At 40.5% G+C, this 70940-nt stretch overlaps 7 protein-coding genes across 11 annotated transcripts; 3 read left to right on the top strand and 4 right to left on the bottom strand.

The window, feature by feature from the left end:
- Positions 1–15816: 15816 nt before the first annotated feature.
- On the top strand, positions 15817–20944 carry RB195_016367 (uncharacterized protein; the record flags this gene model as incomplete). The annotated part of the gene is made up of 12 exons (XM_064207494.1): positions 15817–15888; positions 18154–18232; positions 18294–18355; positions 18519–18666; positions 18872–19059; positions 19352–19444; positions 19673–19793; positions 19974–20086; positions 20207–20289; positions 20343–20413; positions 20532–20619; positions 20869–20944. The coding sequence occupies 12 exons, from the start codon at positions 15817–15819 to the stop codon at positions 20942–20944; spliced, it is 1194 nt and encodes a 397-aa protein (XP_064063375.1).
- Positions 20945–29031: 8087 nt separating this feature from the next.
- Positions 29032–32750, top strand: RB195_016366 (uncharacterized protein; the record flags this gene model as incomplete). Of its 2 annotated transcripts, XM_064207493.1 has the most annotated exons (8): positions 29032–29154; positions 29853–30038; positions 30830–30977; positions 31294–31352; positions 31515–31692; positions 31744–31878; positions 32307–32421; positions 32663–32750. In XM_064207493.1, the coding sequence occupies 8 exons, from the start codon at positions 29032–29034 to the stop codon at positions 32748–32750; spliced, it is 1032 nt and encodes a 343-aa protein (XP_064063373.1). The 2 variants fall into 2 exon arrangements, with proteins under 2 accessions (XP_064063373.1, XP_064063374.1); XM_064207492.1 differs by lacking the exon at positions 32663–32750 and having other exon boundaries at positions 32307–32425.
- A 2359-nt stretch (positions 32751–35109) lies between these two features.
- RB195_016365 (uncharacterized protein) lies at positions 35110–39854 on the top strand (the record flags this gene model as incomplete). Its single annotated transcript, XM_064207491.1, has 7 exons — positions 35110–35198; positions 35260–35363; positions 36479–36588; positions 37705–37770; positions 37827–37943; positions 38876–39001; positions 39786–39854. The coding sequence occupies 7 exons, from the start codon at positions 35110–35112 to the stop codon at positions 39852–39854; spliced, it is 681 nt and encodes a 226-aa protein (XP_064063372.1).
- A 2380-nt stretch (positions 39855–42234) lies between these two features.
- Positions 42235–48460, bottom strand: RB195_016364 (uncharacterized protein; the record flags this gene model as incomplete). Of its 2 annotated transcripts, XM_064207489.1 has the most annotated exons (8): positions 42235–42300; positions 43601–43723; positions 45340–45456; positions 45967–46032; positions 46348–46457; positions 46538–46641; positions 46905–46996; positions 48401–48460. In XM_064207489.1, 8 exons carry the CDS (start codon positions 48458–48460, stop codon positions 42235–42237), a joined length of 738 nt encoding a protein of 245 aa, XP_064063370.1. The 2 variants fall into 2 exon arrangements, with proteins under 2 accessions (XP_064063370.1, XP_064063371.1); XM_064207490.1 differs by lacking the exons at positions 45967–46032; positions 46348–46457; positions 46538–46641; positions 46905–46996; positions 48401–48460 and adding an exon at positions 45537–45548.
- Positions 48461–49283: 823 nt separating this feature from the next.
- On the bottom strand, positions 49284–53723 carry RB195_016363 (uncharacterized protein; the record flags this gene model as incomplete). Of its 2 annotated transcripts, XM_064207488.1 has the most annotated exons (14): positions 49284–49335; positions 49427–49500; positions 49891–49968; positions 50035–50144; positions 50362–50486; positions 50546–50619; positions 50970–51083; positions 51190–51328; positions 51386–51464; positions 51529–51622; positions 51682–51808; positions 53011–53203; positions 53493–53637; positions 53697–53723. In XM_064207488.1, the coding sequence occupies 14 exons, from the start codon at positions 53721–53723 to the stop codon at positions 49284–49286; spliced, it is 1431 nt and encodes a 476-aa protein (XP_064063368.1). The 2 variants fall into 2 exon arrangements, with proteins under 2 accessions (XP_064063368.1, XP_064063369.1); XM_064207487.1 differs by lacking the exon at positions 53697–53723 and having other exon boundaries at positions 49297–49500; positions 53493–53634.
- Positions 53724–54216: 493 nt separating this feature from the next.
- On the bottom strand, positions 54217–61040 carry RB195_016362 (uncharacterized protein; the record flags this gene model as incomplete). 2 transcript variants are annotated; one of them, XM_064207486.1, is made up of 13 exons in its annotated part: positions 55239–55247; positions 55307–55370; positions 56659–56715; positions 56796–56833; positions 57363–57393; positions 58561–58608; positions 58684–58775; positions 59494–59558; positions 59707–59797; positions 60496–60616; positions 60688–60760; positions 60869–60936; positions 61021–61040. In XM_064207486.1, 13 exons carry the CDS (start codon positions 61038–61040, stop codon positions 55239–55241), a joined length of 777 nt encoding a protein of 258 aa, XP_064063366.1. The 2 variants fall into 2 exon arrangements, with proteins under 2 accessions (XP_064063367.1, XP_064063366.1); XM_064207485.1 differs by lacking the exons at positions 55239–55247; positions 55307–55370; positions 56796–56833; ... (1 more) ...; positions 60869–60936; positions 61021–61040 and adding an exon at positions 54217–54331 and having other exon boundaries at positions 60688–60824.
- A 31-nt stretch (positions 61041–61071) lies between these two features.
- RB195_016361 (uncharacterized protein) lies at positions 61072–63191 on the bottom strand (the record flags this gene model as incomplete). Its single annotated transcript, XM_064207484.1, has 3 exons — positions 61072–61096; positions 61894–61957; positions 63059–63191. 3 exons carry the CDS (start codon positions 63189–63191, stop codon positions 61072–61074), a joined length of 222 nt encoding a protein of 73 aa, XP_064063365.1.
- Positions 63192–70940: the final 7749 nt, after the last annotated feature.

Below are 70940 nucleotides of genomic sequence, written 5' to 3'. Positions count from 1 at the left end.
CTTCTCGTTTAAGGAAAACCGTCCTTTGCGATTCATCGTATAACCGGACGCATTCCTTTTCTATGTAGGAAGATCGTATGTATACATAACAGCGCATCTCTAACGTATATTTGGGAAATTTCCAGTCTCAATCTCTTTCTTTTCCCAGTGGCCATTTCATTACCCTCCTCTTCTAAGCTTTATGGTTAACACTTCTCACTTCTCATTTCATATTAGCTCGTTTCAGCGTTTCATTCTGACGAATTGTAGTATCATTTAAAAAAAAGCTTTCTCGAAACAGCTCACACAGCTCTATTTGAACCCCACACAGCTCTATTTGAACGTGGTGCGAAGCACGAAACCTGCCTCTAAGGTGAGCGCAAAGAAAATCATACATGCAGTGTTTTTCGTCCCGGAATGTTTCCTAAACTATGTCGCGCAGTCACGGCCGACCAAATAGAAAGTGCAGCCAATTTGATGTATTTAGTGGACATTGTTCCCATTACAGCTGCAGTCTCTCTACCGATAGTTGCTTCAATCTATGGTTACAGTGGTTATAGGATAAAACAATTTCTAGTCATCAGACTATTTCTGAGACAGATTCTGCGCCCACATCATTTATCACCGACACACAGTCCCTCGAAGTTGTTTGTTCGTGCGATCGTTACAAGTTCGCAGCAACGCACTCCTTTCTTTGCCACTTATGTATTTTCCTTTCCTTTTCGTTCCACAGTGTTGCTGATCCGTGGTTTCACCGTACGAGTCCCGTTTTCCTCTCACAATGTATCAGCTGGGGGTTCTGGGTTTGTGGCACGTAGGTCTCCCTCTGCGAGTGCCTCATTATTAAACTACACTGCAGCGCACAATCCTGACAAACTCCGTTACATGTGCCATCAAACTAGACCAGTATTGTCCATGTGTCTTTTTTCTTTAACCGAACTCTCTTTGAGGGTGACACACAAGCAACGCGTGCTCCTTTCGCTTATTTAAAAACTGCGGGGTTACGAAAACCCCGAGAAACCATATTCCATTAAACCCGAAATTTTCACCATCATAGGACATTTCTCACGAGGACAAATCGACACCCCACGCAGCGGTCATATCAAGTGCATTGCAAACGAAAACATATAACACTGCTAAAGGGCTCTGTCTCATTTTGCATCACCTTGTGTTAGAGAACAAGGGGCTCTTGTACTGTTTTTGAAGGAACTTACAGTGGTGGTTCAGCGGTTCATTTATTGCTGATGTAAAACAAGAATGTCTACAGTCTCTTGGGCAAATATGAACATAATGGTTACGGTAACAACAAAGTCGACGTCTACTAGACCTCTTCCTTTTACGATCATCTGGGTAGATGACACTTTTGATTGATGGAAGGACTACAGCGAATACATGTACATATTGTCACGAAAGGAATCGCTCAACGACGTCAAAGACTCAAATTCGAGTAACAGAGTCAAATTCTCATTATTCGCTGGGTCGAATTGTTAAAGCTATACAATTCCAAGTCTACTTCTGCGTCCAATCCGTTGAAAAGTCATATCAGAAGCAATCAAATGTGACGCATTTTGAAACGAGTTTTCTCCCCTCTTCAAGACAGATCGGAGTGGAGGATGGAGAACAGAGAAGATCGTGCCCGCCTTGAGACACATGCCATGTATCCATTCAAGAAGCTCTAACGGCTTTGCGTGCCCAGAGTGCTAGCAGGATGCCGGCTGCAGCCACTGGTGATTATCGACAACCATTTTCAGTTTACGGATCTAGTAGTCGATAGTCACCAAAATCGCAGACGCGGAATTTCGGCGGCCTTATGTGCGTCCGTGACTGTGGGACTGCATAGTTTCGTCAACAACGGCTTTTCGCGCAAGGATAGTTCTTCCGGCGTGCGCGCTGGAGAACCATCTTCGACGCGAAAAGTGCGAGAAATGCCTCCAGTGTACTTAAAGGCATCACTCCACGAATCTGGAGTGGTACGGATTTCTGGTGGAATATTCGTATACGGGATCGTAGATTATGGAGAGGGGGGGAGTGATTCCCTCCATTTCTTCCTAATTGCTGTAGAGAACGGCCGGGAAGATACGGCTTGGAGTTTTCCGGCGTACTATTTTCCACAAGAAGTTCGATTGGAGCGCGCCAGCCTTGTGCACGCGCGCATTTTCCGGGCCGTTTTTTACGGCAATTAGGAAAAAATGGACGGAATCACACCCCTCTCCAAAATCTACTATCCCGTGTATAAATAGTCCACCTGAAATCCGCATCACCTCAGTCTCGTGGTATGCTGTCTTTAACAGACAGGGATGCTGGAGCTTAAAGGCGGCATACCACGAGTGTGACATGGTGAGGGAATTCGAGCGAAGTAGAGACTGAGGATATGATTGTAGATTGCGGAATCCAGTGTGGTCCCGCCCATCTCCTAATCTTCGTAAGAAAAAACGGCGTAGGAACAGCTTTAGTTAATACAAAGTACGTTAGAACGCGCACTCTTCCATACTTTTCGGTCCCCAGCGCGGTGGAGATAGCGGTTGGAATCAAGATGGGACCATCGCGAACTGTAGAGTTGAACGGTAGCAGCACGACTCTTTACTCGATCCTAACCGCTACGCCCCACCACACTGCTTCGAGCACAACCGCTTGCGCAACTGCAGGGTGCTTCATGTCGTTTTGATTCCACTATAGTTTTACCTGAATAGGCCAGCGAGCAGACCTAAGCAATCTTCGACCACTTGCTCATGGAAGCAGCGCATGCGTGCGCTGCAGCTGAAATCATCGTAAAAAAAACGGAATAGATTTTTATGACAACTAGGGAGAGATGAACGGAACCACCTCTGATCCTGCAACTTAAAACCCCATCTCTAAGGGTACTCTCATATACTCATACATCTCTTTTCCCACGGATTCCCTCACCACGTCAGATTTCCGGAATAGTGCCTCTAAGCGCGGCACCGCGTAATTGATGAATATCGACCGCGGGTCTTTTCCTCCGACCATTTGGCCGAGTTCGCGCCGTTGGTGTGACTACGGCAACTGCCACATGTTCATAACGGTGTTATCTCTTGAACACCAGTATCACATTTTAACATTTATTCTTCACCATTCCGGAATTCACTGCCTTTAGAAGATCCTATTGTTTCATCCATTCATACCAAGTACAGAAGAGTTGATGTGTAGATCAATTTTGAATTGCGATGTCATCGCTGGTTGGTGTTCAAGGCGTTCCTGTCTCTGTATCGTTCTGCATGACCTGCGCATGTTATTCAGATGTGCTGATAATATGTATGCGTTTTGTTGTTCCTCGAGATGAACGCAAATTTACAAATTGCCCTTATGCAGACACTTAACAGTGGCAGTGATTGTCTTCACCTTTTTATGTCTTCCCCAGTTAAACAAACAGTGCAGTTCTGAGATCATTACTCATACATGTTCTTTTCAAATGCTTGCTCTAATGTTCAACTAAACGTCCGTATTCCCTCGGAGTTTCTCATTTTCATTATAGGATCGTAGGAGCGTGGAGACGACCTTTATTTCTTGCAGGGATTCATCAAAATGTGAAGTTACTAGAAGTCACAGCGGCAATGGAAGTGTTTCTATGTTTTCCTTAGCGAGAATTGGGATTGATTCTTTCGGATTTAAACTAGAATATGGAAACTGTTGCTTTTATTATAGAGATACGGACAAGGTAAGATGTATGGGGGGACACTCAGTGGCGCCCTTATTCCTGGAAGTAAATAACTAAATCAGTCGGATCCTAAGAGCTAAGCTTTACTTTTAGGGGATCTATGACATGTAAGCCAGAATTACTAAGAGAAAAAGTACGATAGAGCGTCCAGAAATAAGGGATCCGTGATTGCCCCTGCCCCCATCATTTTTGCAAAGTCATCATTTTTGTGCTTACAAAGTATTTCATTTATGTATAAGCACTGACCCCTGTATTCAATGTGCCTTTTTTTCAACGTATTGTGGTGGAAGGCAGCATATCATGAAATTGACGGGGTTTCTGTGGGACAAAATCGAATTCTTGTTGTAGATTACGAGTATGAGCGTGGCTAGCGTCAATTGCAAAGAATCGTCCTGAAAAACGGTGTGGGAGACGGCTCGCCGACGCTAAGCGTTTGCGATAGTAGTGCCGTCGTAGAAGTTCCCTATGCTGTTTACTGCTGTTTATCATTACAATTAGGGGGAATTGAGCGTAGCCACTCATACTCGCAATCCACACCCGGAACTCTATGCTGTCGCACAGAGATCCTAACATAGTCAATTTCGTGATACGTTGCTTTTGACAAAATAAAGTTGCAGAAAAGTCCTTGACCTTTTCATGCTTGATATTAAAAAAAGTCGGTATTCATTGAAACGGTTTTTTAAATGAACAAGAATTCTTATTAATGGAGACTGAATCTTCTCCGGGGAAGTGAATGCGGACGAGAAAGCTACAAAAACAGAGGAAAGGCTGCGGCAGCCTTTCTCTGCGTCAAGCAGGTGGCGTTCTTATTGTGGTTTGCTCAAAGAAAAAGAAGTGGTTTGCTCCTTCACATTCTTATTACCCGTCACGTGTTTTCATTCTTTATAGACGTGTTAATGCAGTATTTCTTATGAAGTATTGTTAGAATTAGAATTTTAGGGTGCGCATATCCTACAAGGATGCCTTGGTAATCTTCTGATCTTCTGGACTATTTACTTTTGTTAAAAGAAGTGATTCCAAAAATGCCAAAAGTTCAACTGTTATCCCTTTTTCGTCCTCTTTTTTTTGTTTTTTTTTTCTGTTTCTATTTTTATTTCGACAGGATTTCAAGTGAAAACAGTTGACATGCGAACGAGAGCTATTGCTGTTGTGGAAAGGAAATGTGCGATAATTGAGTAAAGGAAAATCAAGAAACTTTCGTTTCCTTCAAGCAAATACGACACCCTCAGCTGTGGGATGCCTCATCGGCAATTTTTCTTTCAGTGAAGGTGAAAATATAAGATAGGGATGCTACGCCTTGTCTTAGGGACGGGGAGGGGGAGTTTACAATGGTGAACGCACTCGCTCTGTTGTGGCCTTGATGTGCCAAGCGCAAGATAATAAACCTGGAATGAGTTATATGTAAATGACATATTACGTTTATCGCTATTTTTTACGGGTTTGCTCCAAACAAATTATGGAGACCTTGCCAGTTTTCAATTCTTTGATAGTTATAGAATTTGTAAATAACTTTCCTGCTTAGGTCGCTCACAAATTGATGTCTGTTCATATTCTTACCGCATACTCCAGTTGGTGGGAAATTCGTGGCTACTACTCAATCACTAACAATATCATCTATTCTTGTGCAGTGTCAAAACGTTGCCTGTCAATGCGATTTGCCTACTATCTTGGATAGCTAAACCCTTGCATGAAAGGATATGTTCTACTTTAGAATGGTGTTGGACATCGCTCGCTCATGTCATGGATTCACTGCTTATCGCCCAATTCATATAAGCAGCAGAGCAGCAGAGTTCCATAGTCAGGAATCATAGTCGCGATTGCTCTCGTTCAACATGTTGCATCGTTGAGGAGTCGGGGCAACACAAATCTGCGTCACTTTTGGAGAAGTCCTAAAATCGTCAGTATCAGGCTGTAAGTACTACGCATGTATATATCCATTTCTAATATGAATATAAAGCTACGATTCTTTTTCCTAGCTAGTTAGTACTCCCTTATCCTACTTGTCGTCTCAGATAGTCCACTGGTCTACCACAAAAATAATCGTCCTAAGCGATAAATAAGCAAGAAGCTATCATTGTTGTCGCTGGTGCCGATCTTTTTCTTTTTCTGCGAAAGTATCAAAGGTAGTTAATGTTGCATTACATCTTTTGAGTGACACAAGGTGGCCTAAGACACACCACGGAACGAGTTCCAGTACGCAAGACTCACTTTTCCCATCTAGCTGGCTGACTTACAACGACATTTGCGGACGCGAGCCGTCTGGTTTTATTAGTAGCCGTCGAATGACTTTAATTGCTCATGTGTTCTCAGGCATAATGCGTGCTTCATTAAATAACGTTTTTTTCTTTCAGTATTCTGATTTTCTTTCTTTTTTCTTCCAAATATAGCTTGGATTGCATGCAGGAAACCTTATCGATTGACGCAGCTTAGCATTAGATATTCACCACCCAAGCCAACTGAACAGCTGTGTACGAAGAGACAGCACCTGCAGGTTTTTATATTGAATGTGAAGATTTCCTGTAGTTGATGTACTCCTTCAGACAACAACTTAATGTGCAAAGCAGTGACTTTAAAGAGGCGACTACTTAATAATACAGATGAACTGAAGTTACGGTGCCCTCCATCTTGTTATAGTAGGGTCAAAATGGTCTGAAGTTCGGTGCAGTTGCGTAAACGGCTGCGCTTGAAGCGGCGCAGTGGAAATAGCTGTTGGAGTCGAGATGGGACCACCGGAACGGCAGCAAGGAGTGGTGCTGAACAGTTGGAAACAGATCTTCATCTTACTTCATTATTTGCTCAAACATTTTAATGGGATGCCGCACATAATTACGTTCTCACGAGGTAAGTCTCCACCTTCAAGAACATTAATTAATCTATTTATTCTATTTTTTTCTCAAATTCAATACAAGCTTTTTTTAACCGCCATTTCCGTCACTTTCATTCAACACTACTTTTTAGACTTTTCACTTTTTTTGTAGATGGAGCGGGCTAATCAGTTCCCATCATTTATCATGAAGGTGAGCTTCACTGTACTTTGTGCCGAGCACCCGTCATTGCTCGGTAAGCTTGGAGAGATTAGTCACCTGACCGCGTTAACAGAATGATTTCACACTCTAGAGTGTTCCATAACGTGTCATATCTCACAAGGGCGTTACATTACGGCTTTGTGAAAACACAAAGACAGTTATATTCGATAATAACACGTGACGGTGACGTGTCCATTATTTAAACGGGACTTGTTGTGATTCCTTCCTTGATTTTCGTTTATTCACATTATGCGAGTAGAAAGAATCGACTGCATCAGTATTGACCACTGAGTACTGACTGCGCTCAAGGATTGAAGACTAACAGTGGCATAATATTGCAGTGATTCCGGAATTCATCCATTCTTTGTAAAATATGTTTAGGTTTGGCAGCAGTTCGCGAGATGCAGCAGGCTAACAGGGTTTGCAAATCTTAACTATTCATTTTGTTTGTTTTTTTGTATCCGTCGTTTTGCAAATGTTTTTTTTTTAGATTGTATTTTCATTAAAGTTCACGAAATTTGTTAACTTTCTTCTCACTAGCATAGTGGTAAGAGGTTCCACAGCGCTTTAAGCCGGCGAGCGTTAACAAGCCTTTCATATCTTCCTGGTCGATAAATTGCTACGGAACTTTTTCGCGAGGATAAATAGACTGAAACAATACATCGGCTGGCCCTTTCAGTTTATAATACACGGCTGCATACGCTGATAAATTTACAGACTTTTCAGTCCTAAGTTGAAATTGGATCCTTCAGCACATCCCAAAGTGATTGTTCAGTGTTCAATATTCCACCGATTTTTATCTACTTTTTATCTACTTACTTTTATTCCATCATAATTGCATGTTTGGATGTGGTATGAAGTATACTATGACTGTCTACTTTTAGCAATTACTTAGATTAGTTCAAACTCTCAGCGCTAACTGATTTTCGATGTATAAATACAATGAATCAATCTCGTGAAATCGATAATCAGAGAAACGTGCTTCGAGAACTTCCTGTAAACAGTGGAGAAGCAAAGCAGCGCCAAACAAACATCAGCTATTGTAGGCCACCATGCGTCCTTCTGATCAGCTCGCATGTGCTAAGTTAAGCAGATTTTGTTATTCAATTTGTATGTATATATATATATATATATATATATATATATATATATATATATATATATATATATATATATATATATAAGAAAATCATTGATCAAGGTACCCAGAACGTTCTTTGTTATCCGAATAACTTATCGATGCTAATATTTGCAGTTGGTCAAAAATGGCTTTTTTGGCTTTCGAAAGATCGAAGCCGGAGCGGGTTGCGCGTTGATCCAGAGTATAGTCGAGTCAAGACGACCAGACTGTAGGGTCTCTATTTATTTTTAAACGGAGTGAAATGTTTGCTGGAATGTTTCTTCGAGTTCTTCCTCGAATTTTCTGTTCCACTGCTTCGTAAGTTCTAGTCGTTTCATTCTTGTTCTTTCGTTACTCAAAGTTATCGTACCCATAGGTTGCTGTTCCTGATAGATAACTCAATGTTGCACTATTCCGTTGTAATTGTTTTTGCACTTTCAAAGGATTTTGGAGCTGAGCGCTTCGAACTTGCCGCTTGCCCTAAACTATTCTAGCCGTAGAATTGTGGGAAAATGCTTACAATCAAGTGGCTGACTCAAAATTGTTCAGTTTCGTAAGAAAACCTTTTGAATTGGTGTCGGTTTATGTTTCACCGTGAAACTTCCTTCATTCAGCTTGGCGAACAGAGAAGCGGCTACGACTCACAGTGAAGCATATAGAAGGCCTGGCCGTTATCTTCGTTAAGATCTGAATAAATACATCCTGTGAATTTAGTTCTTCAGGAATTATGACCCCCTAGTGAGCTCCTTAACAGTCCTAACTGCGATATAGTACTAAAAGGATGGATTCGAGGAAAGGAGGTTTCTGTTTTTTTTAATATTCAAATTTGATTTGCAGCGTTTATTGACTAGTGTATTGTAGCTTACTGTTTTGGCAGCACCTAGACCTCGCGACCATAAGCGCGGATAACTTGTTTAAAAAAAAAACTTATTAAGTACCTGAAATACATAGAAACAACAAAATAAGTGATCGCTTGCCAAGTGTCCCAGTTGTTCCACGAAGAAAGTTCGAACAATGATTTTTTGCATGAAATTTCCCTTCTAGTATCGTTTGGTAGATGTGGTGAAACTAAATGGTAGAGATTCATATTTTTACTGCTGTTTCTTTAGAGATTTACATGGGATGCATATCGGGGTCTAGACAAGAGGTCTAATATTGCGTCAGTTACATTCTTTGACAAGCTAGGCAAGAGAAAGTGTATATCTTGTCTTGAAGAAGGAAAACGAAAAGAGTAGCATGGTGGCGCATCGAGTCGTGGTGACGGTTGACCTTGATCGCTGACATTGCGCTCTCACTTAGCCTAGCTGCGCTCGCTTCATACCGAGATTGCGATCTCGTTTCGCGAGTGGAGTTTTGAGTAAACCCGCCATGCCGTGGCATATGAGCCTACTGTAAACCTGTCCTTTTGCCGGCAACGTACGAGATAGTGTGTATATCATTGCGCCAGTGCTGTGTAAGTATACGAACTCATCGGCAGGTTCTCATTCGATCAGTTCAGCTCAAGTTCACAAGGTGGCATGCACGCATAGTGGACACCACGTTCGCGTCTTTGCTTACCTCGTTTCGGTATTTCTCATCGCAGATCATTATGAGTTATTTCACTCCTTAACACCATCTTTTCCCATCTTAGCACATTTTAGCATGGTTTGTAAATCAGTGACAATTAATTTTCTTGAAATGAGTTATGACCCAACTCTTGTCTAGCATGGCAGAAGAATGATAGTAATGCACGTTAGTATCTTAGTGTATAGTAGAGTCAAAACGACATGAAGCATGGTGCAGTTGCGTAAACGGTTGTGCTCGCAGCGCTGCCGTGGAGAGCAGCGGGTAGGATCAAGTGGTGATTCTTGCTACCACAGTTCATAGCTGCGGTTCGTAATGTTCCCACCTCGATTCCAACCGATATCTCCACCGCGCCGCTTGGAGCGCAACCGCTTACGCAACTGCACCGTTCTTCATGTCGTTTTGACCCGACTACATATGTCTTTCCGCTCCAGTTCTTAATTCCTGCACTTTCAGATTAACGTTACTATTTGCACAAGTTAGACCCTATCTGTCTCTTGAAAAGCCGGCAGTTGTTTCCCTCTGAAGACTAAGAAATGTAATGTTCACATGACTAAGAGTAATGTATCTGGTTCATGGACGTATTTAATCTTATCGATAGTGTTCAAGAAGCTGTAATATGTCCAAATGGCGAACATCAACTGAGAAATACGGACTAGATTTCTCAGGTATTAACTTCCTATTTATCCAGAAAATGTGTTTCTTGGCAGTTTTATTGCTTCTATAACGTAATCAATTTAATTCCTCCCATAATCATGCGACTAGCTGGACATCTTTGTCTTTTTGATTGATTCGGCCTTTATTATTTTGAAAAAAAAAATTCCTCTTCAAATTTAAAAATTAGTAAATTTTAATTTAAAATAAAAAAAATTTCTGAAAAGAACTTTAGAATAATTGATGCATCAGAGTTGTTTGTGTTCGAGACAGGAGTAGTTTAATTACCACAGATCATACTTGAACCTTTGACTGCTTCGAATGAATCGTCCTTTATAGAACCTTGATTGAAGTATGATGGTCTTAAATGAATTATATAATAATACATAAGTTTTAATCTAAAGGAAAAGTATCTACATCAAATCCAATGCATTCAAAGAGGGGTAGGCGGATATTTGATTAGGTCGCATATACACTAACTAAACCCATTCTCCCCATAAGTTCTGTCAGATGTACTGCTCTTTCGTATTTTATTCTTATAAGCTCAAATCTTGACCAGTTGTATGCTGTTTCTTCAACAGCAAAGTATTAAAACTGTACCAGTCTCGCACTACATGTCAACCTTTTCTTCTTCCTTCTCTCGTGCTTTTGCAGTTTCTAAATTGGTTTCGACGGTTTTATTTTACACCTATTCCATTTCGAAGTTCTGGAGGGCGTGACACAAAAGACAAGCGCTTATAGCTCGTTTTCCGAAAAAGAGGCGAACAAAAGTGTGTTCCGCTCGCAGCGTTTGATTTCCCTGCAATTTCATCTTTGTTTTTAAGTTCTCGCCTTGTCGTAGTTGGTACGTGGAGTTCTATTGATAAGTGGTGAACGTATAAGTTATTGGAGCTATTTTGTTTTCTTTTATACATTTCGTAAGCTCAGTTTCAAGTGTGAAACGATAGTGGTTTTTGTGAAGTTTCCAGCTTTGGGAATGATTAAATTCAACGATGCAGTCAACCTGCAAAACATGTGGTTTAGGCAAAATGGAAGCAATACATAAAAGACTGATGACTAATTTATGCTCAGTTTGCTCAGTCATTGTTAAGGTTGACAGTCGAATTTCCAATTGTTCCACTACTTACGGCAGCACTGAACCCACAATGTTCATTTTCCGGGGTGAAAATTTTGATTTGCAGGAGAAACTGTGATATAATTCACTATTGTTCATTTTTTCGTGGATGGTTATTAGTTTTTCAGTGCATTGAGCACGTCATGATGTTATGATGATGATGTTATGATTTTTCCGCTGGACCAACTCCATTCAATGATATAGGAGTCGGTGTCCTGGCAAAACCCATTTGCAAACTAATTTAGTTGGATCGGGTTAACGCTCTCAACGAGTCGTAATTAAATTAACAAATGGCTGCATTACTATTCAAAAGAAACGGATCCGAACGTTCCTGAATGTCTTTTTTTTTTTTCGAAACAGAGTTTGTGTTTGCTTTGTTATCATTTGGAAAGACTAAACTATCATTTTCACATCGTGTTGCTACAGTGCACCTAACCATATCTGACGGTTGTCCTAAATGTTGTTGTGGTGCTGTTGGATAGCTCGCGATTCTGATTAATTGCATTGTTCTGTCCTCGTCGAAATATAAGCTTCGATGTTTTAAAATACCGCACGCCTTCCATCAAATGTTTGTGTGCTTTGGTAAATGTGTTGTGAACCCATGATGCTAACAGCTGGTCGGGAATGGGGGGTTCTGGTGTGTGCTTTGTCATCCAGTAGCCACAAATGTTACTGTTCTAGTGGTTGTAAAGTACTAGCCGTTGAGGGGGGGTGAAGTGCGTGGCAGAGCGGCAGTAGCAAATAGTAAAAGCCTAATCATATTCTATGAGGCGTGCAGAGGTTGTATTAGGCCAGCTGGCCATCTGACGCATGCTTTGGCTATCGTCTAAATGCGAGTGCGACATCCGGCTTGTGTGAGGATAATCACTTTCGATTCGCTCCTCATCTTCGAAGATCCCGACCGATGAAGACGACGCTTCAAGTTTAGCACGTTAGTGTTTAAGCGATATTTCCATATATTAGGTTAGAGCAGGGATGCTTGGCACTCTTGGCGTTTTTTTGTTACCATTTTCATAATAGCAGAAAAGGCATCTCATTTGTGAGGATGAAGCAATTTCATAAATCATCCTGCTGATATGACCTTCTACTGAGTGACGAAGGAAGTCAGGGTGCAACCGTTGAGATAATACGAAACAGCCTGCCTGGATCGATCTAATGATTCTATAAGTGAAGGGGATCCCATCCAGATAAATAATATCGCCAAGGTGTCACATGTGGAGGTGTGGCTTTGGGATAGAACTGCAAGTAAAAATGTTAAAACGGGGATCAATACGCTCATGTGATGCAGTACCATGAAACAAAATAAGATGCTCTACTGGAAAGTGCACCGCCAGTTTTATTTTCTGTTTAGTGTTCTGAAAACTTACCGAATCATATGAACTTGACGGTTTTTTCCAATCTACAGTGACTAGTAATTATGTTGTATTAATGAATTTGTCCTATTTTGCTACCTTTTTATGGAATCAGGTACGTTAGTCGCACGTGACAACTCATCTTTGTGTTACTTCAAACGCTTCTATGTAATGTTGATTGTAGTTGCCACTTTTATGTTAATCGCGATGAAAACCCTATCTAGTAAATTATACTCTTCTTTTTGTTTTCATAGACCACTTGAACATGCGCGTCAAAGACAGCATACCACAAAATTGACAATGTTGGAGTTTCCGAGAAAGTATAGGATTGCGGTTTAGATGACGAGTGTGAGCGCGATCATTCTCAATTCCTCCTTATTTTCCTGAAAGCGACAGTAGGTTGCTTACGTTCTTTCTTTTGTTCGCTACCAGACGTGACGCGTACGCTCACATACGTAGCACGTTGTTAAGTGCCCCGTAGGAGAAATCGGTCAACGAGCCCGCGTATTCGCAGTGCTGCCTTTAAGACTGAGTCCCTAAAGACAAGAAATGAGCTAGCATAGAAGCTGGATAGTTCGTTTAGAAGTGGAAGAAAGATGGCATTGCACTTTCCTCACCTAGAATTTAAACTTGGTGCACGCAAACTCTTCTGTAGTTTGATGCAAAACGACTCTGGTTTGGTCTTAACTGTACTTTTCTGTGCCGTATTTCCTTCAGTTTCTCCTCATAGTTTCCTCTTTTAGGTGTTCTGTTATCATTGATCTTGTTAGCAAATGTTTCTAATTATAAATTCAAAATTTAACCAAATTGTGCATTTGGTTTCTGGAAGCCCACCTTAGCCAATAGTTTCTCCCACTCCTTTCCCTTCTTCTAAATAAATTTTTAGTCGATAAAGTGATTCAGATTATTTGTAACTCAAAAGATAATTAATATTTGTTAGTATCAGTGTATTTATCATTGGGCTTATCCAGTAAACTCAATGATGAAGCTGCTAAAGTTTCAAGAGGTCGTTGCTGACATTATTTTATGAGATTCTGATTAGCTGGGGCGTCTTGACGGAGACAGATCTTCCTATTATACACCTGATTATTTCTTCGCGATACTATTAGTTATTGATGGACCTTTCGCAGTTATCGCTCATTTCGACTTATTAGTTATTATCTTCCAATATAAAGTCGTAGCACCATTCACCTTTTTTCATCAGTCTGTCCAGTTGATGCATTAATGCATGCATGCTAACTTTTTTTGTCCCTTCTCAAGCCTTTTCAGTGTAAATATGTTGCAGGGATTGCGTCTTACCACGGCACTTTGAGGCAAGCGAAGATCATTTCACCTTCGATGGTTGTTTTTTAGGGGCACACATTAAGAAACTGGTCGTTGGAAGATTTCAGACTGTGCTCAGTTTGCTTTCTTTTGGTTTAGATTAGCGTTCTCATACCGTTTGGAAGTGAGTTTGAAGCCTATTCCTCCATACAGCTTAAGCGAGTTGGGATTTAGTGACTGAATAATAGGTGTTTCTCAAAAGAACTTGATGTGAGACCAGCTTATTGATTTCTAAGAAACCGAGACAAATCTATGTTCTTAGAAATTAATTATGTTGGCTGCTTTTTGGATATCCATTAGAAGCCTACTTTTCTTCAGCTGACTACAACCCGAAAGTTGTTGTTACGTGTAGCAATACACACCAATTGCTTTTTTTGTTTAATTTTACACATATTTGACCCAATCTTTTCACCTTCATGAAATTTGTTTCTCATGATAAAATGCTTTTGGATTTTTTCCTGCATTCTGTTTAGAGAACAAAAGAACATGATGAAGAAATGAACTCTATCTTCTGTCTGCTTTATGCATGAAATTTTACTGAGTGGAGGGCACCCGTCCATTGAGGCGGGAGGCTTGTTTTAATGTCCTTCGTGCTGTCTCTGTGTGGTTGGCACAGCTTGAGCATTGTACTTGAACTATGAAGAATGAAAGTTTTTATGCACTTATAGTTCATCTATGAATGTTCCTGCAAAAGCATTCTCTAACACCCGAACAAGAGCATTCGCTGGCTCATTTGTTTTTGAGGCTTTTATCTACACCATCCTTGTAGCAAAAGTTTCTTCTATTTCTTCTAAGAGAGACTCGAAACATTCAAAGTAATCACATAAAGAAACCTTTTTAGCTACTTCTGGCCACTGCGGTACTTCGCTTGTCTTCTTTTCACCAACATTTTCATTTTTATTTGTAAGAGCAACGCTAATAAACCGAGCTAACGATAATAAGTGTTGTTGTCTTTTAAAGTTGATACGTGCGCATTAAAATAAAATGATGTGATAACGCTGCACTGTCGCCACCAGTCATTTTGTTTTTGTTTACGTAGGTATGTGGGACAACGCAGAACGCACGTTAGCGCGGTCGCTGCATCGTAAAGCTGGCTACATATGTACTGCGACAGGTGACGAGTGGGCGTGTTGACGAAGGCATTCAGTTGCGTGGATTTCAAGTAGAAAACCAGAGTCATAGGTTTCAGTTTGCTCTCATTATAACTGCTGTCGGATGTGTTGAAATTCATCCACTTTTTCACCTTTCCATCTTGTGGAAAGATGAAATACGTAGCAACGTATACAGAACAACGGTCTCCTCGTCAGGTAATTGTTATCTTGTTTTGTTTTTGCTGTGCAATACAAATGTGCTGGTGGGCTCAAATTTTCTCATACTCCCACAGGCTTACCCCCATTTCGTTTTTATTTTGCGTTCGTTTCTGTCTCATTTCTTTTCGTGCACTTCCGTTTTTTTGAATTTCCGCTTATAGTAATAAATAATAAAGTATTTATCCGTAACCACATTTCTGGCCCACTTTGTTTCCGTTTGTCTTTACCTGAACATCCCGAATTTTCGCAGTCCCTTGTCAAGGGATCTGTATTTAAAGAAAAATAGCGTAAATGCAGTTGTGTTCTAATGCACTCAACAGTGTTATATGCGCCACAGTAAAATAATCTTACCATTTCTCAAGTCTTGATTTCCTCTTATTTTCTGCCGTCCAGAGGTTTCTGGTCACGTCGTTTTCACTTACTGCTTCCCCTTGAGAGACGAAGCTTCTTCGTGTTCCCATGAGTTTCTTATTGCATTTTGTCCATTTCCATCGAGGGAGATGTACTAATTTCGTCACAGCATTTCGTTTCGTTTCTGCCTAAAAGGGTCTAAGCAAAGTTTAGTTTGTTTGCACACTTCTGTTTTCTGCAGTGAATTAGTTAGCGTTCCTAACATTTTCGTCACTTCGTGTTACCGCAGATCTCACAAACCATACTTTTACATACCATGTTTCAGATTAGTTGTGATCACGCGGAGCAATGCAGTGGACTGTGGCGCTTGAGGGTGGACCTCGCCGCGTCAACCACGCTGCGGTTGCGATCGGAGATAGGGTGAGTTCTGCTTTATATTTAAATTTTTCTTACGTAGTCAATGATGTGTGTGGGGTTCTACTGGATAGTTAAACTAGTACAGGTTTACTGATAAATTTAATTCGAAAGTGAAACACATTCGTTATGTATTGAAGGGTTCATCACAATGGTGAAAACGAAGATAATATGGTTCTGAGCAAAACCGGGGACTTTTTTTCCTCTCAGTGTTATTGCACCATCAGTACTCGTAAGCGCTCCAGACTAGTCGCTTCCTGATTGTCGCAGGTCCAGAATTGTGCAAATATCTTTCTCATAATTCTCGTTGTCATGGTTTGCCCATTATGTTAACGTAAAACGGAAATTAACGAAATTCTTCCAAACATTATTCTTCCAAACAAACAGTTTTGCTGGCAATAAATTTGCCTGGACAATACAATTTATTCGATTGGACTAGTCTAGTTGATTTTTTGTGTTACTTATTGACTACTGTAGGATTAAAAAGGTCCAAGAAAACCGGATGTGCATTAGTTGATTGATTAGTGTTCGACTTAGTTGACTTAATCGGCAGGCTGATGACAGCGCCTGGCGGGAATGCCCCATCCTAGCCGAGGTGTGTCGCCCTTGAGGATCTGCCCAACTTACTCGGTCTTCAGCAAGAACTGGCACAGAATCAATCCATTCGTCGCTTTTCCATATTATGCGAAACTGTACGTCTTGCCCGTGCCTTTCCACGCCTAGCGTCCTCAGGTCCTTTTTCACCACCTCACTCTAGAACTCCCGGTCCCTGCCAGAAGACCTCTTCCAGCTTGAATCCAGGAGAATCTTCGGAGCACCTTGAACAAGGTGGTCTGCTGGTTTTCCCTGTAATGTAACCGAAGAAAAGACAATCTTCTGTATCCACTTTCGACGGCGGTGTCAGATGTTGAGACTTTCCAGGTGTCATCCGCCGATACACCTCACCGACTTCTGATTAAAGATCTTCATTGCGGCATACAATAGCCAATCATCTTCCTTTTTCTCATCAATGTAGATGGTGCTGCCCCAGTTTCCGATCCGTACATCATGATAGGGCGAATAGCGGATTCGTAGACTCGCAGTTTGACTTCACGAGAGATGGGAGTCGAGCACAAACACTTCGTTAGGGAGTTGCATACAGAACAGGCCTTAGCGCACTTATGTTGCATACCGCTCACAGCTCTCGCTGTTCTTCGGCATGCAGCTCAGGTAGCAGATTTCATCTACGATCGCCTGCTCGTCTACACTGGTTCATGTTGAAGGTCTCGAGGAGATCCACACCTGCTTGCACTTATCAAGGTGTAATCCTAAGGCTGAAGCTAGCTTTGATACAAGGTCGATAACATGCTGAAGTTTCGTGCTGCTTTCCGTGAATATCACAATATCGTCAACGTACTCAAGATCGGTCAAAGAGCGTCCTGGTGGTGCTGGAATGATATCGGCAGGACACTGATCTACTGTTCTTCGCATGAGAAGACGGCCACTATTAGAGAGTCGAAAGCGGCTTTGAAGACCAAAAAAATGCTAGTTGCTTTGCCTTTGAACATGGTTGCCACATTTCAGCCACTTTCCTGACAATGAACACCTTGTCAATCGCATATCGGTCAGGGCGAAAGCTTACTTGCTCGTCACTCGTTGTTTCTTCGCGATGTTTAATAAGCAGGTCCAGGATTATTCGCTCCAAGATCTTGTATATAACACGTAGCAAAAGAGATTCTTCGATAGTTTCTAACGAATTCCTCTCTATCCGTCACGGATAGAGGTGAATTAGGAGAGCTGATAGATGTCTCCACGAATCAGGTATCCTTTCTTCGATCCGTATTGAGAGAAAGATCTTTGACGTCTCACGAATCCCAGATGGAGGAAGATATTCCAGCATTTCTGCGCTAATTCCGTCGTCTTCACCACGTTTTCCATTTTCATCTTTCGGATGCAGGCCAGAACTACCGGCTCCGTCGGTTGTTCCTCGTTAACTGCTTATGTCGGCCTTGAACATGCTCGAGCTCAGGAGCCCAGCGGTCTCAGTAATTACATGGGCACTTACGATCCAAAGTTTCCATCCTCTGTCATCGTCGTACGAAGGAGCATCTTGACGACGTTGAGCCAGGTTCCTCCATCAGGTTCTTGTAGTCGTTCCTTACAACTATCGCCTCCTACCTTCTATTCGTGTTCTCTGTTATATATATATATATATATATATATATATATATATATAAAATACATATTATACATATTGCACACAAAATCCGATCAAGTCACGTTTTCTTCTAGATATTTTCGTTTGGTGGTTATTGTAGCGGTGAAATCGTTGACCCCGATCAGCCTATCGACATTCACATGCTAGACACTAGTGAGTTCACAGGTGATGTAGCTTTCCTTTTTTCGCACCGATAGTAATCGTCATATTTTAGATACATATCGATGGATTTCTGTGAAAGCGCACGGTTGTGATTTGGACGGTGATGATGACAGGGTTGGTAAACAATTGCCGTTTTGTCCTTGAGTAAAGGAAGAAATTAGTGCTGCCTGATGGTTACGATTTCTTCTTGTAAATTACCTGCCACAACTTGTTTCTCGATTTTCATAAGTTGACCAAAAATGCTTCAGTTCGGACGTAATGGTGTTTGCAATTTTAGATGGAAGAGGACGATATGGAACCACTGAGATCGCTACCGTACCAGCGTTACGGTCATACTGTGTGCGCGTATCGAGGTAGAGCCTATTTATGGGGTGGCCGAAATGATGACTACGGTGCAAGTTCGACGCTTCACGAATTCGATCCTGGTAAGTAACTAAGCTTTTCTTAGATTTGTGAGGATGTGTCCTTGACAAGCGATGATAAAAACAATCAACTTCTTTTAAAGTTGTTCCTTAACTATCGCAGGGGTAATCTTATTTTTCTAATTCAGTTAGCTGTTTTTCTTCCATTTAACAGTCGTATCAGTATGAACAGTGTGTAGTATTATTTGTAAAATCATTTCATTTGTAGTACTACTTCGCTGGCGTATCGTTCCTGTAGAAGGTCGTGTTCCACCTGCACGAGATGGGCATTCAGCAGTAGTGGTTGGCGATAGAATGTTCTTGTTTGGGGGATTTGAAGAGGATTTGCAAAGGTTCAGCCAAGAAACATACGTTTTCGACTTTTTAACGAATCGCTGGAGTGAATTCAACACGACAGTGAGTGTGTTCAGTATGTATCCTCTTGATCTGATTCTTTTATCTCGCTTGAGTTTTGATGACAGTTTTACGACCTTTTCTTCTTTCGTGTGCAGAGTTTTCGAATCGAATTTCATAAGTATAGCTATTTCCTTTTTTGATAATTTGTATTTCTCATATGACTTCGCAATACTTCTTTGACTTGATAGTGAGTAAGGATCTCGATTACAGTAAAACTAGCCTTTTTGACGGAATCTTTTTTACCATGTACTAAAAACTTCGTTTCCAAGATGCCATGATAAATATTCTTAAGGGTCAGCCGCCTCTGTGGCGCGATTTTCATACTGCCGTCGCGATTGATAGCAAAATGTACATTTTTGGTGGAAGAAGTGACCACACAGGACAGGTATTCTATTCTTACATTTTGATATTAGGATTTTATTTTTCGATTCTGAGCATTCAATTCAGTGTTATTTTTATTTGTCCATGTTTCTTTTTTTTTTTTTGAACTTCAAAGTTTGTGTACGTAAAAATCCTAATTGAGCCGTAGTCAGTTTAATAGCTGCGGCAGACTGATAAAACTTACTTCTTTTTGTTTGCTGTTTACATTTATTTTCCTTTGTTCACATTGCAGTTCCATTCAACGCGCGATATGTACGATGAACGACTAAAAGCTCTAGATTTACGGACAGGAGAGTGGTCAGATCCAGTGTGTAATGGTGTTGGACCTACGGGAAGAAGAAGCCATTCAGCATGTAAAGAATTTACACTTCCTAAGTTTTTCTAGTTCTTTTAAAGTTAGCTGCATTTCCCCATTTTTCTAACCCAATAATTTAAAATCATTGTGTGATTCAGCTCCGTTGAATGTGTGGTTGATTACTACGGTTGTTTAGTTAATGCGCTCTCTTAATTTACATTTCTATGACAAATTTTAGGGACATATGGCGGCAAAATGTACATATTCGGCGGTTATCTTGGTACGCAGAATATGCACTATGATGATCTTTTCTCGTTTGATCCTCAAACGAATCATTGGGAGAAAATAAAGGTTCTTTCATTCGCTAAAGATTTTCCCCTATGCCTAAAATTTCGAAAATTGCAACTCTCTGAATACACTTTGAGGTTATAATATGTTTCAGAAATTTTGATCTATAATTTTTTTTTGTAGACATCTGGACCTATGCCCTCAGCTCGTCGTCGTCAATGCACTGTTGTCGTTGGCAGTAGAGTATTTTTGTTCGGTGGAACTATGTAAGTTTCCCAAAGAAAAAACTGGAAATTCAACATTCACTTGCTCTTTTTAGGCCTGTAAAGAACAGCTCTGGTACGCCATCTGGGCTTGCTGATCTGGCGGATCTCTATGTTCTGGACTATGGCAAGGATATGACTCCTGTTTTTTTTTTTTTTTGAATTTTTCAACAAACTTTTCAAATTACCCATTTTTCGCTTTTTTCGTTGTTGTTTTTAGCTTTTTATGTGGTTAAACGTTACAGCACCTTCGCTGAAACATCTAGCCGCTGGCGTTGTCCTGCGCAACAACTTCCACAAAACGTTTGCCAAGTGCATACCGCAAGATTTGAAGTTAGTTCCTTCTCTTTTAGTTCACATCCTCCAATATTTTTCGTTCTCGTTCTTATTTATTCATTCATTAAAGTATGTTATTTGTGTGAATGTTGTTATAAATGTGGCAATGTTGTCCGAAAACTTGGTATTTGTGTGTTATATTAATTGAAATTTTATAATTTAACATAATAATCTCATCAACATAATAATTTACAATTTAACATCATCATCTCATCAACATCATCTCGCCTTGCTCTTCATTTTCAGTCGTGAATTGTGGGCGATGACAACACCAAATGCGATTTCTACTCCGCTTACTCAACGACACGATGCTACCGGATAACTGTTGGCCCACTACTATCGTATTATCCCTGCTTCTCGCAAACTCTTACCAAAAAAATTCCACAAATTTAGTATGAGCAACACTGGTACAGTATAATATCGTTTGCAACTGATATAGTTACGTCGTATTTTCCACGATTTTTGCTTTCTGCTCAATCGGTCTGCTTTCATTGCAACGTTCGGTTCTTCACCTTCAGGAATTGGCTTCCTTTCTCTTTTTTTATTTCTTTCTACTTTGTTTCAGCACTATTCCTTTTTTGCATATTGTGAAAGACGTGCCTATATGTTTTATATTGCTATGATTCGTTGATATATTTGTGGCTTGTTTTGAATGGTATGCGTGGATTTCGATCACGCATATCTTATGTGTTTTCCGTCTTGCGAAAGCACAGTACAGCAGTTTAGCTTTCAAAGATCGTATCATCTTGTGCTTTTCTGACGGGAATTCCCGCGGTTTATTAGGGTATTAGGTATCTAGAGATTCAGCTCTACACTTTACTGGTTGGCATAATAATTTCTGGGCACAAAATTGACGCGATATTTGAAGTCTCTTTAACTCCATAAAAACGTGTATCAGAAAAGCCGTGTATTGCTGTTATTGTATAACATGTCTAGTCGTATTTTGCGCGTATAGTGTATTATATAGGAAATATTTTGACGTCCTCCTTACTTATAGATGTCTTGTTTTTCTGTTTGTCTGCTTACGTATCGGTAGTTATCCTCAGTACATCATATACGGGCAGACAACTTGATCTGTATTATGCGTTTCATGCGGTCAGCACGGTTCTTACTCAACACGTATGGTGATGTGCAAGTAGAAAACAGTTAATATGTAATCAACACTGGCGGGGTACTCATTTTGGTTCTGTGCTCACCGGATCCTCGCATTAACACTACATTTTGGACACTTCCTTTTTTTCATCCGTTGCTAGTACATGATTTCGATGACAAATGGAGATTTTGCTGTGTATTAGGTGCGTTCTACTCTTCATTTTCATTTGTTCAGTGTACATTTTGTTTGTTCCCTTATTTTCGATATATGTTAAGAATGTGATCCTGCATATTTGTATGAGTTCACTCTCTATAGTGCCTTTATGTGACATTGTATCGTGTTTCTGTGGACTTTCGCTGTTTTTGGAAGCCTCAATATTGGAAATTAGTGTAATGAAAACTTATCAAACTAAAAAGCAATGTGTCGTTTATTTTATGTTGGCGTTGACAGCGATAGGTATCATATCGTACGTGTAGTCTGGTTACATATGGCGGTTTCCGAGAATTCATCCCCAATTCGTGAAGAAAGTGGAAAATTTTGCTAGTTCTTATGATTCTTGATGAAGAGCAGAATGCTTTCTAGGTATGCAAGGTTAAAGTACAATGATAGGAGGGATTTCATATCTAAACTGTGTATAAATAACACTTAGAACTAGGCCACACTCTCTCTTTCTTCTGTAACGAAGCACCTATTTCGCCAACGCTGTGCTGGGGAACCATGATTACCCAATATTTGACGCTACAAAACCGAGTTTGCGGATAAGAGAGGGGAGATTGTAACATTTCCAAAACTAATTTCCCATTTCCAGAAACTGCGCTATAATCGGGACAAAGCGACAGGAAGCGCGATGCAGTTGGGTAAGCGATTGTGATCGAAGTGGTGGAGATGGCGGTTAGAATCATGTTGGGACCATCGCGGATTACAGCGAGGAACGTCAGCGAGGGTCCCCCTAGATTCTAACCAATGCGCCACCTCGCACTGCTTCGAGCGCAACCGGTCCCGCGCCACGAGCCACTAAAACACAGCAAGGACGCAGATTTTGTTTTGGCAGCCGCGTCAGGCCACATTAGCTCAGGTGCGATGGGGAGGAACCGGACCCTCCTCAGGTGAAGGGGGTCTAGACTATGTGGTGCAGGCTTATTTTTTTCTTTCCCCCCCAAAAAAAAAGAAAAGGTTTTTTTCCCCCCCCCTAAAAAAAAAAAAAAAAACTTTCACCAAAAAAAAAAAGGTGAGGGGGGTCGGAGCATCGGCTCTTACTATTGCATCAATGCACATTAGAGCAGAACAGCCTCGGCGCAGGCTGCTACTGCTTATTATTCGCTATTGTGAGGCCGTGCAAAGTTATGTGCATGCTTCATTTTCTGTCGCTTCTTCTCGTCAGTCTAGCTTCACTTTGTATACACTACTGCTCATTCTCAAGTTTATTGCCACATTGCCTATATTAAAGAAATGTGCTTCTTCTATAAATTCCAGTTGTTTTCTTTTTATGGCTTTACGTTTTTATCTTCTCTTCTTTCTTCGCTCCTAACATCAACGTCTTGAGACGGCAGAAGATAAGAATGTAAAGTGTGAAAAGAACAACAGAAGATTATAGAAGGAACATGTCTTCTAAATATAGGCGATGTAGCTGTGAGAAGTGGAAAAAAGAGCAATAGCGTATTGGAAGAAGATAGACAGATGTAAGGAACGACTCTGAAGGAATGACAGAAACTGAAAAGCAAACATGATGAGAAAACAATAGGAGTTTATAGAAGAAACATACTCTTCGCTAATCACATATGACCTATCTTATCATCTACACCTATCTACATCTTATTGATCTTATTGATCATTCACCGCTTACCAAACAGGCTTTTATTTTGTTTCAGAGCTTTTCTGCTACGAAATGTTAGCAGGAATCGCCCCATTCTAATTCGTACCGTTTAAATGCTCTAATAGTCGCTAACTCTGGCAGTCCATATGATCAGCTAAAGGGGATATTCTCGGCAGCGATTCGATCAAGAAAAATCATTTCATTTCATTAACAATACCATCATTTTCAAATTTGAATGGGGCGAGAACACATTTAGGAAGAAATTAAGAAGGAACACCGGTTACTTGCACAAAACAACCACACTGATGGGAAAAAGGAACACAGTTCAAGTGATATACATTCCATGAAACAACTTACATGAAAAGATACGTAATCTATTCTCAATCGATCATTTGTTGACAATGATCTTCCCTTATTCGTTTTAGCTGCTTCAGCTACGACGTTTGCGAAGTCCTATTTGCTGATCTGATGCGGACAGTGTAGAGAATTTCATTTATTTCATTACAGCTTTTGTATTCGCATGGAAAAAAAAACTACGTTGTATTCATTCATGTAATTTTTTTCATAGAGTGACATCACTATATCACCTAAACTATGTTTCTTTTCTTCCATTGATCCTTCTGTCGTGTGCAAATAATCAGTGCTTCTTATTTTCGCATAAGTGTGTCCCCGTGCTACTCAAATGTGAAGAGGTTAGTATTGTTACAGAGGTATCCTATTTCACCTGCCAACTCTACGTGGAGGTTTCCCCTTCTGCTTATTATGTGGGTTGGAACAGTTAGCAGCTGTTATAGAAGTTGCAAATAACGACTGGAGCAATGTGCCTCAGTGGGAGTGTGGAAGGTCAATTCTCCTCTGGAACAGACAAAAGTTACTAATGTGAGAACCAAAGCTATAGAAGTCGGGGCCTTGGAACCTTTTCATGGGTGTTAAAGGATCGCTTACATGTAAGTTAAAGCTACTAAAATCTGGTATGGATACACCCTAACCACTCCTCCGAGATACAGATAGGTATAAATTTTCCTATTGGTACAAATCAGACTGAAGCTATACCTGCAAACAAAACTAGAGAAGCTCTGAAACAAACAAAATCCCTCTGTTTTGTAAGCAGTCAAGTAACGAATAAGATACGTACACACACATTATGGGACATCTGATTGAAGAAGGATGAAGGATGATATGCACAACGTTTCTAGACTGTTCTCGACACACACCTCTACGGCGCGCCGCGACGCAGCCGCCGATACGAAATCTGCTCCCCCTCTGTGTTTTAATGGCTTATTTCCGTGACTGCACCATGCTTGTCGTTCTGACCCTACTAAATGCTAGTTTCTTAGCTCTGAGCGGTTAGCTTTGTTAATAATTAAAAGGAGAAAACCCACCTCCTTCGACATGTCGATAAATCGATAACATGCTCATCCAGGAGCATGAAAGCAGTGACTTGATGTAACGGATAGTTCTCGAAAGTCATTGTATAACTAGGCACACGCGTTCATAAATCTGAAATGATTCGGAATTGGAGTCGAACGCGTCGGTGATCCCAAAAGGATTCACCATTGTTATAGATGTCATGTCATCACACTTTATTCTTTACCACTAATAGTTACTTAACTGGAGGTTAGAACAACGATATGTTTTACGTCAAATTCTGACTGTGCCTGAACAGGCACAACGCTAGCCTACTTACAGATTGTCTCGTGTTCCTGGGACATTCCTTTATTCGGAACCAGTGGCTTTGTTCAAATGCGGTCGATGGTTCAGAAATACGTACATCTGGCTGCTCTTGTATGAATCACACGTTCTTAACAATGTTCCTGACGTCGGAATTACTGATAGAATTTCAAATTTCATATCCTCCCATTCTTGCAGTATCCCTATAGCAGAATTTCCTGCACTTCTAATAAACCGTATCCTAGAGCACAGCTCATTTTTATCAACTCACAGCATAGGCAAGCAGTTGTTCTGAAGCTCGTCGGTGCATTTTTTGCGAGTCATTCGACTTTTTTTCTTCTCTTCAACAGTTTCCCCGTACCCCTTCTGTGAAGGAACGCATATTTCTGCTCAGTTGATATCCGCACCTACACTAATTCAAGTTTCCAATTCAGTGTTGCTGACTTCCCAGTCAAGTCTGGTACCAATTTATCGACTCCAAAGGGACAAAAGACTTGGTTAGCATTGGGCCGGTTTCGAACCGTGGACTGTGCCGCCACAGCGGACTTGCGCTATACCCACCCATTTATAACATTATTTATCTGTATATTTTCAACCGTTTTTTTTTACATCTATCCTCCCCGTTTACATACCTATCGGACCAATACTTGGTTGAGCTTTGATAATCCGCATGAAGACTTTTACTTGGTGCATCTTGGTTCACTCAGGTGCATAATTCCAAAATAGAACTTTTTATCTACTTGACTCGCAGTCAAGCGGTATCAGTGGTACCACCTGTTCCTTTAGATCCTACCTTTCCTCGGTATGAGCTTGAATGAGAACGGGAAGTCTGCTTTGGAGAGTCCCTGCGACCTTGAGGAAGCAAAGCCAAGCTAATCCACGGTTTCTCGGTCAAGGCAAATTAAGAAGTGGAACCTCGAACTTTTGTTCGGTCATCACATTGCTTTCTTTTGTATTGTACTGTTCGTAGCTTAAAGGCAGCAGACTACTACGAATCTGAAGTGGTGAGGGAGCCCGAGGGAGAAGCTAGGGAAGACGTTCTCCATTTTGGAAATCTATCTCATTCTACTCTACTTGTGGTTAGGTTTTCGTGATATGGATGCGCCCCAAGTAATTCTAAGGATATGTGATCTCGAGATGCAAGTGCATATCTGTTCATTCATATCATGTTCGCTTAACTTTTAAGGGACTTAAATGAACTCGTCCAAGATGCTTATTTTTTAAGCGAATTCTCACGTTCTTTCCTTGTGTACGTGCGACTCCTGCGGACGCTATTGGATTAATGGGAGGTGTTCTTCCTCTCTACTTTCATTCAGAAAGATATTTCTCCCTGAGACAGTGTTCATTCGATCTCCCTATTTTTGGTCTTCTCACTTGGTCGACACATTCCTTGTGTGCTACGGAATTCTTCTGAACTGTTGAAGAGACGCGATATTTTTAGAGGGAACTACGTAGAAGACATGTCTTTATATGAAGTATAGTCGGGTCAATACGACATGAAACACGAGTGTAGTTGATGTGCATTTGCGTACGCGCTCGAAGCGGCGCTGTGGAGGCAGCAGTTGGAACCGAGGTGGGCCCGTCGCCTACTGCAGCGATGGGTGGTGCCAGCAAGGATTTCACCACGCTCCTAGCCACTACGTTCCACCGAAGCGCCTCGAAAGAAGCTGCGTACGCAATTGCGTACGTGTTTCATGTCGTTTTGACCCTACTATATTTAAGGGATGTTAGATATTGTAATTGTTTTGATTTGTTTGCTTCGCATAAGTAGAACTTTTCGTTTTCTTACACTTGTGCCATTTGAGCCAAATCGAGACAATATATTGATATAGGAACCAGTGACAATATATAGGAGAAAGGATGATGCCGTGCAAAATCACTTACACCGTGAATTCATCAAAAGCAATGCGTAAGAAATAAAACGAAGTGATCGGGTGAAGCTAGCTACATAACGTTTTGATGCATTCTAAACACACTCTGGAGGAAGAAAAATCATCCTGATAGAGTGTAAACCAGATTTCATCGGTTTCTAATATCCGCTCTGTTCAAAAGGAGACAAAAGGCTGGAGGATTTTTCCTCATTGGAAGTATTATCTGAAATGAACACGAACAAGATGGCAGACTTAAAAGTCTTCCAACAAATTTCCATTCAAGAGAAGGCGAGATGGGCTGCTGAAAAATCCCTTTCTAATGTCCTGTTCATTTGTGTCAATCGATGGCTGCTATATCTTTTGCACTTTTCATTCAACATCCCGAAGGTAACTACCGAAGTCCGAAATAGAGGATGAAGTGTCTGGCGTAAATCGATCCGTTTGGGATGCGCCGTAGGCCATAGGTACCCTAGGAACAAACTAAGTAATTAAACTAGCTAACTGCATATCTACTGCTTTTGTTTCACCTTCTGAATTCGTCAACTGTACTGTATTTGATGGTTAAAATTCTTGAATGGAGACGTGTTTGCGTAATCACAAGGTACATCGCAAGTGCAATGTGACTGTTCTTCTGTAATCGGCCAAAGCACCGAAGCGCGCGCGAACGGTGGGGGAGTGGTGGTGGGGAGTGTTATTAATAATGCCTGGCTCAGTCGCCTCTGATCGCTGAGAGGGCCAGTATCGGCGCGAGCCAAAAGCTGTTTTTGTGTAGCATCGCGATTCAAAATACAGGCAACTTTGGAGGGACGCTTCGCCATAAAATTTTGCATCAAGCTCGGCAAGTCCGCTGCGGACGTGTCGACTTTGACAAGTATTTACGGAGATGACACCCTGTTCCGTGTTCAAAAGTTCTTAGAAGAGACAAGACAGAAATGAACGCCGTGCTCATTGTCTTTTTTCTGCGAAGGGAATTGTTTACAAGGAGTTGGTACCCGTCTTTACGACAGTCAACGATATTTCTATGAAACAGTGCACGAGCGGTTGGTGAAAAGAGTCGTCAGAGTCCGTATGGGCGTTGTCGGTCGCCGGCAGCTTCATCACGGCAATGCTCCCGCTCACATTGCGCTGCTGGTGAAGAATTTAGTGAGAAGGAAGTTGTGTCGACGCTGTCACCGCTGGACTTCCTTCGTTTCCCTAGATCAAGAGGGTTCTAAAAGCTCAACGTTTTGAGTCCTCTCCCGAGATTCAAGCGACTCTTGAAAATTGCACGAGTCTTAAATGACATTCCGGCATTCCGGAAGAGGAGTTTAACAAGTGTTTCGGACACTGGTAGAACTGCTGGGAACGGTGATCGATATTTAAAGCGCCTACTTTGAAGTCTAGTAAGTGTATTTGCTAAGGAATAAATGATGTAGTATCTGGCGTTAATCAACCCTTTTGAATGCGCCAACGCTTTCACTGTAATTCAGAATCGCTTGAGGTTTACGAAAGCGTGTTTAGCCTATGCAATGATTTGCTGGTTTTTCGAGGTTTTATCTAGTTAGTGTTCTTCCGTCAGTTAATGTTCCTCTGATACCAATTTCCCTTGAGGGATGAAGTGCATGGTTGGCGCCAAGTTGTCTTAGAACGATTGTCACAGCGGAAGCTCCTACCGACTGCCCTACTCCTGCCCGTATTTTTAAAAATGTTCAATAAATCAATTTTTATCTACCCAGCCTCATCACTTTTGGGACGTTCCCTGTATTTATCAGAATTACTCATGCTATTGTAGCTTCACAATCTGGTACCGCAGATGTTAATCTGTTGCATGTTAGATTATTTTGTTCTATAAACTGTAAATAAAAAGTCTGGTTTTATTATTGTCATAGGATCTCCCTCCAAATATTCTAATTAAGACGAACATATGCTCTTAAATTAAAATCATTTTATTACAGACTCATTGGCACTAATATGTCTAGCCAATGCTGTTAGTGGAAGAAAAGCGAACCGGAAAATTTGTTGCGGAACGAAATGCATTTGCTGTAAATCGATATGCTGGGGAGTACTATAGTCGCAAACAAGTGCTACTGGAAATAACACATGAAGTCTGCTTCAGAATTCTCACTTACCTCCTCTAGTTTGCGTTTTTTTTTTCATTTTTTCGTGTTTTGCACCACATTTGCTTTATTTGATGTTGAACTCACATAACTTGTCCATTCTCCTTTTTTTTCATGTTTTTCAAAGCAGGGGCACTTGCAGCGCAGTCAGTAAGAGGCTCAGATATGACTGTACGATCTATCGATGTTTCAAAACTCCCCTCGCGCTAACCATGCTTTTTATCATTTTGGGTCGATAAATTGGTACTCGCCTTGCCTAGGAGAATAAAAACGCTGACTTGAAACATTGGTCCGCCCTCGCAAGTTATTATAAGGGTGCGCACGCGTTTATGAATCTCAGACGATTTTGAATTGAAGACGAACGCATAGGCGCATCCCCGTTGGGATTGATTAACGCGATGCTCTTTATCGTTTTTCGAAGCAGTTTCCCCTCCTTTCTCCATCCCCATAGCAGTTGTCATTTTCTATGGCAAAAAAGAAGAATGTCGGCCAATTGGGTGCGGTTGGGGGTGGTATGATATTTATTCTGAGTTTGTGAGCACTCCTCTATGCTGCAAGGTACAGTACTGTCACTAATCCATATGTTATGTGTTCGTTCGTACTTCTATTAATGCTGTAAGTGCCATTGCTATTTTTTTCTATTGTTCCTGAATATTTTGCATTTGTTTAAATAGACTAAACTTCAGATTATGGGATGCGGAGCATCAATATCATTGGCTGTTCTCTTTCCTTTATCATACGTTGGCTTGCTGCACATCGCCGATCATAAAGGAACAGATCGAAATGATCCACTTTCGATTCGCAAACGTTTTATTGCTGCTGTTGTGAATAATGTGCTGTCTGTGACGATTACGTACGGAGTATTGTCACAAGTGAGATTCACATACCTTTATGTTCTCCTTTCAATAAAACTATATCTGAAAACACCGGTATAAAGTTTTCCGGTTGTTAATGCGTGCTACTTAAGCAATCCCAGCCATGCAGCAATTTATTTTCCTTCCTTCTTTATTTGCTTTTTTTTTTCTGTCTTGCACTTGTCACTACCGAAAGCTCGCAATCTGTGCTGGATGTTTAACTTTAAAGAGGGGTGATTCTAACAAAATGTTCACTACTTTAGAAACCTACATTTAGAAATCTTGTCTCGCATACCCTGAAGTCCCTTCCACACATAAAGATTGTAATCCTCGAAATCCACTAACAAATAATACCATTAAGTTAGAAATGACATGAAGAACGGGAAGAAAACGTATTTTAATTTACCATGCTTTTTGTAGACGTGGAGTGTGCAGTCTTGTCTTGCACATGTGACACTGGGTTGCAACGGTGGGGTATGGCATATGTCAAAGAGGACAGAGTCACTTTGTGTGTGGGATTAACACGACTGTAGCTGTTTTGTATGTGAATACCTAACTGCATTTTTTGACTATGAAACAATTAAACGTTTTTAGGATTGCTCACCTATTGTTTACGACAATTCTTTATGGTACCATAAAGGAATAGAAGGAATTCATCCTAAACGTTATCCCAACCTTCCAGTGTTGAACATGCAAATTTCACATTATTTCGTTAAGAACTCCAGGACTCGCATCTTAAAAAGATATCATTTTATCATGAAATGCCAAAATGATATTGACTAGTGGCTCAGAATCGTGCATTTTTACAGCGTGGTGATCCCTCTCCACTGCGCTCAATGGGCTTCCGCGCTGAAGGCACAATAGCGGCACTGATTTTGCCCGCTGTTTTGGTAGCTGTGCTGTATACTGGACAATGGCTGATGATGTATTTGGATGGTCACTTGTGGTCGAACTTTTGTAAGTTTAACGATGCTGCCAATTTTGCGAGACTTTTTCGTTTTTGCTTTTAAACAATTTGCAAGTGTCAAAAATGTCACGTGGTTTGATAATCTTCACTTTTTAATGAGGAATAAAACTTACGAGAACTTTAAGATAAAAAGCAAAATGTAGCCATTAACAATTTTACCTTTTAGCAGATGCTGGTGATAAATTCAATATTAGCGGAAATTTCTTTCATTGAATTCTCGAATTTTTTGAAATCTCAAAAACTTGGAGGTTTTGAGCGAGAAAGAATCCCTTTATTCATTATGAGAAGTAAAGTCGTAGCTTTTAGCCCTTTCTGAATGGAAGGCGTCGTTCTGCCAGCCAACGTGGATACGTGATGCTATTATGGTAAGTCCTAAAATAAGAACTGCAGTTGAGAAAAATGTTGACCATTTTGTTAACCGAAGCCTTTAACTATGAACAACAGATTGCGTTTGAAAGGTCTCATAAATGTACCACGCATTTTTTGGAGTGTATGTAAATATTGTCTGAAATAGTTAATTTCTCAAGGCTCCTGTTACTGAGGAAATCGCGTTCCGCTGCTGTTGCGCATCGTTATTGTCAGGCTGTCTGTCACCGTTAATGACAATTATCGTGTGCCCTTTACCATTCGCATCGAGCCACTTCCATCACGTCGGTGATGATCGACGACGAGGCTTCTCACTTTCAGAAGCTACTGCCAGGAGAGGTGGGAACAGTTGTTCTATGAACAGTTTTTGTAAAATCCCACCTCGTTTAGCATTCCAATTCGCGTATACGTACGCCTTCGGTGCATATGCGACCTATCTTTTCCTTTCCACGGGTCACGCATTAGCACCAATTGTGACGCATGCAATGTGCAACTCCTTGGGACTCCCTATGTTCACTGAGATTGGTACGTTTATTGCAAAGTTTTGGAAACGTGGAACTAACTGTGGTCGGTAGTATATTAATGTGATACACGATCGGGGGCATAGTTACTTCCCCGATTTGTAATTGTGTCATATTTGCACTTGCTCACTTTTGATTCGCTTTGCACAAAATGTGGCTACACAAGCTAGAGCTATTAGCTCCGACTTCCTTTCCGACTTTTCTTTTTTTTAAGCAGTGGTCGTCCTATGTGCAGTCAAATGTGGTAAAGTGTTAGTGAATAAATGGCAGCCCTCTGCTTATAAGTATGTTGTTCGCCGAATACGTGGTTCAGCTTGCACTTCTAGAACAGAAAAAAGTGTCGCGGAAACTCGTTTTTTCATTCGTCACTCTTTTATTTCCTCCACTTATGTTTTTTTTTATTCGATTTCGAATCTGTAGCAGTACTTTTAGCTACATTCACTCATCGTTGGCAGCGGGGTTTGCTGTGGGCGGCTTATGCTGCAGGAACGTGCGGATTTATTGTTTTACTAGGACCACTTACTAAGGCTGAGCTGTATCAAAGATGGTAAACGTTCTCTTTTTGCGATTAAATATGCAGCTTTCAACTACTTTATTCTCCGGTGCTTCTCAGATTTACCTAACGTTGTTCTGTATATTTGAATGCATGTTCTACAGTAGGAATAGCTTGTGTTGTTGTGATGTTGATAGCATGTTATCAAATTTCTAAGGTCTCTTCGAAAAGGTCGTCTAGTTGAAATCGTGTTTCATTATTTCGCTCTTCAATGGTATCTCGCCTAATTTTGCAGGTTGTCAGAGGTTTTCGTCTTTGTAATAGTGTCTTTCTGCATGCACCATATCGCGAATCTTGTCCATTCGTATGGGAATGAAATGTAAACAATGATTGAGGAAGTTTCTTTGAATTTTTCTTCATTCCAGTGTTTGTCTGCAGTTGTGTAATGCTTGATTGTAGGAATATCATACAAGTAATCTTTTTGCAGTGCCAAATCTTGACTTGCTGATTCTCGAATATTCATCGTTTCCTATTTCATGTCTTGCTGTGAAATATTAGTGACACAAAGTTTTTAAATCTAGCTAAAACATGGTACACAACTTGTTATTACTGGAAGACTGGACGGAACTATAATGGATAATCTGTAATACTTGAAGATGTTGACATCACATCAGCTCATGCTATACGGCGATTTCAATGTGACATCGCCCTTAAAGGAAAATTCTTCATCAGTCATGTGTTTGGTGGAGCCAACTGAATGTAGCAGCGTTCCAAAACGGACGTAATAAAAGAGAATATTCGATACATTCTTCAATACCAATACGACCAAAGTGAAAAGGTGGAGTGGCCAAAAAATTTGTGCTGTTTATGGACCTAGTGCGGTATCGAATGCACCAGCAGAGCGATGGTTTCAACGATTCCGTTCTGGTAGTACGGACATCGAAGATGAGGCACGGTCTCGTCGTTGTCGAAATCGTCGAAAATGTGGACAAAATCATGGAAATCGTCAAGTCCAGTCCGAGAAAGGAGACCGAGACGTGCGCATAGGTGCCACAGGGAGGAGCCGGACCCTCCTCAGTGAAGGGGATCTGGGTGAAGAGGTGCATCTGAAGTGATGATGACCAATTCCCGAACTGTATAAAAGTGAAGGGGTCCCTTCCCCAACCGTTCATAAATGAAGACGGCCCTTTAATGAATCGTCCAAAAGTGAGAGGGGTCCCTTCGCCAACCGTCCAGAAGGTTGAAGAGGGTCGGAGCACCAGCTCCGACTATCGAATGTATGGACGTGCGGCCGCTCACATTCTCCGCAAGAAGCGTCTGCATGTCGTTTTGGCCACTCTCCGCTAATTTGACACCATGGATTGGGAAATGGTCTCCCATCCTCCCTGTTATCCAGACCTCGCTCCATTAGACTATCACTTGTCTCGGTCCCTTAAAAATTCTCTGAAGTAAAAACTATTCAATTCTTGTACTAAACTCAAATCCTCTGCTGAGTTGTTCCATGATTCTCAGGACTCCAATTTCTGGTACCAGGGAATTGCAACCCTCTCGGAAATGTTTGACACTGTGACATGCAGTCATCCTCAATGCATGATCATCAAAGTATGACTGAGAAAGTGAAGAACACGTTCACCAGCGGCCGGTTGACCTCTTAAACACTCGCAGATGAAACAAATTAGCAGGCTTGATTTTTTTTTTAATTTATACATATAGTTTCTCTCGGACTGCCAGTAAAGCTCGATGGGACTGAGTTCGAGAGACGACATCACATGCTCGTGTCATTACATGTAGACGTTTAGTGATCAAGCCATGTGGTGTGGTGGTGTTCAGCCGATAGCGGCCCTCGCCGAGATAGAAAGCAAAATGTACTCGAGCTGCTCTTTGCAAATGAAGGTGCGAGAACTATGGTGCATATGTAGTCTGCGCGTTCTAACCATTCAGTGACCAACACATCAATCCCGAGATTAATAAGACAAAATTGCGAAGTCGAAATCTCAAAGAAAGTTCCCTCGGACTTGTAATCGCCTGCTAATCACCATCTTACACTTCAACACCGTAGTTTTCTGCCTCCGTTGAAATACTTCAAAAATTGATATCGGGAGAGGCACTTAAAGGCATCACCCTACGAATCTGAGGTGGTGCAGATTTCAGGTGGAGTATTCGTATACGGGAAGGGAGACTATGAAGAGGGCGGTGATTCCGTCCATTTCTTCCTAATTGCCGTAAAAAAACGGCCCGGAAGATGCGACGCCGCACAAGGCTGGCGCGCTCCAGTACAACTCCTTGTAGAAAGTAGTGCGCCAGAACGCCTGAAGCCGTATCTTCCGTGCCGTTTTCTACGGCAATTAGGAAGAAATGGACGGAATCACTCCGCTCTCTGTAGTCTCCCATCCCGTAACGAATATTCCACCTGAAATCCGTATCACCTCAGATTCGTGGAGTGATGCCTTTAATTCGCCTTTTGAGTTAGATCTAACATGCATGTTCTGGGAAGACTACTATCACTTCTGATCTGACATTTTGACAGGTGAAAGTGAACAGGTGAGGGTGCCTTTAAAATCAGAGAGTACCATTCCGCCATTATTATAGCTGCAGCCCTCCAAGTCGGTGAAGTCAACAACTGTGTTCCAATTTACGTTGTTTCTTTGTGTTTTATATAATAGTATTCAGCGATCTACCCCGTTGTAGTCGATTTATGAACAAAGTCAGTTGGAAATAGTTTGTGCTATAATCAGTGTAGGCATGGATGAACGTGCTAATTCGCAAGATCCAGACCTAGAAAGTTCTGGTTTTACATCGGAACGTCAACGAAATATTGTAGTTAGACCTGGGTACGAGAAATGCATTTTAGCTTAGCATTTAGTTTTAGTCATTCAACACCCATCTTTTCAGCTTTGCCTATTATATGGTGATTTTGAGAGTGACCCGTGGCTTACGATTTGGTCTTGGAATAAAGCATTATCGTAATATGGTTATTGTGAGCAAAGTTGAAAAAGGTAAGAGAGTGTTGCCGTCACAGTTCCGCCTCCAAATGAGAATCGCGTTCTCAACAAAAGACAAGCTTTCTTGTCCCATGTACTTGAAAGTACGTTCACAGTGGTCATTCATGGGAAGACATCAGTTGAGAACGTGTATCTCGATCGGCTGATTGTTTTTTTTTTGAACTCTTAGTCGGCGTTAAAGGTTGCATACCGCGAATCTGATGCGGTGGGGAAAGTCAGAAATGGGGTTGTAGATTTGGGATGCGAGGTGGTTCATCTTTTCCATGAAAGAACATGAAGAACCCCTACAGCAGCCCTTCATTTTTCCACATGAACAAGCCGATGAGGAGACCTCATTAACTTCGACCGCTCGCACGGATGCGGCGAGTGCGCAAAGGTGGCGGCGAAACGGCGTAAGAAACGGCATCTTCCACGCCTATTAGTAATCCGAATAATGAAATTGGTACGCCGGCATTGTAGAGCAATAAAATGGGCTGACACGGGTCAAACAGCATGGAAATGATGTGCCGTGGTGACGTAGTATCCCGCAATTAAATCATGTGGTTTTGACAAGGAGTAAATGGGACGTTGTGAACCGTTTCATAGCCATGGCCACTGCACCTGTTGCGTTTCACCTCTTTGGCTCCTCCGCGTGCCTATTTCTTCGCACGTTTCCCTCAGGTTGGTAAGTGTTTCTTCGAGAAGTGGAAAATCCTGCAAACGGCTGCTAAAATAGTACCCAACAGTTACATTAGCTGACGTGGAATGTTATCTTTATCAGTATGATGATGTAGTTCACGTCATTGTGAGAAACTACGAAATCTTTCGCCTAAATTTATGAAAAAGAAGAAGAAACCGTTGTTAGAACGACACAATTCTAATTTTACAGAAAATGCAACCACTCTCAGTTTCTATTGATCAGTGAAAACGATTGAAGCGAACACCAGAGAAAGTCTGAAATCCAGCCAATTAGCCACATGCTCAGACTATTATTATTATTTTTGATGTTTAATCAGTTTAAAAAATAGTTTAATTAATTAAAAAATCATTAGTTTATTTCACTTATTAGAATCTACACCTAGGGTTACTCACAAACATCTAATTAACAACTATACATAGCCGTCTCTCAGGAACACTTTCTGCTGATGCCATGAAAGTTGGAGACCACATAATTGACGTGAATGGAATACCTGTGACCGATAAAAATGTGGCGAAGTCACTCATAATAAGATCACTACAGGTTTTTCAATTATAATACTTATTAGATTATCCCCTCCATGATTGCGTTGGTCCAGCATGGTTCCCATTCATTTTTAGCTTTCGCAGTCGTCTTCCAAAGCATTGGTAAGGTTAACAACTAGCGGATTTGGCGAATTTCATATGCTTTTTAGATTTTCCAGCTCAGCCCTCAACTGGTCAATCAGTATTGTCCGTTAGTTCACATGACAATTCATAGGATATGAAACTTCTCAGTTTTTGACAAAAGCGACGACAGCGAAACGCTGGTCGAAATAAGGATGTCAATAGCGTTAATTAAAGTGGATAAAGGATAAAGTGTCCGGCGTTAGTTAATCCTCTTGGGATGCGCCCCCACGTTCACTTCAATTCAGAATCGTTTGAGGTTTACGAACGTGTAACTGGCTTATATAATTGATTTGTGGTGGCCAGCCGATGATCAAGCCAATGTTATTATCCTCTCAGTCAAATCTGGTACCAATTTATCGACCCCGGAGGGATGAAAGGCTTGGTGAGCACTAGTGCGGATTCGAACCTCCGATCGATGGTGCAAAAAGCGGAACCTCTAGCCACTACACTACAACAGCCCAACTACGTTAATTACGTTAGAAAAAGTATTTGATTTTATTGTGTAGTAACGGCGTGAGACCAAAGCTGCTAAAAACGCTATTGGATTGGTGTAGATTGCACATATAACAAACATTTAATTTTCTCATGTCTTTCTTGAAATTTTTTAATTGGTCTCGATCAGTCCGTTGAAATGTATGTTCTCTTGATACCCGTACGACAATCAAAAGGTATTCATATACTTAAATGCTAACTGTACCACTGTATCGCTCCTTTGCTGGATGACCCTGTTTTCAGCAACGGATAGAATTCCCTGGAAACTATTTTACATTCAAGATGACTGGCCTAGCGCGAACAAGTGAAAAGCAATAGCCACATTTGTAACCAGCTTTGCATCCGTATTTTGGATTTTCTTCAAATTTTTGTCGAATTTTGGAAGCACTAATGCTGTTTGTAACTATCTTAAATTCGTGCCGCCTTCCATCCACCTTTCACTTGTACGGATGTTTTCTGGTAGTATAAAGGCAAAAAACGTTCTCGTCTCAAGTTTCAGACAGATGGCACTGTCAATATGATCGTAGAACGCGCCGTGGATCCTGCAGCTCTCGCCCTTGTAGAGGTATTTTGTTAGTTAGTTAGAGCAAGCTTTTCTTCATCGTAAAAATATTCATTTAGGGCTACCTCACAGCATCACAGCTACAACCTCCATCTATCACTATGGCGTCAGATGTGAAATCAATTGTGCAGAGATACTTTGAAAAGTTGAAGATGGGACATGGAAAAATGAAACCGGTATGAATATGAGGCTAGATCTTTGCAACTTATTCCATTTGCAAATTTTATGAGTCTTAAGTCAAAGTGAATGGGTGGGTGTGGGGCAGTTGGTTAGAGGTCCGTTGTAGCCAAACGATCGATGGTTCGAGACCTCCTTAGTGCAAACCAAGGCTTTCATCTCTCGGGGGTCGATAAGTTGGTATCAAACCTGTCTGAGAGGATAAAAGCACTGACTTGATTATCGGCTGGCCATCGCAAGTCATTGTATAGGCCAACACGGGTTCCAAAACCTCAACGATTACGAATTCCAGTAAAACGCGTTGGCGCATCCCAGGTGGACTGATACGCCAGTGACTTTATCCTTTTTAAATCAAAGTGATAGCGCTACAACAGGTTTATAATATGGTAAAATAGTTCTGGGATAACTAACTTTTTCCAAATGTATTTTTTGGAATCTACTGTCAAGAACAGAACAGATAATAAGTGGACACCTTGAACCTAACTTTGTCAAAAATGAGTCAAACATCAAATAGAACGAATGTAGAAATACTGACTGGAGTTGCTCAGCAGAATCCAAAATTCGAGATGTTGAGAGTTCAGAAATCTGCGAAACGGATTAATTCGAAATAGCAACTATAGAATTAATCAAGTGGATTTTTTTTTGTCGAATTGGATGCGTAAAGAGTAAACTATTCACTTTTAACCCCTTGTTGTGGAAGTAAACTCCAAGCATCTTTTGGTCAAAGCACTTTTACTCTACGAACTGATTAGCACAACAACCAGGTGGTTTCCGCCGAATGTTTATTTTTCAGACTAAGAACTACAGATTTGAAAGATACGAGACTGTAAATAAGATATCGATATGTAATAGCACATGATAAGCAAAAGCGATTGCTCCATAACTATTCGTCTCTGTACAAGCGTGAAATAACTCTACAATTCAAATTTAGGTTCCGGTGCTACGACCGCCTGACGCTCCACAACGTGACTATGGAAGAGTTCAGTTCGAAGAAGGAGCCCAACACAAATCAATTCAGATTGGTATGGACAACTTGAACAGAGCCCATCTCCTAAAGGTAATTTGGTTCACGTTTATAATTCTCCTACCTTAACAAACCCTCATTCGCAACGCATGGTTAGGTGTGATGGATTCCTAGAAAGAAGAGGGTGCGCTAAAGAGGGTCCTGGCGGATTTTCGAGCATGCCGCGATCATGCCTCGCTAGAGCAGTTAGCGGTGGTTCTTATCCTAGAGGAATCCATCATCATTGCTACCTAAATAGCTAACTCTGTCTACCTACCTCTGATCCTACGCTGCATCGCCGGCTAAGATATAATTCCCGAGCTACCAAATTGTTTTGGAAAAGCAGAAATATCCACCAGAATTTTCTGAAGACAATTTCGAGGGGGAAATTTTGTAGTATGATGTAATCTCTTTCTCTGCGACCGTAACAGAAGCAAGGGAAGTCCTCAGCTGAAATATGATAGAAAGATGCATCTAGCAGCTTCAAATGACGTATATGGAGATTTTCGTTGAAAACAAGAAACAATCCCACCTTCAAAAGTAACGGCAATGATGATCATCGTCATCCTGTGAATCCCAAGCTTTTTGTACACACTTGTTTGGATTGAAAGCGTTGAAGGTGGTGAAAACCTTTTAAAGATGAATACCGGCGCTTCATTTCTACATACAGAGATAGCACAACAAAATCAGTAGATTTTGTAGAGAAGAAAGGTACACTCACCTAATATATAATACCTCGCTCTTTGTGACTTTTTTCACTGTGAAGTAAGAGTAAAAAAAACTGACTATTACTCGAGTTTAGCATATCTTTGAACATCTCATTAGCATTTCGTTTCAGAAAGTTCCTTCAAAGCCAGGTCCACAATCTCGTGAATCAGAATCTCGTGAATCAGAATCTCGCGAATAGGGTTATTTGTTGAAAATTGTACTCTCTGAAATATAAACAAATAATATATTGCTAATAAAGAACAAATTATGTTGTGTTCCATCGTGCTGTCACGAACTGAAAAAATTAGCCCATGCAATAATTTGAATTTATTAATTAAAGTTAACAGGTTTGGCAAATGTCGATGACTAGACAGATAAATCGTAATAATAAATCGTAATAAGTCCGCTGTGACCGCAGCGTTCATGGTTCGAAACCGCCCTGTTCCCAACCAAACATTTCATCCTTTCGGGGTCGATAAATTGGTACCAGACTTGTCTAGGAGGATAAAAAAAAACACTAATCTGATACATCGGCTGTCCCCCGCCAGTCATTGTGTTGGTCAACACGCTTTCGAAAACCTTAACTAATGCTAATTGCAATAAAACGAGTATAAATGAGTATCTAAGCCGCCAAAAAGTTCCATTTCGGATTATGTAACTGACTGAGGCAAAAGGAACCATTTCAGAGTCTTCATACGCATTATCAACGCTCGACAAAGTATTGGTCCAGTGTGATCATGTCAACGGGGAAGGTAGAGGTGAAAAAACGTTTGAAAATATACGGATAAACGATAAATGGGCGGATGTAGTGCAGTCGGAAAGAAGATCTGCTGCGACTACAGACTGCACTGTATATGATTCGAAACCTCGCCAGTCCCAACTAAGCATTTCATCCCTTTAGAGTCGATAAATCGGTGCCAGATTTGATTGAGAGGATAAATACATAGACCTGTAACATCGGATGGCCACTGCAAGTCATTGTGCAACTAAGACATGCGTTCGTGAAACTCAAAAGATTCTGAGTTGAAGTGACAGCTTTGACGCATTTCAAGCAGATTGGTCAGCGCCAGAAAACTACCCTTCGTCCTTTAAATTATATTAGGATGGTGCACAGTTATTGCATCTTCTCTCGGTACTTTTCTTCTTTAAAAGTTGACGTTTTGTTCAATTTTTTTTGCGTTTTTTTCACTTTTCAGTTAATGAAAATGCTATGGAAAATCATATTCACGTTCGTCATATTATGTTCTACCAATTCGAAAAAAGTTGGAATTCAGCAGTCATTTCGCGATCTCAACCAGCTAATAATCATTTAAAAATTCCGCTTCTCTCCCGCTCTACACCCCCATATTGACGTCCCGAAGTAGATATCCTTTGGATATTATTTTGGGTGAAACACCACGGTCAATCCCTTGCGACGAGATTCCTGAGTAACGAAGTATGTTGAAGTTTCGCTGTAGCAAACCGGTGAAAATTCGAGTACCCTCGACTTCACTGTTGTCGCAGGGATCCGATTTGCTCGAACCGAGTTTTGGACCTCTAACATGGTAGCTATGATTTTGCGTCTGCAACACTGCCATTCACGTTTCACTTCCCATTTTCTGATGTTCTTTCAGTATTGAATCAACTTTTCTGGCATTACTCCAGGAGCACCTTTCGCCTTTTATCGTTTCTATCGTTATTTTATTTAGTTTTAGACCTTTAACAAGGTAAATATGATCTTGCGGTTAATCGTCCTGAAAAAAAAAAACGGCGTAGAATTCGCTTTAGTTACTAAGACGCACGTTAAAGGGCGCTCTCGCCTCTGGCACTTCGGCGTGGACAGACTAATGGAGAGATATCATTAATCTTGCAAAATGGTGACGCGTTGTGAGCGATTTCGTAGGAAAGAATGCCGTCTTCCACGCCGGTTTTTACGACGACTAGAGGACTGGAGCCACCCTCTTTTCCGCAATCTACGACCCAACTCTACGCCTTCCCTGACGTTTCCCTAGGCTGGCTTAAAGGCGTAGGAACATCGACAGAATCGCTACAATTCTAGGAAATGAGGAATCGGAGTTCCACAGATCTTAGTTATGGAGTTAGTAGATAAAGAGTAATGATATACAACAATACTACTAGACACAGTTTCTAGTAGTTAAAAACTGAACCGCTATAAAAAAAACAGTTCAGATGTTACTATACTATACTACTATAGTTGTAGTTTCTCGTACAATTATTTCTCTTTTGAGGATCTATGTCAGTAAAATGATTCATTTCCTTCATAAATGCCGAGAAGCTGAGAGGCATGAAACCCGGAGTTTGTTTTTCAGAAATGAAAAATTGGTTATGTCTGTTTTTGAACTACATTAAAACTGGCCTTTCCTGTGAATATCAGCTGCGAGTATGCAACCTTCTTGAAGAACCCGCTCAAAGCTGTTGTGTATGCCTTTGCCTAGTAAACAACAGGCAAATAACAACAAGAAGAAGCAAATATTTGATTTAAAAAAGACGAATTTTGAATTATTTTAATATTCATTTGTCTTTGTTTGTTGCTTTAATGAGATTATTCCATGTATTCAGTGATACTAAGCTATATAGATTCAGGATTTCTTCTTCGATTTTCTTTTGCGACGTGGTGATCTCGAGCTCTGTTTGAAAGGCACCCTCTGCAGATAGATTGTATTTTGTTGAGAAATAGTCGTGAGAGAATTTTTAAATCTAAAAATGCACATGAAAATGAAGAAAACTGGCAAATTATCTCTATTATTTGTTAAAGAACCTCTAGCTCTATACGATAGCGGTATTTTCTTTTTTCTACTCAAAATTTTTTTTTAGATCACTTGAATGGAGTGTTAAGTGGACACAATAGATCATTTTCAACACCTGCTTTTTGCATCTAATCGAGATAACCAGTCGAAAGGTGTTGAAGAAGAGATTCTTTTGTACAGGAATGAAGCAGTGCCCGGAAGTATTAATTTTAGCGCTTCAAAAATGGGAATTTTGACCTTAACGATGGACCGTACATCGATCCTCCGAAGTAAAGAAAAAAATTCAATTAAAAAAAAAAAGCTGCAACGATGTATTTGATAATATGCTGCTCATTTTTGATGCTCCCATCGTTTCCAATAATTTCTTTCCTTCTGTCAATAGAATTTCCTTTGTAGGGGTTCCAGATGGATTATGCCTATACGGGGTCGTAGATTATAAGGAGGAGGGTGATTCCGTCCATTTCTTCTTAATTGCCGTAAAAAACCGGTCCGGAAGATGAGACGCGTGCACAAGGCTGGCGCGCGCCGATAGAACTCGTTTTAGAAAATAGCGCCCCAGAACGCTCGAAGCCGCATGTTCTGATCCGTTTTTTTACGGCAATTAGGAAGAAATGGACGGAATCACCTTACCCCCCATAATCTACGACCCCGTATAGGCATAACCCACCTGAAACCCGCACCACCACAGATTCGTGGGGTGATGCCTTTAAATATGAAGGGCGTCAACAGAACTTCATTTGTTCTATCACATAAGAAGTTGGATTGTAGTGAGCACGGAAGAAACAAAGGTCGTTCACACGTCTTTTTTCTGGACTACTACGCTTAAGAAATGAGCGTGATTACGCTCATATACACATAGCGTAAATGAACCCGTAAATGAACCTTACCCTCCCAAGCCTATCCGTTCCCTTGGAGTTCCTAAAATTGTCAACTTCTGCCTTCAACCTTAAATGCAAAAGGCAAAAGATGTTGTGAAAGTGTTCTTTTTTGTCCACTTGACAATCCATTTTAATACAAAATAAATAAAATAAAAAATCTACGCATATTACTTCACTAAGCAGAAAACTACTCCAGATAATACAAACGATTTTGCCAGTCTTTTTATTCTCACGTGCATTTTTATATCTGATACACAGTAAGTAATATAAATATAATTGTAAGTCATCGGATGAAAAAAGGAGTAGAAAATATGTATTACACGTAAGTGTTGTATCCTCTTTTCGTCATCCACACCGATAAGCATTTCGTTGCGCTCATTTTGTGGAATTATCACATGCCCGTATTCTCTGTTCACTGGACCTGGCTGGCGTAGAATGCTAGACTGAAAGTACCCGGATACGACAGGAGTTCCGAAGATGTTTAAAAAAATGGCCGTGTAAAATTCAAAGATGGTAGATTTTAAGAAGGGTTATGGATTTTTCTATTTTTTTGCTTTTTGCTATTTTCTGCGTTGTGTGTACGGTAACGTAGTGGTTTGCTCTAAATGACTATTGAACTTCATAGGAGGCAGTTTCTGTATGGAATTTCTATGGGACAGAAATAGGAAAACTGGCTTTCTTCCCGTCTTCTTTCCATCCTACAAAATGCTAAAAGTGAATTGCTTTGCATCAAATATGACCCAAATTATTCTCATTATTAGAGCATTGTCCAAGATCAAATTTTTCCATTCTTTTTCTCTAACAGAAATCAGAATTTCAGCACATTTTCCCATTCCAGACAACTGGCACCATGTTTTAGAAATTCATTTTTATATCTGGAGAAAATGTCTGAGGAAGCCTTTATGTGAAGCTTTTCCATCCCAGGTGTTCTGAATCTTTTAAAAACTAGACTGGAAAAAGTCGGAAAAAATTACATAGTAATATTAAATATTATCTCTTTAACTCTTCTCATCTAAATTCCAAAACAAAACTTAAGGTTTCCTACAGAGTATTGGATATTCCACACAAAAAAAAAAACTTCTTCTGCAAAACTCGTTCAAAACTCTGTCAGTATACTCTTCTTGTAAAATTATTAATGATCTTCTGACAATATTCACACAATGTTCATTTTTTATCAAGTCCTATTGAGTTTAAATGTAGTAGTTAGTTGAAAACTAAGAAACACTTGAGTTATTAATCTTTTAAGTATGGTTCTGAGCTTATTCTTCCTCTTCAAATGTTTCAATCCACTTCGTTGACCCTACGCAATGGAACCTTAGGGATCGTACTGCCGTATTTGTGGGACGTGTGCGTTAATCTGTTTTTTCGCCAAGATAATGTATCGACTTGTATATTGACTCCTTTTATCCCTCCTTCCCCTCCTCACTACTCTTCTCCTTTTCTTCTTCTCCTCCTCTTCTTCCTCCCCTACCCCTCCCGCTGCCCTTCTCCCGCCCCCTCTCTCGGATTGGAAAAATCCTTTCACCCTGTCTGAATTTGGCGTACAAATCCAATGACTGCAAACTAAAATCTGAGAGGCGTCTAGGCTACAAACAAGAAGATAAACTGCTATGTTTTTGCTAAGATTATGTTATCTTATCCATGCAATATTACGCTGAAAATGTCTAATAAAAGTAAGAAAGAAATTCTATGAACCTGCTGGCACTGAAGGGACGGATTACTGTGGGCCCACCCCCTTGAAGGACATTATAAATAACGTCGGCAGCACATACCGGCCCTGACTTGACCGGATCTACGGCATGCGAAATCATCTTTCATTTAGATAGAACGGACTCTACAATCATTCTCCTGATCTAATCCGATTGTGCGGTGAATGCATTAGTACGAGGTGGTTTGTAGGAGGACTGTGGAGTACTGAAGAAAAACCAAGTATTCGCGGAAAATTAAATGTTTGCTCATGATTCTTGGAGTTTTGCAACCTGATAGTGTTTTGAGAAATGTTTCCGAGAGATCCCATGCAAAAAAAAAGGATCAAGATATTCATAAATCCAATTAATACCCGTTTCTTTTCGTAGTAACCACTTTTCCGCCTTTCATTGTATCGTAAAACAATTGATTTCACATCAGAAGCCATAAGCACTGAAGGTGTCTGTTGCAAAGAATCCGAGAGCGCTTTCTGAAATTAAAATAAAATAATCCGGAATATAACGTCATGCACATCGGTAACACCAGTCGAATGAAGAAAATTACCCGAACCTGCACCACCATCCTTAAATAAGAGAAAGAAATGAGAGCACCTAGCGCTGTTTTGCTCACAACTCTAGAGTGACGTTTTTATCACATGCTCTTGCGGACTACATAGTTTATCCCGAAAGTGTTCAACCGGTGAGCGCAACGCGTCGGCCGCAACATGCGCCTGTTTGACACACTCCTTTTCCTTTGAACTTCATCAGAATCCCATCGTGCTCATCCGATTGATCACATTCGTTGCGGACTGTGTGAGGACCAATAATATTCTGCTCCCGAGCAGAATATTATTGGTCCTCACATGATTGTGCTTTTCTTTTCATTTTTCGACATCTTGTGGCTGTCAATGTGTACTTGTTCTTATCCAGATGATGATAAGTAACTGCTCTCATCTCTCTTCAAAATAATTCGAGCAAATAAAAGTAGTAAATTGGCTTGCCTCCATGATCTCGATCGCCACAGCATCGACTGGTCGTTCAATAATCATATCCACAACTCCAGCCTGCTAAAATGATTCTACGATAAGCTACTGATAGTGCACCTATCAGCTAACGGTTTGAAAATCTTCTGAAGTCTCGGGAGCCCGTAAGTACGTGAATCAGAGGTATTGTGAATATCATGTTTCTTTAAGCCATTCCTCTCCTTGGTGCTTTGTCAATGCGAAGATGCGGAAATTCTTATCGAAGTAGTGTGGAAAAGTGGAAGGAACCAAGGATTGTGTGCTTCGTGAAAATGAGAGAGGAAATATGCGAGTATTTTATTTAATTCAAAAGGATATTGGTATTACAGGTAAAGATAAGAAGAACCATGGTGTACTCACTGTTAGTGCGCTTGTTATTAAGGTCATACAAACGTCCTTGTCCGACACTGGTGTGGAATTAACGTCAATAATGCGATCCATTACTTTCAGTGTCTTTGAGGTTAGAGAATCTGAAAAAAAAAACAAAATCGTATGGCTCCAAGGAGAAAAATGCTCAACTCAAAATTCATGGGTTGCAAGCAAGGGAGACCTTCTTCCACGTTGCTGACAATAACTTGATTTTGATAGTGTTTAAGGTACAATCCGAATTTCAATCCTTCGCAGAACGACATGGTTACTAAGTAATAAACGAATCTGAAAATGTCTATTACCTTAAGGATCAGATGGGAAAAACGAGAAATCCTAATAATAAGAATAATATACTCCCATACAATGGCGATAGTAGATGCAACTTTCTTTACACAACTGCTAGGAAATGCTACGAAATTCACATAAGCAGTGGGACGTTAAAACCGGTCTTGTACTACCGTTATATATTTTAAATATCCCCCAGTAGGAGTGATGCTAATTTGTGATAAATTTATGCATTTTTTCCTTCTGATAATGATAATACTAACCCTGGTCTCACAATGAAATTCCGCTCCCGCTGTGGTGCAGCAAACACATTTGCATCAGCTGGGACTACTTCCACTGTAGCTTCTTTCTCGCCCTACAACGTTAATATTATTCTTCTCAAATGTATTCGAAATATTGTTAGACTGCCTCAGTTCTTCATAAACTTTGTCCTATTCACTGATGTAGATGAGTACTACAAGTCCTATTACGAAAATCTGCATACCTAAGATTGGCAAAATACGACTATAATACTCAGCGTACAGCAATGCTAAATTGTATAGCGCCCGACAACTTTCCACAGCCTATTACTAATTTTAGAACGCACAATGTGTTCACACAACGTATGGATAAAGCATATTGCATAGTCGGAGCAAAAATCCTCTAAGGCCTGTACCAAAGAGTGGAACTGGCAAGAGTTCCACCTCAATCGCAACCACCAACTCCACCGCGCTGCTTCGAGCGCAACTGCACCAGGCTTCATGTATAGTGGAATCAAAACGACATGAAGCACTGTGCAGCTGCGCAAGGCTGCCGGCAGAGTTCAGAGCCGCGCGGGTGGTTGGCGGTTCTGCGGTTTTGGTGGTTATTGAGCGCGCTGTTGTGAATAGTCAATAATCACCAAAACTGCAGAGTTCAGAACCGCGCGCTCGCGCGTCTCGGTTTCGTCTGAAGCGGTGCTGTCGCAGCGGTTAGGATCGAGTAAGGACCTTCACTACCACCGTTCATTGCTACAGTCCAGGACGATCCCACGTCGATTCAAACGCTCTCTCAGAGCATTTGAAGCTCCTCGAAGCTTTTTTCGTCTTGTATTTTTTTGTACGTTGTCTCTTCTTTTTTCTTCAAGAAATACTCCATGGATTTTAGCTTATGGCATTTTAATTTCTGTCCGTTTCTGTGTAATTGTGCACGACTAACATCTTATCACGACTAAACGTTATGCTAAGAAAACCCTTCTTAGCTATTTTAATAGCTTCTTCTGGTAATAGAACATCTCTTCAATAACTTCAGTTTGTGAGGAATGGGTTTCTGCTCCACTTTTCGTGTAATTATGCAAGCGTTGTTCTAGAGCAGATGTTAGGATTTCACTGCGGCTATGAAAAACGTAAATCATGCACAGTTACGCGAAGAAATGGTGAGGAATTCAGTTCCTAGAACGACACTTTAAAAAATTAAAAACAACACAAAAGTAAAACAAGCTATAGAGCTAATGGAAAAGTTCTTCGCTGAGACATCGCAGTCCCATTCATGGACTATTTCAAAAACAAGAGAAGATATGAAAAAGAAGACGGAATGAGGTCCGAAGACCTGGTGCACTCTTTCGCCATGGACACGATAAGTCGCTCCAATACAACATGTTTTCGTCTATTACACATATCACGATCACTTGCTGTACAACATTGTTTCTATTTTTTTTCCTACGATATTGCAACGAATGGGAACTATTTTTCTTGACTGCTTTCTAGTTCGATGAGAGATAAAAGACTGTATACGAACTAACCGTAGCTAGTGATCCTTGCGTATCCGCAGTTTGCGATTGCTTTTGGTTGGTAGGATTCATCACAGTAGCGAGTAGAAACGTGTTTTACACATTTACTTTCTAGAATGAACCAAACCGACAGAGCTGCGGTCAACAACGTCACGATAACCATCATAGATCTTGAAAAAACACATCACTTTCATAAAATCATGACTGTTTTCAATGTCCACTTGGTTCAAAACACAACTGTGTTTGCTAGCAGTATACAATTGCGAGGTTGACGTTAGTGAACTGTGCACTTTAGAACTTCAATTAGCAAGAACAACTGTGAAAAGTGCATCTATGTGTTTTAAGGTGAATGTACCACTCGATAGCAGCTAAAAATTTTGCCCTTCAACAGCCATTTGTACGAATAAAAGTCATTGTGTAACGAAATCACTGGCCAAAATAGACTTCATTCGAATTACAAAAGAACAAGTGAAACAAGAAGGTATTATATTTTCAACAACTGTGAAACAGTGGAACAACAAGCATACACATATAAAATTTCAGAAGCAACATGGACAAACTATGACTAAATTCGGACATAATCAGCTAGATATAGCTGGGAGAAAACGACCTGAAGCCTGGTGTTGTTGCGTAAGCGGGCGCTTCCGAAACAACAAATAGCAAGGGGTCACGATAGGTTGGTACCATCGTTAGATGCGTTAGATCGCTGAAGAGAGTCCCTTTTCGATGGGACTCTCTAGATCCACCGCGCCGCTACGAACGCACTTGCTTACGCAACAATACCTTACTTCAAGTCTTTTTGAACCAAGAATAACAAAAACAAGAATAAATTTGTAACAAGAACAAATAACATGAAAACAAACACAATTGCCCTAAGCAGAATTGTGGTTAGAACCTAAACTAATGAATTATGACCTTTCATGATCTTCTTTCGGACTTTCAGAGACCTGTGCGCTTTCAACAGTATGTGTCACCAATCCGTAAACAGACAATGCGACAACGTAGATAGGGTTAGACCCAGCGAAATGGTTAACATACTTAAGAAAAGGGAATACATCTTCGTCACGGCGAACTATTGCCATTGCTCCGACAGTTGGAGGACAACGAAGAATCTGTAAAACGCTCTTTCACAAAATTCGCCTTCAGGATATGTAATAAAGAGCACTGTTCGTCTGTATTTCTGCTTGATGAAGCAGAAAGTAGGAAAACGAGGTGAGATGATTCTATGTCGGATCGAAGCGCTTGCATTAGAAACCAAAAAAATGAGGTTAGATAGTTCTTAATTTCGCAATAAGTGTTCATCGCTAAGCAGGCACATTCACTTAAGAGAAGTCCTTAACTGACTTCTTTCAAATAAGCTACCAGTTATTTCTTTCAAATAAACAAAATCAGCCGAGTGCATCTACGCTTCGTAAAAAAAAGACCATATGTTTTCAAATGATTCTGATTTCATGATTCTACCCCACCGAAGTCGAGAAGTTACTTTCTAGGACCAAAGGTACCGGTTCTTCCACATCTTTCTTGATGTAGACAATTTCTCCTCCAGCGTCTTCGTTCCAGTTTGATCTCCCGAAATAGAACTAGAAAATACCCATTTTATGCAATAATACATGAATAAAATAGAAATCAATAGCTAGGCTAAGCACCCAAAAGTCGATCGATGGCCCATTTTTTGTGTATTGGTCGGCGTCCTCGTCTCCAAGAACAGTGTAGCATCCGTGGGTAAGGCGGAAGATCCTCAGAGTAGTATGCGGTTCTAGAATGTGTTCATGATATGAAGTAGAACATTCTCGATAACTTAGTTTGCCAGCAGAGTTCGTTATGACCCAGACGGTTCTCTTTGCTGTTTGTACGCATTTGGTGAGTATCGATCGATGCGCCGGGGCGCCGATGGGAAGAAACACGATCGATAGTCACCAATTCGTGGGGAGGCCACTACGCCACGGAAACTCTTCTGGCTTTTTTGTTCGCACCTTCGTACTCAGATCCAGTTACACTTTTGATGAAGTTCATCATTGTGTTGGAGCGCAGCGCTTTTATAAATTCAATAGCGCATCCATCAGAGCTAGCAGTTTCGATATCATATTCGTTCATCCACCTGGAACTCAGGAGCGCTGCGTGTTAGCGTGCGGATTCCTTTTCATAAGCACGGCAAACCTTTTATTTACAGGACCCCTTCCCACAAAATTCCCAGAATCCATCGCTAGCAGAAAATCATCATAGAAAACATTCTGAAAGCGTTGTAGTCAGTATAAAATCATCAAGCAACTAGTAAGAATAAGAAACATTTTGCATGGAGATTTCTTTTCTTCTTCCTTTAACCTTTTGATTTTCTCTTCTTTTGACTGATGTCCATGTTTACAAGTAAATTATCATGTGAAAATAGACTTTGATTGTTAGGGCCCATGGTAACTTAGCATTCGTAACCCAAGCGCGTGACGTACCACAGAAGTAAAAAAGCGCCTGAGTCCTTACGGGAAATTTATCGACTGAAGAGTGTTACTTGCCTCTTTCGTTATGTTTAAGAGTTAGTTTTAACTTGACATGATTGAAAATCATGAGATAAGTTACTCAACCTCACCTGAAAAGCGCTTCTGATCTGGAGTTCACTCGATTTCTTGAAGATCTCCCTCATGCTTTTTTCAGAATTCCCATTGAGAACTTGATCACTGAAGAATGAAGATAGAACTGAATCCTGAAAAAATGAGTAGTCAAAAGATAGAATGTTTCTTGAGGTAAAGTGAGTGATTTTTAAATAAATAAACTGCCCGCACAACTAAGTGTATAAGAGAAAAAATTACACCGTAGGGTGAAATCAGCGAGCGAGTCAGTGGTGGGCGAATACGTGGCTCAATTGGGCGATTAGTGTGGAACCAGCCATTTATGGAAAGACGCGGAGAGTTTTCCTCTCCAATAACTTCAGCAACAGAATGCCAAGATCTAAGCACCTACACATGATACAGTGTAACAATAATAATATTATAACAAGCCTCGTACCTCTCAGAAACCTCAAAAAGAAGCAGAGAGTTCCTCTGTGGAGTGAAAGAAGTGAAGACCTCCGTGGGTTCACAATTTTCTGGAAGAATTCCATGTTGAATGTAAGTTGGGGCACAGTGTAAGAGGGCTACAGGGAACAATACCGTTTGTGTTGTAGATGTTGGTCTGTCCTCCAAATGACTCCTCCCAGGGCTCTTCTGTGAAATAATATACGAAGGCAAAATGACGATTTTCAACCTAGGCAATTGGATGGAGAGAGAAACATGAAGTTTTCAAAATAATTAATAAATACGTACTTGATCGGAATGAGGAAGTAGGCAATCAGTGGTCGCATAACAACTACCTGTGGAGTCAACCTCCGGTAGAAGATCTATCCCACTGGTATTCGCTAACCACTCGCGCATTTCATTACAAAGGAATTTCCTGGAACCATATTTCTATGACAAAACACAACAGGATCACACTTACAGACTTGTAGTCGGCAAAAAAACGTTTTGTAACACGACGACGCGACTAGCCCTCGGTGAGGGCGCTTAGCACTCTCCACAGTGTGCAGAAGACTCCCCGAATATCCATCCTTTTTGTTTTTTTTTTAAGTTTTCTATTGTTCTTTTCTGTATAACAGTGTATGAATTAAATTAGATAGTCTTAGCAAGGATATAATTCATCAATTCTCTCGCTTGTTCCGCTCCTATGGAACCTCCAAAAGAATCTCTGTTTGTAAAGATTTACTTCCCACCTCTTCCTGGTTTAACTGCACCATTTTTTAAGAGAACCCATTTTTACTAGCAGAGTAATTTCTCCTGATTCCAAAGCATCTCCTCAAAGACCTCAGTCAGACTGTCTGGAGGGATTTTCGTCCCACTTCTTCTGTAACCGTAAATAGTCACCCTTCTTTTGAATGGATCTTGAGATTTCAACGAAAGCAAATGGGGTAAAGTGAAGTTGTGGGGGTACACTCAGTCGCGCTCTTGTTTCTGAAGGTAAATAACTACAATCGAATAAGGCGTAAGCATTGGTCTGTTAGGATCTCTGACATGTAAGCTGAAGTTACTAAGAGAAAATGTGAAATAAAGCGTCCAGAAATGAGAGCATGGTTGAGTGCCCCTCCCTCCCCCCGTTCCAAGCAAGCAAAACAATAAAACTAATAAAAAAAGGCTTTGTTTAAAAAATACATACGCCTTTTCATGCATTATTAGACGGAGAACACTACAAGGAACAAAAAGAAAAGAGATACGTGTGAGTGGTGTGTGTGTGTGATGTGATGTGTGTGAGAGCTACCTGAGGGACCTCATCAATAGGCATCCGAAGATCACCTCAGCACACTGCTCAGTAGGCCGTCACTTCTGCTAGAAATGTTTTCAGTTGAAAACTTGAAACAACCCCTACTCAAAGCCCACTTGAGAAGCTGACTTCCACGTTCAGCATGTATCCTTGACATAATCTTTGAAACAGTTGTGGTTTCATTTCTGGATCAGACATTGACCTCACAGAATTCTCCTGGTAAGTTCACGCGTTCGAAAAGGTCGCCTTGTCGTGTTACAGGAGGTTTTATGTCGACTGTACTTCGCAATTTTGCAGACTTCTAAAAAAATAACGATGAGTTCTAAGACCAGATTACAGACCGGAAGCTATTTATTCCTGGGTACTTGGATCCATCAAGAGTCTGCAGATCGGGTGTTTGTAATAGAGAGTACAGGTCATTCTCTTTGCGGTGCCAAGCCGGATACTCTATGAGTTCCTGCTCAACATGCTCGATCGCGGAACTGTCAACTTCGAGGAAGTTACGCAGCTGCCAATGAGGAAATGGTAGTTTTTCTGGAATTCAGTGCACAACTCAGATGAGCAAACCCACAAACCAAATGAGGAAAACATCTTTTGTTCAGGATTTCGAGGGAAAAATGGTTCCTAACCAAGGCACAACTATGACACGCATTTTCAAAACAAACAAAAATCATACTAAATCGACAAATCTATGAGAAGAGCGTCACCGCATATGCTCTACTGATGTCTTCGAAATCAAACGAATAAGGTATATCTTAGAGGACTCAAATATATGCAACCCTTTTAAGAGTGAAACAAAACGAACTGATTGTGCTAGACATACCTTTGAGATCACTGCGGAAGCCTTCCACAAAGTGGGTATCCTTGTAAATGGGATTGATAACAAATGAATATGATTCTAGCCGAGGACGTTTTGAGGTCCGCCTAGCACGTGAAGAAACACTTTTTTTCGGGCGAGTCTTCATTGTCTACCTCAACTTTCCTGAAAGAAACGCAAGAAAATACAAGATGGAATGAACTGCAGTACCTCTCGACACCTTATCGATTCCATCATCTGATCAATCCTTTAAAAGTACTGACACTATTGATACAAAACTTGTCAAAGTCAGTTTTGAGATCATGAATATGATGATGTTCTACTGAGATTCACAAATTCGGCCATATATTTAAGAACTTCGACATGACGGCAATGAACCCGAAAACACAACATTTAGACGCAAGAACCACAAAGAGTAAAATTCAATGCTCAAGAGTCTAGCTACCAATAAGCATACTGAATCCAAAGAAACTTCCAAGAAAATCTGCTACCCGATACACATTACACTTCCTTAGGAATGCTCAGCCGAGCGAATCTTGTGTTGAAGCCTTTAGAATCCCTGCCCAAGTCAAAGAGCAGCGCTTACAAAAACAATCATACAAAACCCGACTCAACGCGGAGGATCAACACCAAGCTGATATCTGCAGACGTCACGAGAGGAAAACCAATTCTGCAATTCTACGCGGAGAAAGCTCGCTCTGTTCGCATTTTCCTGTCCCATTGTCTTTTGTCACGGTATCCGCGGGAAGTTGCAAACTCGTCCTCCTGGGATTGCTGCCGTGTCGATGCTCGATGGTCGATCTTTAACAGTTGGAAGTGCTAAGCTGGTTGAACTCTGTGGGCCTCTAAATCCAGGGTTTGCAGACACGATTGTGAGGGTGTAGCTACAGTGCGAGGTTACTCGGTAGAACCGCAGGAGAAGCACTTCTTCAAGCTTTGCCGGCAGCTCTATTTCTTCCTTGGATGATTGGATTAGAAACCACCTTTAATTCGATGTGTTGGTTCGACGAAAAGGAGGACAAGTGCTCTGCATTGCATTGACTGCTGCCTATTTTTCACTTCAGGATTTCGTACGAATACAAATGGATTTGACACAAGCGCTATTTACAGTACGAGATTAGTGCGCATAACGATTAGCATGCTAAGCATTTCTCCTAGATGTCTTGGATTAACTGAAATAACTGGAATTAGATGCTGCAAAGGTCATCCTTCACTTTATAGACTTACCGGAGATAACAAACCTGGAGGATTCCTACATGACTTTCAGTAAATGTGACAATGAATGCCAATGCCGCTCTTTTCTCGGCACATTTGATTACGAGTAGGTCACATACTTTGCTCCACTGACAAACAGCGATTTTCCGGAAAGATTGGATAGATTGTCAGTGGAGCAGATAGGGGGATTTCCTAATCCCGTACACGGGTTCTTCCCGATCCTTTACATATATTACATATATTAATTCTGCACGTTTATTATTACTATCACGAATCGTTCATTGTTTAGATTTGACGTAATATTTTTTTTAAACAAAAAGTTCTCGTTTATTACTCGTTGGAGGCGGCGGTTCTTGTTCTTCACCGACTACTATTGGAGGAGATTTCATTCCAGTGAAATGTATAGCAATTTTAAGAAAAGAACACAAATAATATAAATGTTTATCATATCGGATAATCATTACGAAGATACTTGTTGTATGTTTGAAAATTACTTTGCTCAAATTGTTTTTTCTTAGAAAACGACTGGATTCCAACTTATGGAGCCTGGAAATAAAAGATTTGTGGAAATTTGAGAAGTTAGACGTTCTTTGTGATGACTTTACGTTATTCTTGTTCCTGTCATCATTTTCTGTATAGACTGTTTGATCTTCTACTGGAGTCATGGCTCTGAAATGGAATATACTCTGATTATTCAAGACCACTCTTCCCTTAGTTACTGTATTCGTTTTAAATAACAAGGATTCGTTCGATCAATTCCGGTGATGAAGCGGAGAATGGACCTCATATTCTGATTTTATGAAATATTTGTGTTTGGTTCGCTTTCGGCAGCTGTGGTTTGTTAACGTCGCCGCGGAAACGCGAAATGTTCCCATATATCAACGAACAAGGCATCAATTCACCCAACAAGAAAACTCTTTACACTACAGTGAAAAGAAGTGAAACCTTATGAAGTGAATTTCATTATTTTTACGAAAGAAGGTGAGAGTATCCCTCTTCATGTAGGTAACAGAGTCCAAGTTAATTCTACAATTCTCTGGGTGATCGAGGATTAGAGGGGAGACCAAAGGTTCAATCCTACATCAGCGATAAAATGTTAAAGACTCTTCCGCTTTTGCCAAGGAAAGTAAAAATAGGTGGATCAAAAGCCTCATACGTTTCAACTACAACCGTCAGGCCGAAGCCGTGGACGATTGGGTACAAGGAGATATTAAATCCGCAGACGAAAAACAACAGAAAAACGACAGAAAAGCCACTGGGAAACTCTTGCGCGTTATCCAAACGAATGGAGGTCTTATTGTCTACTGAGTAACTCGAGAAACAAGGAAGTAAGGTGACACGATCTTTCGAGGAACAAACATAGGAGGTATCTGAGACATCCGACATGTCGTACGCATGTCATACGCATATCCTTCGCCGCTAACCTTTTCTGAGGACTAGTTTGACAGAAAATTCTATTGAAACTGGACTAGTTACTTTTATTCTTGACGATTACAATGCTGTGGGGTATGAGAACAGGAGAGCTAGAAAACAGTGGCACTCTATCCTGACGAAAGTGTTTTATAGCTCGGGATACGGGACGAATCAATGACCCGCGAGTTTTAGATCTCGGCACTCTACAGGTTGATCTGTTTACTTAGTGCTTTTAACATATTCACCTTCACAGATTCTTGTACTTATCTGGTCTTGTATTACTCAATCAATCCCTTTTATTCCTAGTATAAAATAAAAATTTTCGAACTCCACGAAATAATATCGAGGTAGCTACTGAACAATGAAAATACATTTCTGTATGACGAATTTAATTAGTGTGAGACCCCTTACAACAGGTCTTACAGATGGATTTAAAATTTAGAAAATCTCAAAATTTTTCTAATTTATGGATTTTCATATGAAGAAAAATTATTTTCCTTTCTGTACACAATACTAAAATCAATTTCCAGTGTTATAGACTTACCCGGACATTCGTTTACCCTCATCTTTGTTGCCTTTGATGCCAGCAACATTCTGATGTCTGTAAATGAAGAAGGAAATATTTTTTGAAAAAAAAAAACTGGAAGCTGTTTCCCAACGAAGGAGTTAGAAAATTCATACTTGCGTTCCGTTCTCCGGCGATTACGAGGAGTGCAAGTCTAAAATGGAAAAGTTGTTTACGAGAATATCGAAAGTTTTCACCAGCTACTAGTTGTTAGCTTCGTTTCATCATTATCAAACAGTTCTTGAAGGAAATCTCATCTCCTTCCAAGTTGTTATCGCAAAAATCCGAAAAAAAAATCAAAAATAGAAAACACTTTTTCAAAGATTTCAACCGAGTCTCTCAATTTGTTATTCAAGCTAAGTCACTGAAATAAAAAGAAATTACGAGACGGTTCTTCGCAGGTATCCAGAAATACTTTTAGAACGGAGAGTGTCATAGAAAACCACATGCTCTCCATTCAGAAAGGACGGTAAACTTGTACAATGGCTTGTAGTATGTAGCCCTTGTGTTCTAGTCTGAGACACTAATTTTCTCTGCTACTTAAAAATGCTCAGAAGTATCCATAGAGTGATACCAAGTAATGTTATTGGAAAGCATCACAATGCGGTACTGAATCCAAACGAAGAAATAATGAAAGAAAAGGGGAACAAATGAAAAAGCACTCGAAATTAGTCAACACTAACCCTTGCGGTTTTTGGAGTTCGCAGAGGCATCCTGAAATTTATTTGAATTCATCATCAAATCAGTTTTATAGGACTAATTTGAGTTCCGAGTCGAGCACCAGCTGCTAGTGTGGAAAGTCAAAGGGTGCTTACAGAATATTCAAGAATCAACTCGCCGAGAAGAAATAAATTATTAGGAGTTGCTCAAAAAGCTGGCAAGCTTTTGGACATTGCTGGACTCCTAATTTTTTTATGACTGCAAGCACGCAACAGGAAATAGTTGGCCATTTTGGAAGAATATTGGTTTGCAAATGGTTATACTGCTGGTTACAAAATTTCAAAAAAAAAAAGAAAAAAACAACAAAAAAGATTACAAGATAAATTTGAGGTGGCTGGTATCTACTTCACTGGCTGTAGCTACACCTAAGAAATTTCTCCCGTTCAAATGTGCAAATCTGAGGCACAGACTCTGTGAATGTATTTGGAAATTCGAACGGACAGAAGAACAGACTCCTCCTTTATATTATAATTTGATTACTACAAGGGTAGGTCAGAGAAAAAAAGCAAAAAAAGAGTTGTCAAGAAACGTTGTCAGACGAAATCAACACGCCCAAATGTCCCGAGGTTCCCAGATTTAAGTCCACTCCAAATTCCACAAATCCCGAGTGGAAGATTTGCGACGAACACGGTGAAAAAACCCATTTGTTGACGAAGGGAGTGGACCGTCCACATGGCGAGAATAATGATTGTGATTAGAATCGTCTAATACCTTTAGGCGCTAATTTTCGTCCAAATAACAAAAGAAGAAGGTCGATCATACAGACAGGTTTCCACGGCTACCTCGCCTCTTCATTACCGCTCTCTGCACCCGCTGCTTCGTCGGATACTCAAACGTCGCTACGCAAGTTCAGCCGCACATTCAGGTGGTGTGGTGTGGGATGCAAATTTATGAGGAGAGGATAAAGAACAATCTGTGGAGAGCACTGATGCAATCAACCAAGTTTGAGGTTCACACGATCTTTGGCTGTAAATCGGATTTCGAGTCGAACAAGCGTCAAATCAGTGGTATTTTTGACAATATGATGATAACGTGAGTAATCGTTGGAATATATTCTAGTTTTTTTTTTCAATTTTTCATTTATTAGATAGAAAAGGAAGCGAACTAACTCGTTCGAAGGAACTGCGTTTACACTCACGCGCGCCATTACAAAGTGCCCACCTTTTCAATTTGTGGTCTCTCTTTCCTTTCATAAGAAATTCATCCCTCCTGAAAAAGAAAGCGCAATAACACAACTAGATGGAAATTCTGGATAGATAATTGTTGTCAGAATGTGTCACAGACCGTGGCTGTTCGAACTCATCTTGAAGTTCCATTGTTCTTTGAACATCGTACAGCTCAAACACCGGTACGCGCTTTTCTTGAAAAGCTAATCTCTGAGAATAATTCTTTTACTCTAGTTATACATGCCGTTGAACTGGTAGAACGCGCAGCAGTTTGCAGCTTGCAGAATGGCCACATCGAACCTTGTGCCGAATTTACGTCGTAAAGAGTAGAGTTGCGGCGAGCGCGTGGTAGTATAACGGTGCAAAATAGTGCCGAACGTCAGGATTTCAGTGTCTGTTGGGATTAATACAAATGGATAAAGCGATGAGGGATGAAGGGTTCGACCTGATCTATCATCTATCTCTTCGTGCTCCACTTTAACTCAGAATTGTAAAATCTGTAAATGTAAGTTCTGTAAATTGAACGTGCAGACAGTGCAAAAACCTCTTATCGCTGCGCTATTTACTTTACTGACATTGAAAAATAAAGGACAATAGCAGTCACTAAGACAAGAGAATGAAGGAGTTACTGTCTATGTCTCTGTCTGAGTTTCAAGGAGCATCTAACTATGAGAAACTATGTACAGTATCATCATGGTGACTGATTCATGGTGCAACCTTACTTAAGCGATTATGTTCGAAACTGTGCAGTTTTTAATGAGTTCCAGGCAACTGTGAGTATATTATGTTCATTAGTGTATTGGCACTCTTCCCAAGGGTTTTTTGTAGCTGCACACTTCTTTTTTTCAAGCTTCTACTTCAAGTTTCCACTCTGGAGTCGCCCATTAGATCCACCTCTCATTACATTTTACGATGAAGACTCACTCACTTCTCCACCGTAGGCAAAAAGTGGCTCTGTCTGTGTGCCAACATGTTTCTTCTGAGCAGGAGGCGCTGAACAGTTTAGAATATTAGGATATTTCAGCAGTGATCTATGGTAACCACGAGAACAGTTAGGAAATGGCTTCAAACGTCTACCCTGATATCCAAACAAATAACAAATCCTGGACTAAAATTTTGCTGCCCGCTAAAACTCACTTACCTACGCTCTTTTTTTCTAGTTGAATGTCACGCTGAGACTGCGACCTCCTTGATTGACTTGGAATTTCTACGTCATCGGCAGCATCTTCGTTCTAGAAGAAAACATAGGAAAACGGAGCAGACAATTTAAAGTAACTAACCACCACATAAAAAAAAACTACAAAACACTCCAGACTTCATGCTTATATCAATATATGCTAATAGTTATCGAATCAAGTTTCTTCAGAGGAATTGCACGAAAAAAGTGAGAACAGCGTAAAGCGGAGTGACAAAATGACGAAAATGAGAATGAATTAAAGTGTACGAAAGTGAGCAGTCAAAGAAATATTCACGAAAATGGATAAGAGAAAGTGAGCCGGACTACTTTTGACCACTTCACAGAAATTTTAGACCTAAACATACTGAAGGCGAGCTACATCCGAGGCTTAATTACTATGTATAGTCAGTGCCAAAAGTGTTTAAAGCCAGTATACCACGAAACTGACGTGGTGAAGGAATCCGTGGGAAAAAAGAGGTGGGATTTTAGATTGCGGGATCGGAGGTGGTTCATCGTAAGATACGGCGTGGGAACCATTCTGGGATTCTCCAACTCTAACTCTAGATTTTCCCTCCATGTCAGATTTGTGGTGTGCTGCCTTTAGGAGAATGAGCGACGTGTATCTCGCGAAGCGCTATTCTCTGCTAGATGCTCCCTCTTCTCGTTGTCCTCTCAATAAATTTAGTTTATCCAGTTTATCAATTCGGCATCAGCTACATGTAAGTAATTATCAATAAAATCCTGTATCATTACCAACATTCCATCGAATCGCGATTCTCTATAAATCCCATCATTGTCGAAGATGTGATCAAACTGAGATAAGTCCTCGGTTATTGGTTTTTCTTCACTTGACGGCTTGTGAGCACGTTTGTAACTGGTGAATTTGAAAACGTTTGTGTTCAAATAAATAAAAGGATTCGTAAAATCCACAAACTTGAGACTCACCCGCTAAAGACCGTGGCTATAACCATTGGGATACCCAAAGAAAACAGAAGTAGTCCGAAAGAGATAAGAAAAGCTATATAGGAGTCCTCGTCGATGGGATCCGGCGGATTCCATTCAGGAAGCCATGAAAAATTCATCGGATTTGTTTGGAGTAATCATTGAAAAACGAGCCACTTCCAACCTCTCATATCTACTTCTTCATCTGTGTAGAGCACATCAATTTTATATCGTGACATCGAAGGGATATCACTTAAAATATTCTTATGTTAAAAATTGAAGGCAATAGTCTCTTGATTAACAAACTTATGGGAAGAGAAATATTCAAAAGCTTACTTATTCTGCTTTACTTTCATGGCGGAGAAGACTCAGAATGGACTTCAATAATTAAGTTCTGATTTCTGGCGGTACTCTGAGGTTTAAAATCGAAGGTTACACAGATAGGAGCATGTACTGATGAATAAGTCACATGTTTTTTTTTAAGTGAAGGATACACAAAGAGATAAAGTGCATTCCTAGTGCATGTTGTGTCGTTCGATAGAAACAGTCCTGTCCTTATTTTTTTTTACTTTATTGACTCCGGTTCGTCAATAAAAATGAAATGTGAAGTTGACTAAACGACACATTTTGACACTTTCAATTTTATTTTGCAATTAATCGAGGTGATAAGGCCCACTGAAGGTGCTTGTGAGATTTGTATTTTCGAAGTTTGAAGAACATCGGACGAGTCATTGCGAATTTAAGAAAAAAAAAAGAGAAAAAAAGACTTGAAGAAGACATTAAAAAATGCAAAAAAAGATATAGAAAAAGCCAATGGATATTTGTTGAGGGACACTATGATGATGAAAACGGTGGAATAAAATCTGGTCAGAGTGTGCTGTCAACAAATTTAAAGTCATCTTTCCGTTTTCAAAGAACTGGAGGAAAATGAATTTTCCCTCATCCCGCAACAGTTGGATCGGCGGGTGTGTTACGGCGCCAACCTCACGAAACCGACTTCACGTTGTTATTACATAAAAGATGAAGTGGTGCAGTCGTAAAAGTTATTTTCCTCTAGTTTCATAGAGTAATAGTGGAGAGATTTCCTCGGCTTAGAAATTTCACCACAATAAAACGTTTATACCTATATCATACATCCAGACAAGTATGTATCCATGTGCACAAATTTTAATATAAAAAATTGGTACTTATAATGAAACATCCACATACCTGACAGATATGTGTAGGTGCACGGCAAACACGAGAGATATATAAACCCTACCAATGAGTTCCGCTAACAAAACAAGATGAGGTGAACACTTATTTTACGTTTTTCACAGGTCAGATAGTGGGCTGAGGTCAGCAATGCTTTGGTTCATTCATATTTGATCTCAGGAATGAGCGGATCGATGGGTTATCAGCCTAACTTAAGGCAAATATATTAATGAATAGAGCGCCAAGCATTTATGGTCAACAATGGAATATACAACATTTATAACATGGGTGACGAAAAATGAAATAAATACTGATTTATCTTACTTATGGTTCGCTCAAGTCGTTCAAGTCGCTGTAAAGTCTTGATTCCACATTAAAACTTCGACGACGTCGCCTTCTCCAAAGTCTAAAAAAGGGAACTGCATGTGATTCATCCTGGCAAAAGGCAAAACTCTTTCTAACAAAGAAAATTTTCAATCCTCTTTTGGATATGGTGCAAGGAAGAAGGATTGCGAACAGCAACTTAGGCTCTTCGCCAATCCTAAGTGTTACGGGCAACAATCCACAGCAGATATAGTGGATTCAAAAGGATCTGAAGCACGGTGTAGTTACACGAGAGGTCCTTCTGGAGCAACGCGGTTTTTGACCACTCGCAGACGTCCTCTGCGAGCTGCGTGGTTGGCAATTTGCTAAATTTTGCCAAATTATTTTACCAGGATCGAAATTGACAGCGATTTTTTGGTGATTTTCATTCTTTTTGATTTTCTTTCTGATTTTTTCATCTTTCAGGTTTCTTTTTTTGTAGTTTTGGTACGCTTGGTGTGTTTGCTTCTGCTATATGGATCTGTATCGTATTTGCATTGTTCTCAAGTTGTTGTATTGTTTTGTTCCTGTGCTTATCTCCATGTTAAAGTTCTTTTTTTTGTTTGTAACGGAGGGAGAGTAGGTGAAGAAACAAGAAAAGAACACAAACGTGGAAATAATGACAACTTTGAACCAAATTTAAAAAAGCAAAACACGAGCAAAAGCAATGCATTAACGTAAGAACGATACAGATACAACATAGATCTCTATAGCTAAAAAAAATGCAGCAAAGATGACGAAAATACGAAAAAAGAGACTTAAAAATGAAAAATCAGAACGAAAACCAAAAAAATGAATATCACCAAAAAACCGTCACCAGTTTCGATGCGGGTAAAGTCACTTGGCAGAGTTTGGCAGGTTGCCAAGCACACCGCTCGCAGACGTCCTGCGAGCAGTGAAAAACCGCGTTGCTCCAGCGCGATCGCTCGTGCAACTACACCGTGCTTCATGACTATAAGTCAGTAAACGATCCCAGCGTTACCCTTTGTAAACTTAATGCATTGTGAATGGGAGAGAACGGTGTTAAAGGGGAAGAAGATATGTTAGCTGTTGTTAGTTAGTAGCTAGTAAAGTTTATGACATAATATGTAATTGGTTACGAATTTGCATAGGAATATGAACTCAGTTTCATAAAACAGCTCAACAATTAATTTTTGCTTCTATGTTGTGATTGTAGAACGAGCAATCTCGTTCACCAATGTTAACCAGAGAGGTTCAAGGAACGTCGAACTTTTACGCTTCAGAGAGGTCAGAGTTTAAAGGCATCACTCCACGAATCTGAGGTTGTACGGATTTCAGGTGGAGTATTCGTATACGGGATCGTAGATTATGGAGAGGGGGTGATGCCATCCATTTCTTGCTAATTGCTGTAAAAAACGGCCCGAAGATGCGGCGTGTACACATGGCTGGCGCGCTCCAATCGAACTCGTTGTAGAACGTAGCGCGCTGGAAAGCTCGAACCCGTATCTTCCGGGCCGTTTTTTACGGAAATTAGGAAGAAATGGACGGAATCACCCCCTCTCCTTAATCTACGATCCCGTTTACGAATACTCCAGCTGAAATCCGCACCACCTCAGATTCGTGGTATGCTGCCTTTAATGAGTCCCAGCACTGAGCTCTCCCCGCGGAGCACTATCTCAAAATGGACTCAAAGTGGAATCTCAAGGGGTCCACTTTCAGTGTTCCAAACTCCGTGAAATGTTGGATGTTCGGTCAACACCATTTCTCGCCGCAGCGTTACAAATCCCGTATGGTTTGTGTTCGTCCCTCGCGTATCTTAGTGAAGGTATGCATTCTCAGAGTGTAGGCGCAATCTATTGTTATTAAGCGTGAGAAATGTTCGCTATAATATGGATGTGTAGTAACCAGCCCTCGGCAGCTTTCACCAACACATTCGGAAACCCTTGACGAATCGCCCCGCCGGAAAGCTGCATTGTTGGCGCTACAACAGACAGAAGCCGGTTCTTGAATTCAAATAGAATAGAATGTGTAGCGATCCAGATCTAACCACGTCACCGTTACGGAATGTGGAATACTCACCAAATCATTGTAATCCATACTTCTTTCAACAGAAATCAGAAAGAATCAAATACATCAAAGACGATCTAGTAAGAAGTTGTTATCGGACTTTGCAGCTGGGTTGACGAAGAAGGCCATGAGAGCAAATGGGCGAATCTCACACGTTTCCCAAGAAGATTCTCTGTTCTTCGATTCTGGATGGTGGTACAAGGATCTTCATGATAACCCCCACCATCAGTTCATTTACAATTGCGAATGCATTTTGCTCCGCCACTGAAAGCAACATATTGTACAGAAATGATAACTACATGAAGCCATTGTTTCCATTCTATGAATTACTACTCAACCGGGTGTACATACTAAAGTGTTCTTCGATCCCACTGTAAAAAAAGCAAGCACATTTATCCTCAACTTCTTTTGAGGGATCCAACATTTGAAGTGTGAGTCATTGGAGGAATATCACATGATGAGAGCAAGTCTTTGCATAATAGGACACCTCAAACTGGAATTCTGGACAATAGTTCGTTATGCTACGAATGCAACAAAAAAGATGCATAGGATGAGGTTGACCGATCACTTCTGCTATATGCGGCTGGATATCCTTGTTAAACGGGAATTACAGCGGGATTTCTGAAACGATAAACACGAGAACGCAATTAAATGATCAAGACTAAGAGGTCCCCATCCTTTCGGCCTCTTATTCGTCATCTGACTTTCGCAACCATTCTTTTATTTGTTTTTCCTATTCTCGCGAGGTAAATTTGGAAAGTACCGTCCAACGTCTCTGTATGATACGCTTCTACCCACCCACCTTCCCACCCACGATTGCTTCTGAATCATGCCCTTTCTCCGTTAAAGTCAGAAATCTACCGTAATCTAAAGCATCCAGGAAAATCAAACTATGGAGATATAGAGATGTACAGCGAAGTTCGAAATCTGAAGGGAAAGAAAAAAGCAATGCAAGTGTTTTTTTTTTTCGAAGTAGTTAGAGGTGCAATAATAACATCATCTACCAATTTCAATGATGAGGATAGTAACAATGAACTCCTAAAATACAAAAAAAGAATTCCTTATGGGAGAAAGGGTTATCTCCTTATTACTATGGGTTCCTGACATGCCGATACGCCGTTGCGTATGTATTTTGGGTGATTTCGAAGAGCTAAAACATTTGGAAGTTCTATGGGAGATTTTTTTACCCACATCGTTCCTCAAATTAAAAATGGTTTCTTAGCAACTACACATGCCCTCATTCAATAAATACAATACTCGAAAGAACTTAGTAATTCTTCCTCAAAGACAATCGTTTCGGTTCCGAAATACACCGTTTCCCTCCTTAGTTAAATCCCAAGATGAGCAGTCAAAGCTGCACTCGAGTATCACCTCATCAAACTCACGGACATTTTCAGGTCATTGGTCACATTCCTCGCTCACGTTGAGAGTGTTCGCCTCGATCCTCATTCCACCTGTTTTTTTCCCGACTAATTAGGCATGCTGAAGCAAGGTCACGTATTGTTGAGCGCCGAACGCACAATTCAACGACAGCTAATCGAGCAATGCAAATGTCCGGTTGTTGTTCGATGTTTTTAAGTAGTGAAAAACGGAAAAGAAACTGGAGTAACTGGACAACGTCGTTGAGGATCCAGTCAATAATATAGATGTGATCAGCAGGATTATACCGAATCTTATCTTCACTTGTTCTAGGACATTCTTCAAGTTTACGGTGATATCCCGTACGAAAATGCAATTAGCGATCAAATCAAATTAGGAATTAAAATTCCGAAACTAGGTGCGTGCTAGTATATTCCTGATTCGTTTTTTTAGCCTGAATCGAATTGATTCTGTTATACTGAAATCCCCTGGAAAATCATAACTTTTTATTCCTTTCTGGAAGAAAAGATCTTAAAAGCTATGATTTTCCATTGGAGAAAAGAAAACGTTTAGGAGGTTCCAGAAAAGAAAAAGTTTAGGTCTGGAAGAAGAAAAGAACTAAGATCCATGCCGCTCTTTCGTTAGAAGATGGGCTAGAAAGATTACCTGAAAAGACCAAATATCCTACGATTTAAATATAGCGAAATCAGCCTACAACACTTTATACTGCCTTGGTTTAGTCAATCGTAGTGAAATGAATCGTAGTGAATGCTGCGTCACACGAATTGAAGGAAGAAATCTAGCAGCTGCGAAGCTCATTCTAATATTTAGGAATGATTTCCACATTAAAACTTAAGTCCAATTTGAAGTAGGTTGTTCACCTGCATAAAACTCTTTTTTGCTTTGCGACATCTTTTTGACAAAAGGAACTGATAAATGACGATTCTGATGATTGCAAGTGTTCTGAATTCTCCCCCTGTATCGACGGAGAGGCATAGTACAAATAATCGATCGATCCCTGAATAATGCGTTTCTTCATAGTTTTCTGAATACGTTTACTGATTCGTAGGGAGAACCAAAGAAGAAACCTGACAAAATCCATAAGTATGTCGGGAGCATTCTACCGTATTCATCTCACGTATACTCTGTTGTGTTCGATTGATCTTTCATCAACACACCACTTGTCAAAAATCCAGTCTTTTGACAAGCATTTAGCATCACAATTCCGTTGCAATCCAGTTTGCATAAGTCGTTAGATATGCAGAAAAGAGAGCATGAAAAATGCTTGTTTCCAGTTCAAAATGTTCGTAATTTCTTGAGTTCATGTTTATAGCTCAACAATGGGCTAGCATAAAACACCTTTAATTTATCAAAGAAATAACTATAAAAAGTAATTGCATGATTTGAATCTCTCATTGAAATGCAAGAGAAAAGCTCAAAAGTATTTTCCGTTAATCACTCGAAGAATACAGAAGGGTCCCATGAAAAAAGAAACCAACTTTAATTACTGAGGCAACACTCCTAGAAATACTCAAGTTCGGTCAAGGCTGAAGTAAACGGAAACAATCGCCGCCGCTCTTGCAAGAAGCACTGCATCGAGGAGCATTTCAGCGCTCATCAAGCGCTTTTTTCCAGTTCATTCATTTCTTAGGTAGTTTCATGTCCACACAATTATATGCAAATGTCTACGGCTATGTTCTCCGAAGGCTAATCCAAAGCATGCGTTCATTTGCCTACAAACAGATCGCAACGATTCATATGCGACAAAACGTATGCGTTCCAAGTGTTCATTCTGTCAGATAATCATTCATTTCAACTTCAAGCTGGCTTTTCAACATTCAAACTGAGTGACGCTTCTGAACGGGTTTGGCTATTCCGTGCCGGTCGCCCTCAGAACTCCAACTATCTTCCTATTTTTTTCCTATTTTGTAATGGATTTTTTCCCGTATTTCTTCCTTTTTAACTTTTCTGATGCATATTCACATATGACTTCAGTCCAAACGTAGTGAAAAATGATTGGTTCAAGATAAGATTCCTTTATTTGTGTAGAATAGTTGAAGTTTTCTGTGAAAACCATTATTTTACTTTTGGGTTCATTTTACTTTTGACAAGATTATGGCAGCATTGTAGTTTACCACCCGAATGCTATTATTACCCTAACCACTTACTAATTCAAACCATTAAGTAAGTCATTAGAAATATTCGTAGCATAGAAGTATTAAGACATCACTACGTCCGCTCAGTGGATGTTTTGATGCCGCATGAAGTCAACGAAGCTGTCCATCGCCTTGAGATTGATAAATAGACACCGTATATGTCCGAAGAAATGTGAACATTGACCTGGTACAGCGAATATGGGAATTGAAACCGGTCCAGTTATTGCGTAGTCCGCGCACGCGAGCGTAAATGTCAAAGATTATGAACTGCAGCCAACGTCAAACGCTTTAGCCCTTACGTTCTTGTGGTAACCTCCAGCTTCATACCACTGTATCACGACATTCTGCCGTAACAAACGAATGTTTTTGAGTATTTCTAGTGATTTATTTACAACACTGCAGTATACGCTTTCTTGAAAAAACTCGTAGAAACGTTCAGTTATCATTTCGCTGCTGACTTGATCTCTCAACACATTAGAGAAGAACTAGTAATATTCCACAAAAAGAGCAGATTTTGAACTCAAAAAGACTGATCAACTGAATTTTAAATCTGACTAACTCCAATTCTAATGTTATTTTTTCTTTTTGCGCCATAAATTGGCACCTTCACTAAAGACATTGGAAGCAGCTTATTTAGTTTTCGGCAGACAACTTGATAATACATCAAAAACGCACAGGGATAAAGATAGTAAAATCATCGTCTTCATCCGTTCCATGTAAAATTGAAATTTGTAAAGTAGTCAGCTAAGTGAAGTACCGAAGAAAGCAGCGCTTTGAGAAAATCGTTGCTATCACAGGCACAACAGTCCCCCACTGACTTCTGGACCATCTCTCTTCAGCCTGTGGGTTTAACTAAAAGGTAGTTAGCATTCCGGGAAGATTTCGAGGTCGAGATCATTCCACAAACCAGAAAAGGCGCGAATATAGTTCCCAAGGTGGTTGAAAAAAGTGAAAACGAACCCCTTCCACAAATCCAGGGTTTTGAAACATCACTAACACGGAAACGACATGCGAATCCATGACTGAGACTGCTTCTGGTCTCAAATTCTTAGATGCTTTTTTTTTGGGGAGATAGTACTTTTACAGTGAAACTTTTAAACAAACTGTTACTAAAGTTACTGGTAGACAAAGGTAGTTTGAAACTACCTTTTTTCCAATTTGAATATAATTAACCTGAAAACGTCTTCTACACCACAAATATTTGATGAAAATGTGCTTTGAAATGTACAATTCACGGATCGGCGCTTTGATGTTGTTAAATGGATAATTCGAGCAAAATCTCACAAAATGGATACTTCTCAGGGGCCAGTAAGCACACTTCTTCGAGGAGAATGTTTACTGGGAAAAAACAGAATCGCTTCAGACAGAAAGGTGCCAAGTGTCTGGAAAAACCGACTGTCATGCATTCTGCTCACTTGAATCGATTCGACTGAAAAACGGGAACGGCTCAAGTTTTGTACTATAGATTCTATCGTATGATAATCTCTTACCAACCAGAACAAAAACATTTCATATAAGAACACTTGAGAAATTGTGTATTACTTTTTAAGCAGAACCAAGATTGTTATTGATCTTTATTCTGGCTAACGTTCCGGCGTCGTCGCCTTCCTCAGAGCCTGAAAAATCAAAGACACGTGTAATCTACTCTCTCAAACGCCTCGTCATCCCACATCCCGTCATTTGAGAAATTGTACTACTGTGAGATTCTATCTGTATAGTTCTTGGTAACCATGTGCTCCCGACCCCCTCCTCCTCTTCCACTCATCCCCCCACGCCACTATCTGTAGATCCAATTAATTGCTGCAAGCGAAGTGATTTCGATCATAACTAGCATAGTGGGCGCCGGGCTTCAAACTGGTACGCGGGCGAGCAACAGTTGTATCAACAAAGCAGTGGACCAGATGCGTGGTGGGATGACATCGAACACCGTGCTGGCCGTGCAAATCCTGACTGCAGCAGGCCCTCTGACGGCGATAAAACGTGTGTATGACGCAGCATGACACGCTTCGCTACGTCACATTCCGATGAGACACGGTGCTACTAATGTGAAAACCGCACCATTTCTGCGATCAAACGGGTTTCGTAAACGATAGTTCAGGTTACGGGAAGGAGACCAGAAACCTCTTCCGAAAACCAACAACCGATTAAATGTTCCAAGTAGCAGCGATCGTCTTTGGTTATGCAATCACATTTTGTGGGTTAAATGGCGAAGAACGGGATTGCAATGGGTTTACGAGTTAAGCCAAAGCCCGACAGAAGAACATTACTACCAGCTTTCCAGAGCTTTTTTTGTCGTTTCAATTCGGCGGCAGCGCGATTCCATGCTCATAGAATTTCTGAGGTTCCGCACTAAAAAACGTATCCACGAAATTTTTTATCTCTTTCGAAGAAGCTTTACCATTTAAAGGAAGTTTTTTTTTTTTTACCATTTAGGCGGTTTCGAAAGTTCTCAGTCAAGCTCTAGAACTCCTTGTCGGGTGGGTAAAAACACATGTGATCTAGGATTGTCTGGCGGAACAACTCCCTTTTTGTTGGTGAATTCAGGAAGCTTCTGGTCGATTGCTCACTTTAATTCACTCAGTTGTGAACAATATTTTTCCAAAATAATGGTGTGATCAGAGTAAACGACTCCCTTCCACTCCTATCAACGCATAATATAACCTTCTTCGGATGTAAACTAGCTTCTGCGCTGATTGAAGGGGCATTTCCACACTTGGACAATGATCGTTTGCGCTTAAATTTCCAACACTGAATCCATTTTTCAAAACTTGTAACCATCCGCCCCAAAAATGGAGCAATTTCGTTGCATTTCAATGGAAAAGGCAAAAAGAAATTGGGTCTATCAAAATTTCGTCGTCGTTTTTTTTCTTTTATTTTCTTACCGTCAGGATTAGCCAGTCGACCAGCCGCATCGCTATGATTACAATTGTTTTCGTGAAACTCTGCAAACCACTTACGACAAGTGGAATCGGCGTGCGACACCCTCCTCCTACAAGGCACGTATTTCTTTTACGTCTGCGAAGGATCCTGGCGCTTTCGGAAATGAAAAAAGCACAATCTGTTGAGAATACTTCTTATTTTCTGGCATTTTCAAGGCGTAATAGCATATAAAAATACAAAGAAATGTCACAGCTGTTTCCTCGGTTTAGCTGTGCA

Source organism: Necator americanus, chromosome V (assembly GCF_031761385.1).
Source record: "Necator americanus strain Aroian chromosome V, whole genome shotgun sequence".
Taxonomy (NCBI): domain Eukaryota; kingdom Metazoa; phylum Nematoda; class Chromadorea; order Rhabditida; family Ancylostomatidae; genus Necator; species Necator americanus.
Note: the sequence above shows the minus strand (reverse complement) of the source record. Positions and strands in the feature narration are given on the sequence as shown.